Below are 72089 nucleotides of genomic sequence, written 5' to 3'. Positions count from 1 at the left end.
AGACTGAGCCCCTTCCCATGAGCCTTCCCCAACGACACACCCTAACAATTCAAGGGCCTCAAGGCCGTGCTCAGCTAGGGAAGAGTAGCAAAGCAATGGCTGGGAGCAGCTCAGGGAGGGTCCAGGGACCTTCCCCACCCCTCCTTCTGTGAGGGGAAATCAGGGGTTAACAATTCCAATCATGATGGACTCTTGCAAGTAGGCACAGCAGAGCTTAGGAAGATGGTGGCCATGTTCTACAGCCGAGAGTGGGGGTTATTGCTACTCCCTACCGTGGGGTGGTGGTTGGGCATTAACCTCCCAGAGCACATGTGACACTCAGTGTGACGCCTGCTGTGTGCCAAGCTCTCAAAAACGTAGGCCTATCCTCATTGACTGTTTCTTTTTTTTAAATTGTTACTTAGCATTCTTTGTTTTAATCAGCTTTATTGAGGTATTACAAACATGAAAATTTGCTGATTTTATGTGCATTGTTATCACTATTTCCCTCTCACCTCTAAGCATAAATGTACCCTGGTGATCAAAAAATACAAACAAGTGAGACTGGAGAGGTGGTTCATCAATTAAGAGCACTTGCTGCTCTTCTGAGTTCCCAGCACCCATGTTGGGCTGCTCATAACTGCCTATAACTCCAGATCCATAGGCTCTGAGGCCCTCTTCTGGCCTCCATGGGCATCTGCACTCATGTGCACATACCCATATACATAACTTTAAAACAACAAAAATTATTTTAAAAAAAGAAAAGATGAATTCAGGCATCCAGGAAGGAAGTAACAAATGAACAAATTAATAAATGAAGGGAAGGCAGAGAAGTTTCATTTTATAAACATAAGACTTGGGATGATCAAATTAACTATACCCATGATGCCAATGAGTATGTCTGAGACATAGATTTGTGTATCAACCATTCAGAGCACAAATGACCCTGAGTGCTGTAAGAGACTCCCTGGCCTTCATTCCTCAGAGATCTTTCCAGACACATAACAAATAGTTGACACAAACTGTTGGATTTTCTAAGTTCTACTACATACCACTTTTTTTCCAAAAATTTTTATTAATCAGCATAAAAGAGACTTTGCATTAACAAATAACCATGCCAGCTAAGTGACATGACACAATAGTGACTTCTTTCTAGCTCACAAATCCAATAGGTGCATTTTCATCCACATGGTCACTCAGGGGGCCAAAGCATTTGATGATTTCTCAGTCACCAAGACAGGGTCGGGTGGGAAGACTGGTGGGTTTTAAATAAGTACTATACTACTGAGTCACACCCCAACCCCTCACTGGGGGATTCTAGGCAAGTGCTCTACCACTGAGCCACACCCCAGCCCCTCACTGGAGGATTCTAGGCAAGTGCTCTACCACTGAGCCACACCCCAGCCCCTCACTGGGGATTCTAGACAGGTGCTCTACCACTGAGCCACATCCCAGCCTCTCACTGGAGTATCCTAGGCAGGTGCTCTACCACTGAGCCACACCCCAGCCCCTCACTGGGGGATTCTAGTCAGGTGCTCTACCACTGAGCCACACCCCTGCCCCTCACTGGGGGATTCTAGGCAGGTGCTCTACCACTGAGCCACACCCCAGACCCTCACTGGGGGATTCTAGGCAGGTGCTCTACCACTGAGCCATGTCTCCAGCCCTTTTTTCTTTTCTTTTCTTTTTTTTTCTTTTATTTTGAGACCAAGTCTCACTAAGTTGCCCAGCTAGCCTTGAATTCACTTTGTACCCCAAGCAGGACTTAAACTTATCTTCCTGCATAGTGTGATGATAGGCCTGGGTCTCCAGTCCCAGACTCTTCTAGAATATTTACAGAAACAATGTTTCACTGTGAGACTGGAGCACGCCTTTAATCCCAGCCAGCACTCAGGAGGCGGAGGCAGGAGGATCTCTGAGTTTGAGGCCAGCCTGGTCCAGAAGGAGATCAGGACAGCCAGGGTTACACAGAAAAACTCTGTCTCAAAAAAACAAAAACAATATAAAAGAAAAGAGTGTTTCAGACCCCATCTCCTCAGTTCCTCCACCTAAAAGTGGCACATACCACTACATATATGTCAGTGTCTTAGAATCTGACCACGCAGTCCGGCCCGAGGACAGGGACACAGGTTTCATGGTTGGGAAAGAGGGTGTAACAAGATGTTGCTGATCGGTTGTTAAGCTTCTGCCCTTTTCTAAGCTAGAAAAACAAAAAGTCAGAGTATCTAACTAACCCACGCATCTCATTCTAAATGTCTGTGGCAGCTGGGAGGGTCGGAGCTGGGTCCACTCCGGACCTCTCCGCTCCCCTCTTTCCTTTGGCAGGTACTAGTTATTATTTTATTCCTGATTTTTTTTTTCTTGAAGGGCCTCTTTGTGGCTCCTAGAACTTGCTGCATGAGTTATGCTGTGACTTATGTGCATGCCCAGGTGAATTGCAAAGTTGTTACTTCTTTAACTATTTTTAGGGTGGCACACCCACATTTCAGTGGGGATCAGAGGGTTAAGTTCGCGGGGTGATATCATCTTGTTCCGGCATTATGGTGTTGGCTATAGCATCCACGGGGCTGATTTAAACACAATTCATAATGTATTCAATAGTTGATGACTTGAGCCTAATTGGACACGAATTGATAATGCCATGCAGCGTCGTAATTAAATTGCGGTAAAATTATCCCATCAAATACTGTATACATACACACACTCGCTCATGAAGCCATCAGCGGCCTTTGTTTTGTGTATGGTCAATTACATTTTCAAAATGGAATTCTCAGAAGACTCCAACAGATGAATCAAGATGGGAGAGGAAAAAAAAAACCAAGGCCTTTAGCCTCCCCTGCATTGACATGGAACCAATCAGAAAGTGGTTGTTTTCCAACAATGAGAAAAATTAATTTTCCAAGGAGGTGGTTTGGGGGTGCGATTCATCTTCCATGTTTATTTGGGTGATCATAGGGTTATAGGAGCCCCAGGGTGACTTCAGTGCAATGAAATGAGGTTGTTCATACATCACCATGAGGCATCCAGGCCATGCAGGAAAGAGCAAACGGAACATCCTCCTCTTAAACCCAGCTCCTTAATGATGGCAGGCAAAGGCGATGTGCTTGGGAACAGAGTCTGAGGTGGAGCACATTAACTCTGATTACACTTGGCTATGTGGAGAATTATTGAATCATGAGGGCATCTTCGGGTCTAAGACTTCATTTGGGGTCTGAAACACTCCTTCCATAACTACTCTAAGGAAATTAGGCAACACAGGTCTGTCATGTCACCTACTCTGGAGACTGAGGCAGGAGGATTCCAAGTTCAAGACTAGCCTGGGCTAATGAGTGAATTCAAGATCAGTAGACAAATTAGGGAGACTCTGTTTCAAAATTAAAATAAGAAGAGGGCTGGGGATATAGCTCAGCAGTAGGGTGCTTGCCTAGAATCCCCCAGTGAGGGGCTGGGGTGTGGCTCAGTGGTAGAGCACCTGCCTAGAATCCCCCAGTGAGGGGCTGGAGTGTGGCTCAGTGGTAGAGCACCTGCCTAGAATCCCCCAGTGAGGGGCTGGGATGTGGCTCAGTGGTAGAGCACCTGCCTAGAATCCCTCAGTGAGGGGCTGGGGTGTGGCTCAGTGGGAGAGCCCCTGCCTATAATCCCCCAGTGAGGGGCTGGGGTGTGGCTCAGTTGTTAGAGCACCTGTCTCATATGTGTAAGGCCATAAGGTCAATGTCTGGTGCTGCAATAAACAAATAAACTAATAAATAACTTCTAGAAGAAGACTTAAGGAGATGCATGAGAACAGCATGGGAAATGGAGAAACCCCCCCTCTCGCCCACAGGGGTTTGTGCTTCCTTTTCATCAGCCTTTGCTGTGGTTGAGTGGAAGTTGTCCAACTCTGAAAAAGCAGAGGAGAGCAATGCCCTCATAATGAGCTGTCTGGAGTGTTCCCTCTCATTTGAGTTATGAGCACTGATTAGTTCCAGGGGGACTCTTCCACCTGAGCTAGCCCCACGCTCTCCCTACTGCCCCCTGGTGGTGCAGAGGTATACCTTCAGTTAACTGAACTCCAGCTAAGACGCCTGCTGGTGGCATGGGCTGGCACTCCTGAGACTGAAGCCAGAGGCCAGTCTGGGCTTCATAGCTTGTTTCAGAGGGGAAAAAAGAAAAAAAAAAGTCAACAAGATGGCTCAGTAGATAAAGGCACTTGCAGCCAAACCCGACAACCTGAGTCTGATTCCCAAGACCCACGAGTTGACCTCTGACCTCCACTCCTACACGACGGTACATGTGGGCTCACACACATACACACATGCCCACAAAACAAAGGAATGAGAACATAATAAAACAAGTTTTAAAGGGCTGGGAGAAATGACTCAACAAAAGTAATATATGTGTACATAGCTATCTGGATATAGTTGCGTGGATTAGAGAGGCGGCTCGGTGGCAGAGCTCTTGCCTAGAGTTGCAAGATCTTTGTTCCATTCGCTGCATTAAAAAATAAAGATGTAGAGGGTGGAGAGGTGGTTTGTGGTTAAGGATATTTCCTGCTCTTCCAGGGGACCCCGGTTCCATTGCCAGCATCCATGTTGCTCACATAGGGGACCAACAACCTCTGCTGACCACTGGGGGCATCTGCACATGTGGCACATAGAGAGACAGAGACAGAGACAAACAGAGAGACACAGAGAAAGAGAGAGAAATAAAAACAAAACAAACCTTTTAAAACCATAAATCTAGTAAGACCTCCACAATGGTAAGTTCAAGGGCTTCCCCAGCCCTCCCATAGCTCCTGTTAGTCACTTGAATGACTCACAAGCTCAGAGATGGCTCAACATCAGTGCGTGTCAGTGTGATGTAGTCACCCATCACTTCTGTGGTTGACACAGGCGGAAATGGTATCACTGTATATGGGGTCGGAGCTCCGGTGGCGGGGGGAGGGCTACTCTCTGGCCAGGCAGTCCCTGGATGCCAAAAGGACAGGATTCTTACCCCAAGAGCAACCGTGCCTGTCAGAAAAAGTGGCTCCTAATTATGTAATCATCTTTCCTCTGGCTTTTGTTGTTGCTTGGTTTGGTTTGAGGTTTATTTTTGTTTCTAAGTATGTGTATGTGTGGGTGTGTGCACATGAGTGCAGGTGCCGGTGGGGGCCAGAAGAGGGAGCTAGAGTCCTTGGAGATGAAGTTATAAGAAGTTATGAGCCAACTAATGTGGGTGCTGGAAACTGAACTGGGTCCTCTGCCAGAGCAGCAAGTACTCTTAACCATGACCCATCGCTGCAGCCCTCTTGTGTTTTTAGAGTCTATGTCTCATATAACCAAGGTTGACTGTGAACTCATTATGTAGTCAAGAATGATCTGGTACTTCAAATCCTCCTGCCTCCACCTTCCAGATGCTAGGATAACAGGCATGAACTGTCATGCTTGTCTTTCTTTTTGTTTTGTAGCTTTGTACTTTACACAAGCAACACACACACACACACACACACACACACACACACACACATGCACACGCACACGCACAATGCAGTCTAGAAGTGGGTCAGGGGACAAAAAAGCCCAGAGGAAGTCAACATTCCCCACTGTCTTAGCTGGAAGTCAATCCCCGGATGCTCCCTGGGTTTATCCTCTCTCTCCCCATGGACTCAGCATGCATTCATCTGTTAGTATAAGCTTAGGGGCAGGCAGGACCAAAACAACAGAAATCCATCATCAAATAGTCCTGAGGAACTGAAGTGCAAGATCAGCTCATCAGCCAGGCTGTTTCCTTCAGGGGGCCTTGAAGGATGGATCCCACACCAAGCCTTTTTCCCAAATGCATTCTGTGATCGAGTAACTCCAAGATTCACAGCTTTCTTCCTGCAGACATCATAAACATTTTTTAATTTTATTTTTTGTACACATTTGTATGTCTGCCACACATGTGTGAGTGCCCTCTGAGGCTAGAAGAAGAGTGCGGATCCCCTGGAGTTGGAGTTACAGGTGGTTGTGATCTGCCTGAAGTGGGTGCTGGCAACGGAACCCAGGTCCTCTGTAAGAACAGCAATAAATCTTAACTGGTGAGCCATCATCGTGCCTATTACATCCAAATGTCTATCTCTGTTTCATTGCTTTCATTTAAAAAATTTCTCTGTGTGTGTGTGTGTGTGTGTGTGTGTGTGTGTGTGTGTGTGTGACCTTCTGAGGGCCAGAGGTCAACCTTGGGTATCATTCCTCAGAACACTGTCGACCTTGTTTCTTTGAGGCAAGGTCTCTCATTGCCTGGGATTTGTCAGGTAGGCTGAGGCTGGCTGAGAGAGCTCCAGGAAGCTCTAGGATTACAAGTGTGCACAGTCTGGCTTCTTGTGTAGCTTCTAGGAATCGAACTCAGGTCCTCGTGGCTGCACAGGGAGAATTTTACTGACCAAACTATCTCCCCAACCAGTTTTTTACTCTTTTTTTGAGACACAGTCTCACTATGTAACCCAGGCTGGCCTCAGAATCACAATCCCCTTGCCTCAGCCTCTCACATATTGGGACGGCAGGCAGGCATCATTGTGCCCAATCCAATGTCCCCTTTTAATGAGGACACCAGTGAGATTAGACTGGGCCTGCCTGAATAATCTCACTATAGACTTTCTAAGGCTCTCTATGCGAGGTCACACACCAAGGTGCTGGGATACAGGGTTTCTGTGTTCGAATTTAGGATGCTGACCGAACCCCAGCGGTCCCTGGACCTGGTAACATCCTTGTCTAGTGGAAACTCCAGTCCTTCTACTATGAAACTGCGTCCCCTCAAGGCAGCTCTAAGGCTGGCACAATGACTCAGTCAGTGAAGTAATTGCCATGCAAACATGAGTTTGAGTTTGAGCCCCAAAACCTATTATTTTAAAACTAAATCCAGGCACGGTGGTATGCACACTTGTAATCCCAGTTCCTGGGAGGCAGACACAAGCAGACCCCTGGGGCTCCCAGGGCACACACATACAGAAACAGTTCTCATCTGGCTGTGGAGAGGCAGGGAGCCCTCAGACACTACCACGGGGCTTTATCTAGGCCATTGTCACAGATGGTGCCTCTCCAGTACATTTTAATACCTTCTCAGGGGCCCAACTCCTCACCTCTCCCCAGCTCAAAGTCTCATGTAATCAGGGGCTTCGTCAGCTGCCATCTGGGAGGGAGAGGGGGGGTGTCTTTAATCTCTGAGATCTGGATCTAGAGGGTGGTTTGGGGTAGTTTGTGGGTAGGGCGAGAAAATTCCAGGTGGGCAAGCACTGAATCTGGGCTGGGTGGGAGGTGCCTGGAGACGCAGCCACGGGGTGTCCCGAGGCAACCAGCAAAATCAAGTCCGCGCGGCTGGTGGGACAGTTGTGCGTGTTATATGAACATGTAAGTATTCACAGGTGTGTAAGTGTGTGTGTGTGTGTGTGTGTGTGTGTGTGTGTGTGTGTGTGTGTGTGTGATATAAAATGTCCTAGTCAGTCACCTTCTACCTTATCTTTTTTGAGACAGGCTCTCTCAATGAACCTGGGGCTCATGGATTCAGTAACAGTGGTTAACCAGCGAACCTCAGGACTCTGTCCCTGTCCCCTCCTCCAGTGCTGTGGTTTCAGACACATGCCGCTACACAAGGCTTTTGACGTGGGTTCTGGGTATCAAACTTGGGTCCTCGTGCCTCCGGGACAAGAACTTTACCCACTGAGCCATCTCTCCAGCCCCTCTGCTGTCTCTAGGCAGGACCTGTCCCCAAAGTGACTTAGAAAGTTCTAGCTGGCACAGCCCCAGAGGTGGATTCTCCCTCCCTTCTCCCCATGCAGCATGGGTAGCCACCCCTCACTTGCACAGGAACAGCTTGCAAGGGCCAGGAACTACACATCTGTTCCCAACACAAACCTAAGGAGCACTTAATTGTGTTCCCCTAACGCCCCGCATCCATTTATCTCCTGACAAATTGTGGACTCATATCTAAATTAAGTTAGAGAAAACCAGACTGTCGATTTTCAATCAAAGGCAAACAAGTACAGTGCCTCCTGCTTTGGAAGCTGGGCTTCTCCGGTACAAGGCTCCTTCGAGACTGTGGGTCCTGAGGACTAGATTTCGATTTGCATAGCAGGGTAAGTCTGGCAGAGATAGGGCTGTGCGGGGTGCGCTGATGCAGTCAATCTGTCAGGGTTTTTTTTTTTTAAAACACACTCACATGCACACACACTCATGTGCACACACATACACACTTACACATCTGCACACAACTACCCCACCAGCCACGAGCATTTGATTTTGCTGGTTTAAAAAAGAAAAAAGAAATTGCCATACCAGATCGAGAGCAGATGTGCTCCCCCGGGGACCCTGATTAGCATCTGGTCTGAATTTGGCACAAGAAACTCCAGTACACAGTAAACAGTTGTGTGCCAGGCCCAAGGGGGTCTTAAAATGTAATCAGGGGCTGGGGAGGTGGCTCAGTTGGGAAAGTGCCTCAGCTCGCATGAGGATCTGAGTTTGGGTCCCCAGTAAAAATCAGGCGTATTGGCACGTGTCTGCAATCCTGCACTGGGGGAGTGGAGTCAAGCCCTGGAGCTCATTGGCCTGCCAGCCTAGACCAATCAATGAGCTTCATGTTTAATGAGAGACCCTGTCTCAAAAATAAGGCAGAGGGGCCAGAGAGATGGCTCAGTGGTTAGGAGTAAATGCTGCTCTTGCACCGGACCTGAGTTCGGTTCCCAGAACCTACATCAGGAGGCTCACAGCTGCCTGTGGTGCCAGCTCCAGGAGATCCTACACCCTCTTCTGGCCTCCACAGTCACACACACACACACACACACACACACACACACAGGTATAGTTTAAAATGAAGATAAAATCTTTAAAAAAAAAAAAATAAGGTGGAGAATGACAAAGGAAGACATCCAAAATCGATCCCTGAGTCTACACACACATACCATGGGCATACATTCACAAACACACACACACACACACACACCACCACCACCACCACCACCACCACCACCACCACCACCACCCTACTACAATTATCACATTTCCATGATGCAGAGAGGGTTTGCTCTTGACCTAGCCCTGAATCCATCATCTCCTTCCTCTTGCACAAAAAACCCTTCAAAGTGTACATTACAACCACCACCTTTCAAAGGAGGGAACAGAGACTCTCAGAGAACGTAAGTAACTTGTTTAACGTCAAGATCTAAGCTGTGGTCCACACACTATTCTGCCAGATTCTCAACCTGGGTCCGGCAGGGCTCACAGCTTCCACTATGTGCTCTTTCTCTACAGATCTGGAGGGGAGGTGGGGGTTGATCTGCCCTGCAGTCTCAGTTCCCTGGGCAATGGGGATTGCAAAGGCTGAGAATCCCTGAACAGGTCAATGAGGACACTCTTTGATTTCTCTGATTCATCCTCCACTGGGACTCTTGATAGCAACCATGCAAATTCTCCAACAAAGAGTAGGGTGTGTGACTCAGTGGTAGAGCACCTGCCTAGAATCCCCCAGTGAGGGGCTGGGGTGTGACTCAGTGGTAGAGCACCTGCCTAGAATCCCCCAGTGAGGGGCTGGGGGTGGCTCAGGGGTAGAGCACCTGCCTAGAATCCCCCAGTGAGGGGCTGGGGGTGGCTCAGGGGTAGAGCACCTGCCTAGAATCCCCCAGTGAGGGGCTGGGGTGTGGCTCAGTGGTAGAGTACCTGCCTAGAATCCTCCAGTGAGGGGCTGGAGTGTGGTAGAGCACCTGCCTAGACTAAGAGAGTCCCTGAGTCTCATTCCTAGTACTGGGAAGACTCTATCTCCAAATACAATCACATGCTGAAGTAACAGAAGTTGGGACTTGAACATATAAATCTGGGGGACACAATTTAACCTATAGAAGTCTCCTCTACAAAAAGATCTTCCATAGCCAGCCCTCATGTACTTTTCTACCCTCAAGTGCTGAAGTAGCACATGGTACCACCTGACACATCTGACCACCTCTTTCTGGCCTCCTCCCCACCCTACCTGTGAGGTTGGAAGTCACCCAGAAGGGAGCAGGGGTCCCACACTCTCAGGTTTTCCACACCACCATCCGCAGTACCTAGGACAGCAGCAGACAATGCAGCAGGGACTTGGCAGTTGCTGAAGGAATGACTTTGCACCTGCTCTAAGCAGGCCTCCCCCTGGGGGCTACACTCTTCTGGGGAGAGAGAACAGCCTCCCAGCATGCAAAGCACCCAGACAAGGACACAGGGAAGGCAGCAGGTGACAGCATTATCTGCCCTGCAATGGACTGCAAAGGGCAAAGAGGGAGCAGGGAGACAGCCATAGAACAAGGAGCTAAAGGCAGAGGTTGGAGGCCACTGAGATACAGCAGTTCTAAGGTACTGGGGCAGAGGTGGCTGCCATGGGGACCCACAATGCTCCGTTCATTTAGGTCTTTGGAAGAGTTTCTGATAGTCCCCAAAAGGAGCCTCCCACTCAGAGGTATATGGCGTAGATGAGAGCCCTCTTCCTTTCCCACAGAAAGTTCAGCCTTCCCATCCTTGTTCTGAGGACAAAAAGAGATGCCCCAGCATTTCAGCAAAATCGAATGCAGTGCATGCAAAATAACTCATCAGCAAGTAGGTGCCTGGCGGGTGCTGTGGCTCTTTCCCCATCCCATTCCCAAGCCCACATAGAGGAGCCATCCCCCATCCACTGGGAGATGGATTTTCTCATACCCACCCCACCCCACCCCACACATCCAGGGACCCCAGCCCTCCCTGGTGCTCACCGAGGCCTTTTCTCCCAGGGTGCAACGCTTCCTCAACCTGCTTTTTAATTAATCTTCTCTCTCCCGTGCTGTGCAGTTTCAACAGAGCCTGAGACCCTTGCAGTGGTGGATGTCACCGCTCCCCAGGAGCGTCCCGGTAGGAGCCCTGTGCCTGCATGCCTTAATTAGGCGAGTTAATTACTTGCCAACTTGAAGGGCTGATCAGGCCTCTGCAGGAGGCACACCTCCCAGGGCTATTCTGGATTCCCACAGACCCAGGATATCCCTGACTCCCACAGGGCACACAACTGAGGAGGGGTATCTGAACACCCCTCAAGCCCACATTTATCATCTAATCAAGAAATCCAGCTGAACATGTGATCACATATGCCTGTAATCCCAGCAGTCAGGAGGCTGAGACAAAAGGAGTGTGGGATCAAAGACAGTCTGGGCTGTGTAGAGAAACCCTGACTTTAAAATAATAACTTTGAATAGACAAAGAAATCCAAGCAGAGAATAGGTAGAGCACCTGTCTAGAATCCCCCAGTGAGGGGGCTGGAGTGTGGCTCAGTGGTAGAGCACCTGCCTAGAATTCCCTAGTGAAGGGCTGGGGTGTGGCTCAGTGGTAGAGCACCTACCTAGACCCCCCCAGTGAGGGTCTGGGATGTGGCCCAGTGGTAGAGCACCTGCCTAGAATTCCCTAGTGAAGGGCTGGGGTGTGGCTCAGTGGTAGAGCACCTGCCTAGAATCCCCCAGTGAGGGGCTGGGGTGTGGCTCAATGGTAGAGCCCCTGCCTAGAATCCCCCATTGAGGGGATGGGGTGTGGCTCAGTGGTAGATCACCTGCCTAGAATCCCCCAGTGAGGGGCTGGGGTGTGGCTCAGTGGTAGAGCACCTGCCTAGAATCCACCAATAAGGGGCTGGGAACATAGCTCAGAGTGCCTGCCTAGAATCCCCGTTGTGGAGCTGGACGTGTGGCTCAGTAGGTAAAGCACTTGCCCAGCATGTGCAAGACCTTGGGTTCAGTCCCCAGCATGGCAAAAGAAAAGTCTTTAATCTGGGCAGGGATTTTCATTAAACTCCAGACACAAAATGGGAAGTTAGTTTGTTCTGGAAATAGCCCCTACATCAAACACCTTATTTGCCTGCAGGAATGTTTCTTGTTCTCTCTGTACCCACTAGGTGCAGGCTGGTGGTGGAGGCAATGTCACTGAGACACTCACACACAGCACAGGAACCAGCTTCCCTAGCTTTGGCCCAGATCCCAGACTCCATCCCTGGATTTCCACCTCCCTGGCAGGTTCAGTCCTAGCACAGGACAGGACCTGGGGGTGTCCTTCTATAATCAGAACCAGCATGGTCACCATCCATGAGGCTTAAACATGTCTCATTACAGGTTCTTTCACACCAGCCTACCAGAGTTCTCTTGGAAAGATAGTGCCCCCATTTCACATATGAACAAACCGACCCATAAACAGGGAAGTGTGAAGCTAGAACAGTGATGCTCAACCTGTGGGTCTCAACCCCTTTGGGGACTGAATGAGCCTTTCCCATGTGTCACCGAAGACCATCAGGAAACAGATGTTAACATTATGACTTGTAACAGCAGCAAAGTTACAGTTGTGAAGTAGCGATGAAAATAACAGTATGGTTGGGGGTCACCACAACACGAGGAACAGTATTAAAGGGTCGCAGCGTTAGGAAGGTTGAGAACCACTGAGCTAGAATGATGGCTCAGTGGTTAAAAGCACTTGCTGCTCTCTCTTCCAGGGGATCAGAGTTTGGTTACCAGCACCCACATTGGGCAGCTCACAGCTGCTCCTAACTCCAGGGGATCTGATGCCTCTGTAGGCACCTGAACACACATGCACATAACATACTCTCTCTCTCTCTCTCTCTCTCTCTCTCTCTCTCTCTCTCTCTCTCTCTCTGTCTCTGTCTCTCTCTGTCTCTCCTCTCTCTCTTAAAAATAAAATAGTCTTTTTTTAAAGGAAAATAAATTGGTTATCCTCCTGCCTCAACTCTGGAATGCTAGAAGTACGGGTTTATGTCTCTACATCTTGCTGGGGATTATTTTGCAGGTTTCAGGTGTCTATCTGAACATCAAAGCAGAGAAACCCAGAAGACAATTGTGCATGTGAATCTGCGGTTTAAGAGGAGTCTAGCCTGGAGACAGAAATTTGGGGGTTATTGATGAAGTGATGGTTTGAAAACTGGTCGACCAGAGAATTAGCACAGGGGTCCGAGGTCTGAGCTGTGAGACCCAGCCACAGGAGACTACCAGGAAGATGGGGGGAGGCCCTGGGGGACCAAGCAATGTGGGGTCCAGCAAGCCAAGAGGAAGGTTTCCCTCGAAAGACAGAGTAAGCAATTGTGTGTGCCTGTGTTGAGCTGGCTGAGGGCTAGCACTGACCTTGGAGGCCGTGGGACTCTTAGGGGTGTAGTTAGTGTGGAATCCACAGGAACACCTAGCAGAGAGGCAGACTAGGGCCGCGAAGGCTTTGGGTGTAGAGCTGCCGCAAAGCTGACGTTGGCTGGAGTAAGACGGGGGTTGAGGGAAGGGATTCTTTTTTAATTTTTTGTTTTGTTTTGTTTTATTTTTGAGGCTCGGTTTCACTATATAGTCCAGGCTAGTCTCCAACTCGTGATCCTCCCGCCTCAGCCTTCTGAGTGCTGGGATTACAGGCGTGTACCACCACACCCAGTTATAGAGGGTTTAGGGTTTGGTTTTTTTTTTGTTTTGTTTTTTAAAGAGGAGAGGAACAGTGACATCATTTCTCAAACAAGGACAGAGTAAAAAGAACGGGTGTATTGCTGATGGGAAATCGTGCCTGCTAAGTCTCACATCCCAGGGGGCTTTTACCAAATCCAGAAGGTATCAGGCAGCCCACCAGCTCACAAGGCCACCCCCAGACAGATGTCATTGCTCTCCTAACCATGACTGTGTAAGGTAGTTGCCAGGCCTGGCAACTGGCTCCTGCCCCCTCCCTCCCCCTCCCTAGCTGAATAATTTAGGTTCTATTCTAAGTTAAAACCAAATAAAGCAATTTAGAATGACTAATTCCTAGTGGAATTCATATTCCCCAAATGCCTTGCTGGTAACGATGCTGGGAGCCATTTGTCCCTTTTATTTTAGCTGTGTGGATTCTGGAAGGCACTCCCAGCCTGTGGTGGCCTTGTTTCCAGCCCCAGAAGCAATAAAGCCACGAGCAAGACTCTCAACATTTCCTCCGCCTCCTTTTAGAGAGCATCACACGTAGCCCAGGCTGGCCTTGAATTATTATGTGGCTAGGGATGACTTTGAACTCCTGATCCTCCTGTTCTTGTTTCCTTCCTGTTGCTGTGATAAAACACTCTGTCCAAAAGCAATTTAGTGGAGAAAAGGTCTTATATTTCCAGATTGTAGTTCATCACTGAGGAAAGTCGTGACAGGAACTCAAATGGGAACTTGACGTAGAAACTGTGGAGAAAGCTGTTTGCTGACCTGCTATACTTTCTTATACAGCCCAGCACCACCTGCCTAGGGATGGGACCGCCCACTGTGGGGCTGCGCCCTCCTTCACCAATTAACAATCACAACAATCCCCCACAGACACATCCACAGGCCAATCCAATCTAAGCAAACCCTCAGTTGAGACTCCCTTGTGAGGTGACTCTGGGTTTGTCAAGCTAAGTAGGAAACCTCCCAAGTGTTCAAGTGCTGGGATTACAGGGAGGTACCACCACACCAGGATTCTTTCCTCTTCACTGACTCCCCTCTGCCCCAGCCTCCAGCAGGGCACATTTAATGTAGCTCCCAGCAGAACTGACCATGCACAAGGTCACCTCAGCACCTCACAGTCGCAGAGGTGGAGGAGAGTGCTGAGCCAAAACAGTTAGTGATCTCTCACTAGAGAAAGTGGGACACACACAGGTCCTGCAGGGCTTTGGGAAGGTGGCATGAAACAGCAAGGTACCCTGCTGCGGGCGACTGACAGCAAGCACATGAAAAACATTATTCCTATGAGAAAACATGTGGGACTAGGAGAGTGGAGGAGAAAAGGTGTCTGGTGAGCGCAAAGGCCCTGAGGTCAACATGCTATAGGTGTTCAAACAATATGGAACGGGGCCTTTAATTCCAGCAATTGGCAGGCAAAGGCAGAAAGAGTTCCAGGCTAACCTGGTCTACATAGAAAGTTCTAGGACATCCAGAGGTACATAGAAAGGCCCTGTCTCAAAAAAGAAAAAAGGGTAAAAGAAAAGAACAAAGAAGGAAAAAAGAAAAAAAGAACAAAGTAAAACCAAAAACAAATTTTAAAAACAAGCAAACAAGTAGACCAGAAGCAGCATCAGGGGTAGGGCTCGGGTCAAGCCATGTCACCCTCAGCCCAGCACCTAGCTAGAGCCTTGCGGGTGGAGGGTGCTGGATGAAGAGGGGTATACATGAGAGAGATGACCGCAGTGCAGGTTTTACTGGGTCATGCTGGGGTTCTGATGCCGTGTTCTGCTGCAAGGTTGACTATTTGGCTTACAGGTTATAGTCCATCATGGAGGGAAGTCCGGGCAGGAACTCAAGGAAGCAGGAACCTGAAAGCAGGAACTGAAGCAGACCATGGAGGAACACAGCTTACTGGCTAGTTCCCCGAGGCTTGTTCACAGCCACCTGTTCAGGGGTTGCACTTCCCACAGTGGGCAAGGGCCTCCCATATCAATCATTAATGAAGAAAATGTCCTGCAGACTTGCCTACAGGCAATCTGAGACAGGCATTTTCTCGGTTGAGGTTTGTCTTGTATGGAGTTGACAAAAACAAAAACAAACAAGCAAACTAAGGTTAGTTGGACAAGGATGTTGTGCTGCCTTCCTGCTGGGCCCCCTTGAGGCTGCCAACAGGTATGCGTCAGATCCCCCATGACAAATCCAAGCTGGTTATCTGTCTGCCTTGCACACAGCCCCCTCACGCACAGCGTTGGGCCTCACTGTCCTCCCCTGCAACACAGGACTCTAGCTGGGAGGCTGGGTAGAATGTTCTAGGTCATAAGAAGCAACAGACAGAGTCTGCAGCAGAAAACAGAAGCCAGTGGGAGAAGCAGGAAACTGGAATGGGAGAAACCAGAAGCTAAAGTAGAGGAAACCGGAAGGTCAAGCGGGAGAAACAGCTCTGAGGAAAATACTCAAGGGAAGTGGCTCTCTCCAAATGAGACCGAAAGAGGGGCTGTGTTTCCGGGGAGATGACAGGAGGCTGGAATAGGGGCCTGCAGCCCTGTACTGTCAGCCCCAGGCTCTGAGGTCAGCTGGACACTCCTCCATGCTGTGGACTTAACGCATGGGCTCTGGGGGTTTCCCCCGGACCCGTGTACAGGCTTTCTCACTCCTTCTTGGAGAAGCAGAGCCCCACACACATGTTAGACACCTCCTGTATGCCAGACACATCCACACAGATCTTCTCCTTCACTCTTACCACAGCTTTGGAAAGTGCCATTCCACTTCCAATTTACCTTTCAGAGAAGTTCATGGCCAACACAAGGTCACACAGCGTATGAATCGGCTGAAATTCAAAGGGAGATCTACCTGGATTCTTGCAGTTTCTACCAGCTCACATTGGATGATGTCATTTCCTGATTTCTGTGAATTGGCGTTCTTCAAGCTTGTCTCTGTGGAGGAAAACACTTTGAACAGCTAATTCTCCCAGACTCGAGAGTTCAAAGGGGCCCCAGTCACTCTTCCCACTGTCAGATTTCCCAGAATGAATCCGAAGCACTAAATTTATTGTGTTGTAAGCGACTTTTGCAGTATCCCAATAAAGGGCCCTGATTTATAGCTAACACATTATTTTAAATACATTGGCAAATGATAAAGATCAGTCCTGAAAATACACGGCAGGAGAAGCTGTATTACCAGAAGAAAAGAACCAGCGAGATTAGATACTGCATTAAAAGATAGAGTGATGGATTAGGCCCCAAAGCGCAAATTTAGTGCGACTTACCAGAAAAAAAAAGTTGGGGGGCAGTAAATCCAGAGTGACAATGTGTATACCGTGTACCAGTATTTGTCACTTTTATTACACTTTGTTGAGAAGGTGTAGATGGGTCATTATTTTAAAAAGAAAAAAAAAAAAAACACATACAATGCTCAATAAAACTTAGAAATGAAAGTCCTTTGTTTGAGGGTTCAGGTTGAAACTCTAAATCGGAATCACTGTGTCAGATCCCAGAACATTACATAATGGAAGATCCTTCTCCTCATGTCCATAAAACATTCCAAGACCAGAGAATGGAAGATCCTCAACCCTGCCTCAGAAGGCAGGTGTCATATCCATCATCCAAGTGGCTTCTACAAGCAAAGGCAGGTAGAACCAGGTCGGCTGAGTCTTCGCTTCCAGGTCAGAAGTTCCTTATCTTGCCCAGACACACTGGAGTAAATTGGATTATTGTTCCCAGCTATTCCTTCTTGTAACCAGGTTGCTCCTGTGCTGTGTCTGCCCTGGGCCTTGAGATGCTTTCTTACCTGGGGTGGGTACAAGTCCCAACACTGTTGACATTATCGGGGCCCTGTGACTGGCTCCAACAGAGGCACTGTGAGCACAGATTGGAAACATTTTTTACAGCTCTGGAAGAGTGAGGAAACCTGGAGCTGACCCATGCTACAGACGCAGCACAGAAAGACTGAACCCAGACATGCCTCGGCTGGCCCATAGACTATGTTAGGTAAATGAAGAGCCCTCAAAGTCCCTGGCATCTCTGAATAGCTTGCTATACCGCATCCTTACAAGAAAGCTTGACCTGGGTTCATGAGACCAAGCATAGTTGCTTCACGGAGCTTAGATTAGAAATCTCAAAAGGAGGGGAGGAAGGGTAGATGGATTCATGCATGAATTCATGGGTAGATGCATGGGTCGGCAGAAAGACTCATGAATGGATGAATGATACATGAGTAAGTAGATGTATGGATAGGTGAGTGGGTACATGGAAGGAGTACATGAATGAATGAATGAATGGATACATGGATGTGCAGATGAATGGATGAACTTGCCCTCTCATCCTGTCTCCTCAGGCAGTGAGTGGTCTAACCCCAGAGTGGGGTCTCTTGTGCATGGGAGAGGTAGGCTGCTTATCTCACATCTCCTTCAGCCTCTGGTCTCATCTCTGGTTGGAGCTCTCTACATGCACCCATCTCTTCCAGGTTTGGAAATCACCCTCTAGAGAGCCATCTATTAAAGACTTGGTTGCCAGCCTGTGACACCATGGGGAGACAGTGGAACATTTAAGAAATGGAGCCTAATGAGAGGAAGTTAAGTTATTGAGAGCATGCCTTGTAAGGAGCTACTTAGTATCTTTCTCTTCCCAAATGTCCTTTGAGGTGAACATGTGCCTTCCCTGTGACAGGCTGTGCCACCACAGGTCCAACACAAGAGAGCCAAGCAACCACTGACAGAAACCTCTGAAATGACACTATGACCCAGATCAAACTTGTTTTCCTTATAAATTGATTGTGCCAAGAAATGGAAATCTAGGTAACATAAACTGCTTGACTTCTCTTCCATTCATGAATTCCCCTGTAATGGAACAATGTCATGGAATGAGGATCTTTGTTGACCTGCCTATTAGGATCTCTGCCCTACTACCCCACCTCTGAAAATAGGACTTTTCCTATATTGGTAGGGTGCGAATAAGATGATACAACCTTCTGGAGGAAAATTTGATCATATCTAACCAAGCTACGTGCATTTCTCTATTTTCCAATAACCTCAAGCCTAAGAATCCACCCTGAAGATACAGTTCCTACAGTGCTGATCTGACACACACAGGGTAAGCCAGTACCCCAAGGGAGGTAGCGGGATGCATGATGCTGTGCCCACACCATGGACCGTGTGAAGTTAACTTGTTAAAAAGGAAAAAAAAACTGAAGACATCTATATTCTCATAGGGATTGTGCTGTTTTGTTGTTGTTGTTTTTGTTTGTTGTTTTGTTTTGTCAGCTTAACACAAGGTAGGTTTTCTGCAGAGAGGGAGCCTCAGTTGAGAAGATGCCTCCAGCAGGTTGGCCTGTGGTGCATTTTGCTGATGGATGATTGATATGGGAGGACACAGCCCACAGTAGGCAGTGCCATCCTGGGCAGGTGGTCCTGGACCGTGTAAGAAAACAGGCTGAGCAAGTCAATAAGCAGCACCCCTTCATGGCCCCTGCTTCAGTTCCTGCCTCAAGGTTCCTGCCCTGCTTGAGTTCCTGCCTTGCCTTGATGATAGACTGTAACCTCCAAGACAAATAACCACCCTCCCCCAGGCTGCTTTTGGTCATGCCACTTTGTCACAGCAATAGAAAGCTAACTAAGACAGAGATGCATTGCAGAATGTCATGTTAGGTGGAAAAAATCAAGATATGAAAATGTCTTTACGATGGGGCTATGTTTTGTGTGAGAAAGAACGGAAGCTAGGCATCTGGTGAGAGGCATTGCAGGTAGTGATTTGACAGAGGAGGATCTCCTCTGCCTGCAAGACCACCCCTCCTGAGTAGATAGGATGAGAAGGCAAGTTCATCCATCCATCTGTACATCCATCCATCCATCCATCCATCCTTCCATCCATCCATCCATCCATTCATCCATAATCCCAGCACTCTGGAAGCGGAGACAGGGAGATCTATGCTTTGAGCCAAAATAGCATAATGTAGTGAGTTCTGGGTCGGCTGGGCTACATAGCAAGATCAAAATAAAATAAAGTAGAAAAGAAAAGAGGAGGAAGGGAAAAGATGAGGAGAGAAGAGAAGGAAAGAAATATAAAACATACCTCCTGGGATTTGGAGGGTGGTTGTTGTTGGTGGTGGTTTGTTTTCTAAGACAGGGTTTCTGTGTGTAACAGCCCTGGCTGTCCTAGAACTCTGTAGACCAGGCTGGCCTCGAACTCAGAGATCCACCAGCAGAGTACTGGGATTAAAGGCAAGCGCTGCCACCACCACCTGACTACCTGCTAGATTTTTACAAACAAAAATAGTAGAAGATAAACATCAAAATTAATGAAATCAGTTATGTGTGGTGGTACACAGATTTAATCCCAGCATTCAGGAGGCAAAGGCAGACAAATTCCTGTGAGTTCAAAGTTAGCCTGGTCTACATAGTAAGTTCCAGGACAGCTAAGGCTACACAGAGAAACCCTGTCTTGAAAAACAAACAAACCAACAAAATAATAAAATCGAGACCCATCAGGGGTTTAGAGGAATCAGGTACCCACCCTCTGTGTGTCTGTGTGTCCATGAGTGTGTCTGTGAGTGTGTGTGTGTGTGTGTGTGTGTGTGTGTGTGTGTGTGTGTATGTGTCTGTCTGTCTCTGTTTGTGCCTGTGTCTGTTTCTGTTTGTCTGTCTGTCCATCCGTCCATCCGTCCATCTGTCCCTCTCCCTCCCTCCTTCTCTCTCTCTCTCTCTCTCTCTCTCTCTCTCTCTCTCTCTCTCTCTCTCTCTCTCTGTATGTGTGTGAAGGTGCACATGTGTATGTAAGTGTGAGTGCACACTTATGTACTTATATGTAGAGACCAAACCTCTATCTCAGATGTCATTCCTCAGGATACCATACACTTTAGTTCTTAAGATACCGTCTCTCCCTGGCCTGAAGCCCATCAATTTGGCTAGGCTAGCTGACTAGGAAGACCAGAGATCCTGCTGTCCCTACCTCCCCAGAACTGGGATTACAAACACATGCCAAACACCCTGCTTGTTTCTTCTTCTCTCCCCGCCTCCTCCTCCTCTTCTTCTTCTTCTTCTTCCTCTTCCTCCTCTTCCTCTTCCTCTCCTCCTCCTCCTTCTCCTTCTTTTAACAGTTCTGGAGCTCACACTCAGGTCCTTGTACCAGCACAAGGTCTTTACCAACTGAGTTATTGCCCATTCCCAGAATCAGGTACTTCTCTGACTTTACCTTTTCACTTTTCTGTCAGAAAATTAATTCCATGGGGCTGGATAGATGGCTTAGCAGTTAAGAGCACATATTGCTCTTGCAGAGGACCCAAGTTTGGTGCTCAGCACCTACACAAGGCAGCTCACAACCACCTGTAATGTTAGTTCCAGGAGATCTGATGTCCTTTTCCAGCCTCCTACAGTCTCATGCACAAACCCACACAGAGACATCCATATACGCAAACAATAAAAAAAATTAAAAATATTTTTAATGAACTTTACAGGGTTCGAGTGGAAGTCCCTGAAAATTATTAGAAGAATAAATAAATGAACCTATGTATGCATTGATATCATAACCACAGAGAAGATAATTTTAAGCAGTTATCTCAAGCTTCATTACTTGGCATTCCTAGGCCATAGTCCATGAAAGAATGAATGAATCACCCAAGATCAGGACCAGGAAGCTGAAGGTTTGTTCCAGTTTTACTTCCATTATGGGGACAAAACATGTGGACCAAAAGCAACGTAGGAGAGAAAAGGGGTTCTTTGGCTTACACTGCCAGGTTTATCCAGGTATTGATGCACACCTATAATCCTGGCAGAGACAAGAGGATCTCTGTGAGTTCAAGGCCAGCTTGATTTATATAGCAAATTCCAGACTAGCTAGGACTACATTGTGAGTCTTTTCCACAAATAAAAAAAAAATGACACGTTTCCATCCATCATTGAGGGGAGACAAAGACAGGATCTCAGGCTCCTCATCACACCACATCCACAGTCACAAGCAGAGAGAAACGAGTGCATCCATACCGCCCACTCCCTTGCTTGCTTTGGTCTTGCTTCCTCCTGTCTTACGGAGCCCAGGACGGTTTGTCGAGGGAGCCGGGTTGCCCACAGTGGGCTGGGTCCTTGTGCAACAATTAGCAATCAGGACAGTCCCCAGCAGACATGCCCACAGACCCGTCTGATCTGGGCAGTTCCTCAAGTGAGCCTCTCCTCACAAATGACTCCATGCTGCATCAGAGTCACTCAGGACGGGGGGCCTGCATCTCCCCGACTCGGCTGGTCTACTTTGGTGACTGTTTTTATGGTTGAAGTCCTGGGAATGTTCCTGTTATTCCTGCTGTTGTCCATTCTTGGTTCGTTGGTTGGTTGACTGGTTGACTTCAAGGAGAGCTAATTTTAAACTCCTAATCCTCCTGCCTCAGCCTCTTCAGTGCTGATAGTACAAATGCTCACCACCACAACTGTTCCAATGTGAGTTCTGTTTCATATCATAAAAAACGATCTGCAGGTTGGTTCTGTGACCCAAGCTCATGACCCACATCCTCTTGGGACTAAAAATCCCCCCACTATCCTCCCTACTCTTTATTGACATGTCCTCTCTCCCTCCCTTACCTCCACGGGAGCCGTTCCTTAGAAAACATTCGCTGTCCCATCACCACCATTTATTACACAGCACAAATGCATCACATCACGGTTCTGGGGAACTCAGTGGCAGAGCGCCGGCCTAGTATGTACAGTGCCTGGCTTCAATCCCTATTTTTTTTTAAAAAAAAGGCTTAATTATTAATAAATATGAAACATTAATGCATGGGTAGGATTCATTATTATTATATACTGTGGTTTTAAGCGTCTCAACCCTCATGAATACCAACCGGACTGACGCTGCCTCCAATGGGTCACCTACCAGGCATTTTTCATTCTACCCTCCATCACAGCGACTTCCCCAGCTTGCCAAGGTATGGCCCCAGGGGACAGATCTGACACGACACCTTCCAATCTTGGAAGAAGGACAAACCACTTAGGGAAGAAAAAGGGAGAAAAAAAAAATGAAGCCAAGGAGGAAAAATAACCACTGCCACAAGGACACAACCAATTTCGTTTTTAAAATGCCAGCAGCTTAACGCTTTCTCATCAATGTGATCATTAAAGTTACGGGCCCCCAGAGCCACCCAATAATGTCCCCAACTGTTCAACTCTTCACAGGCTTTTGCTTCAATAGGCCACGCAGGAAATGGCAATCTGTGTGCTGAATCAGCAAAGATCGGAGTCCTTTCTGCTTTGAAATGTCCCTCACAGGCGCATGGATGCTTGATCACCAGCAGGTGGCACTGTTTGAGGAAGCTATAAGATGGTCTTTGGTGGTAATAGAATGCAAGGAGTGAGGCTTGAAGGTTGGATCCACTACCAGTACTGGGTTGAGTTCTTTGCTTTCTGTGTTAACAAACTGGGCCACAAGCTACCACTACCACAGATCCAGCTGCCCCAGAGGCCATGACTTCTCTCCTGTGAGGGACTGGACAGCTGCTGGAACTGTGAGACAAAATAAGCCCTCCCTTCCATATGTGGTTCCTGCCAGGTATTGGTTACTATTTTTCTTACTGCAAGAAAATTCTTGGCAAATGCAACTTAAGGATAGAAGGGTTTATTTTGGCTTATGTTTCCAGATGATACAGTCCATCGTGGCCCAGGGTGGGAACAGGGATTTGGTGTGGGGCATGACAGCAAGAGCCGGAGGCAGCTGATCACATGGTATCACAGGAAGGAGAGAGTGGTAAATGCTGGTGCTCCGTTTGTTATAACCTTTTTATTCAGTCCTGGGCCCCCGCTCGTGGACAGGTGCCCCCCACATCTAGGGTAGTTCCTCCCATCTCAATTAACCTACTCTAGACAATCCCTCACAGACAAGCCCAGAGACTTGTTTCCATGGTGGTTCTAAATCTCGTCCAGTTGACATACAAGGTTAACCACCACAGATAGATCACCGAGCAACAAGGAGAGCAGTTAGGGCCAGTGAGATGGCTCAGCAGGCAAAGACGATGTCGCACAAGTCTGTGGCCTGAGTTCAATACACACGGCAAGGTGGAAGGAGAAACTGACTGCACAATGGTCCTCTGACCACCACACGCACATGGAGACACAAATACACACACAAGTATACACACACACACACACACACACACACACACACACACACACAACTAGTACATAATTTTTTAATTTACAAAAAACAATAATTAATACAAAGTCTTAAGGAACAAGGGGAGGCTCATGCCACTCAAGACAAGGAACCCCTTTTCAGTCCAAGAAGCCCAGGAACACTCAAGATTACTTTTATAGAGAGCTTGGGGTCTGAGCTGTCTAGGCCAGACCAAGAAAGTGAAAGTGCTGTGGGTCTCCATTCCACCAGGACTGGAGAATGTTGAACGATGCCTCTCTTCTCTATGAGTCAAATAGGAAGCAATTTCATTTCCAAAGGGTTGATAAAACAGGAGGCAGCTGTGTCGGGAGGGCAGGCGGGACCCAACACTCAGCTCCTCTGTTCAAGGTAGCTTGGTTCCGCACGCCAGCAGATGAAATAACACATTTGTGTATGAAAAGAAGAGGCTCAGAACAAAGGACAGAGAACAGTGTATCCCACTCTCAGTGGCCTTGGTGATGCTTGACATTTCTGGGAAATGAATTTAGCACAAAAAAAAACAACAATTCAAAGCCTCGTGCCAAACAACCGATTCGAACAGAAGCGGCGAGAGGAGCAACCACGTGATGATGAGGCACTTCCTGAAATAGTCATCCCTTGCTGCTTTCGTCCCTGGCAGGGGAGGGAGGCAAGTTGCCAGGGGGCGGGGAGTAGGGTGGAGGTCTCCTGTTGAGCAAATGTGGGTAGGAGGCAGAGTTGCCCGCTATGTTTATTAAGATGCTCACAGTCCACCCGGCCCTGCCTCTAATCTCCCGAGGTTTGGGCCCTGGGATGATGAAGCAGTAACATTAATGACCACGTGATACCCCACCATCCCCCTCCTGTTCACAGGTCAGAAATTGACCTGCCTTTTCACCAATGCCTTAAACGTGTAGGTAACCAATCACCCAGTCCATTCTCCATCTCAGAGAGGCACCTTGCCCGCTGGGCATAGGGACACCCCCATCTCACCCGCCACCTCTGACACAACCTCGGTAAGGTGACACAATGGCTAATGTTAGTTATTAAATGGACGGGATGTAGAATCGTCTGGCCTTTGAGCATGCCTTTGGGGGGGGTTATTTTGCATTTTTATTATGTTAATTCCAGTGGGAAGACTCTTATCCTTTGCGGGTGGGACTATTTTCAGGGTGGAGATCTCCTGAGTGCTGAGCAGCAGACTGTGTTCATCCCTCCCTGTTTCCTGAGTGTGGATGCAATACATCAACTGCTTCAAGCTCCTAGGCTACTTGAACTTCCCCACCATGACGGACTGTATCCTCAAACCGGGAGCCCAAATCAACACTTCTTCCCGGGAGTTGTTTTGGTCACTGGGATGGGAGTACAGTCAGATAGCTAGAGTTCTGAGCTCAGATCTCAGCTCACCCTCTTACTCATCACATGACCATAAGCAGATTCATTTCACTGGGCCCCGACAAAAAGGCAACTTAAGGGGGAAAGTGTTTATGTTTAGCTCATAATATCAGGTTATATATAGTCCATCACTGTGGGAAAGTCAAGGCAGCAGAAGTGTGAAGCAGCTGGTTATCCCATCCATAGTCAAGAGCAGAGAGAAAAAAATTAAAGCATGCATGCTTAGCACTCAGCTAGCTTAAAATGGCACTACCCATATTCAGGTTGGATCTTCCCACATCGATTAAGACAAGCAAGATAGTCCCCTACAAAGGCCAACCTGATCTAGACAACTACTCATTGAGACTTCCTTCCCAGTGCTTTCTTTGGAAGATGGAGAACTCGGGGTCTTCAAACACATCGTGTTTAAAGACATGGCTGGGCCAAGTGCAGTGGTGTACACCTGTAATTCCACCACTAGGAAGGCAGAGTGTTGTAGAATACAGACAACAGGAAGCAGTCTGGAAATACAACACCCACATTTCCAAGAGATGGTGTGGGAGATTTTTGGTTATTTGGTGAGTCATGGATGTTTGTTATAATTTAGGGGAATATAGTATATTGATACAAATTCAAAGTTATTTTTGTTACTATATATATATATATATATATATATATATATATATATGTATTTCTACTCTTGTTTAAGACATTATACCTATGCAGTTCATTTAAAAAATGTAAGGTAAAATTCTAGTTTTTGACAGCTATTATTATAAGCTATTTAGGATAATCAAGAAACAAAGGTTAGTAGTTAGTCATCTCTAACAATCAATTTTATAGATATGTTAGGCATGTTTTCAAGATCATATAGAGATATATTTTAGATAAATAGTCTTCAAACACTACAAAGACCTCTAGAATACGGCATTTTAAATGTTTTGTTAACTTTTCATGACAGTGAGACACATCTGCTCCTGGCAGCACCAATTTACTTCATAAAAGAATGATAGAAATCAAAGAAACTCCATAGGCATTTGCTTTCATTCTGGCAAGGTTAACCATTTGGGCAAGAAGCTTCTTTTGCCTGGACTGCTTGACAGTATGCTATATAAACTGAACATGCAGGACCCACAGGAAAGTGACTGCTGAACTTTTCCAAAACAAGGTGGTACAGTCCCCTCAGGGTTCCTGCTACAGAGAAGAGTCTGCCAGACATTCTTCAGGACACAGAGGAAAGTGACTGATGAACTTTGCCAATACAAGGCAGAACAGTCTTTCAAATTTCCTGCTTCACTGAAAAGTCTGCCAGTATTCTAGGCCCCAATGTTACAAAGGAACTTTGGGTGACTGTCCAGGCAGCAAGATGTCTCTGTTGTTAGATAATACTACATCTTTCTGTGGGGTCTTTGATGGAATTAAAGACTAAATAGTTAATTAATTTTTCTTTAGTTATGATAGGAAGTAAATTAGGTATAAAACTTTGGAATCACTAAGATAAGACAGATAATGGAACATTTTCTCTGAATTTGCTAAATATAAATGGACTGAATATTGTAAATGTAATTCTTACTTGATAACTATTTTTGTTTTATGTAGTTTTACTATGTTAAAGTTAAAACCTTTCATTTTTATTTAGACAAAAAGGGGAAAATGTAGGCCGGGCGGTGGTGGCGCACGCCTTTAATCCCAGCACTCGGGAGGCAGAGGCAGGCGGATCTCTGTGAGTTCGAGGCCAGCCTGGTCTCCAAAGCGAGTTCCAGGAAAGGCGCAAAGCTACACAGAGAAACCTTGTCTCGAAAAACCAAAAAAAAAAAAAAAAAAAAAAAAAAAAGGGGAAAATGTATAATATTATTTTAAGATGTGTTACATTTGTTTATGCTGTGGAACATTAGTTTAATGATGCAAAGATTGTTGCATTCTTTTATGTTGCATTTGTTTTAACTCTGTGAAGCTGTGTGACTTTGCCTGTCTAAAACACCTGATGGTCTGATAAAGAGCTGAATGGCCAAGAGCAAGGCAGGAGAAAGAATAGACATGGCTGGCAGGCAGAGAAAATAAATAGGAGAAGGAGCAAGAGGAGGAGGAGGACACTGGGGGCCAGCCACCCAGCCACACAGCCAGCCATGGAGTAAGAGTGAAAGCAAGAAAATGAAAAAGTCCAGAGGCAAAAGGTGGATGGGATAATTTAAGTTGTGAAAAGCTGGCTAGAAACAAGCCAAGCAAAGACCAGGCATTTATAAGTAATAATAAGCTTCTATGTGTATTTTTTGGGAAGCTGGGTGGCAGGTCCCCCAAAAGAGTCAAAGAAAAAAAGAGTGAAACAAAACAACCAACAACAGCAGAGGAAGGAGAAGCAATAGTTAAAGGCTAGCCGAGGTTACATAGTAAGTACAGCCTCAGCTACATAGTAACACTGTCTCCCAAAAAAAGACAAATCAGGAGAGAAAAAAGAGAGGAAACAAAATGAAGTGGGAGGGGAGAAAAAAAGGGGAAAGGGGCCAGGGAGATGGCTCAGTGGGTCAGGTGCTTCCTGTGCAAGCATGAGGACCCGAGTTCAGATCCCCAGCACACGTGTTAAAAAGCCAAGCGTGGCTACATAGACACCTGGAACCCCAATGCTGTGGTGGTTCTGGGTGTCCAACCCGTCTCTCCTGGAGGTCTTCCATGACCCTGCTGACTCCAGTCTCCAGTGAGAGATTGCATTTCTGTGGTTTAAACCACCCAGCTTGAGATAGTTTGTGACAGGAACCCCAGGAAATGAATCAAGAGGCTATTTCCATCTCACCCTCAGCACCCCTAGTGCCTTGGGTCCCTCATTAGCGTTGACAGCCAACAGCAGAGGTTGACACATATGGCTGGTGGCCAGTCATCATAGCAGGACCTTTGAAGATGCTTAATTAAACTCATATCCATTGCATTTCTGCTATTTTTTCCCACATACCACAGCCAATAGTTGCTTTCTCTAGGTCTCTTTTAGCTTCATCCTTAGGAACATAGTAGTCCAGTGGACATGGTAGTGGCACATGCCTATCATCCTAGCTCTCAGAAGGCTAAGGCATGGGTTGGCGAGATGGTTCAAAGGATGAGGAAGCTTGCTGATGCAGAGCCTGATGACTTGAGTTTGATTCCCAGTAGTTCATAAACCAGGCATGGTGGTACACACCTGTAATCCTAGTGCGTGGGACATAGAAGCAGAAGGATGAAGAGTTCAAGGTCATCCTTGGCCTTAAAGTGAGCCTGAATACGAGAGACCCTGCCTTAAGAAGAAGAGGAAGGAGAGAAAGGAGGAGAGGGAAGGGGAAGGGAGGGGAAAAGAAGGGAAGGGGAAGAGGAGAGAAGAGAAGAAAGAGAAGAGAAGAGAAGAGAAGAGAAGAGAAGAGAAGAGAAGAGAAGAGAAGAGAAGAGAAGAGAAGAGAAGAGAAGTAGTATAAAGCCTCCCTCACCACGTACGTCAGCACAGTGCTCTCATTCCATTGCCCACTCTCACTTTGAGAGGCTTCCTGTCATTTTGTAATTAACCTGGCTTGCCCTGTATACTACGCTTTGTGCCTCATCTGAATGTATTCAGTGGCGATCGGAAGTGCAACTGGAAAGAGATAAGATACTCTAAAAAGGAAATGTGTGCCTCCTCAAGGGATGAGAACTTCCCCGGGAATATTTTGCTGGGGGAAGACCAAGGACCAAAGCCTGGCACCAGCCAGAGGAGGAATGTGTCTCCTAGGAAGAAATTTCATATGGTTCTGACAAGCTGTCAGATCGCCTGACAAGATGGGTCAAGGATAGCCAGGACCACACATTGAGCAGAACTGCCTAATTATGGCACCTCTTACCCTGAGTTTAAACCTAAACCTTATCGAGGGTTGCAAAGATGGACTTGGGGGGCAGACACTGGACTTTCTTACTGCCCCTCCTCCCCATGGACCGTGACACAGGAACACAGACTTGGGTTACCCCACATCCCATTTTCCAACATGACAACATTGTTATATTAATAGAATAAAGGAAGTCATGAGTCAAGGCACTTTTTTGTTATTTTGGCGGGGGGGGGGGGGATTTTTTGTTTTTGTCAAGACAGGGTCTCACTATGTAGCTCTGGCTGTCCTCACTCTGTAAACCAGGCTGCCCTCAACTCAAGAGACATCTGCCTGCCTCTGCCTCCCCAGTGATGGGATTAAAGGTGTGCATCACTACCCCAGGCTTATCAAGGCACTTCCAAATACTTCAGTAGGAATATAAGGTCGGCGGGTTACAGCTAGTAGGGAAATACTTGATGGGAACCGACAAATATACTTCATGGGTCTTCTTCATGCTCTCAACAGCTGAGCCATCTCTCCAGGCCCAAATCAGTCTTTGGTTTTTGTTTGCTTTTTGTGGTACCGGGGACAGACCTCAGGGTACGTGTGAGGCAAGACCCCAGCTCTTTGTGTAACTTTTAACTTCTCCTTTTTAACTAAGAACTAGCTTGGAGGTAATAGTCTAAATCACATTGATGAAAATCAATAGAGAGTAAATTAAACACAAAGCTGAATTCATCCTGATCGTGTTCTTGGTTGCCTCTGGCTAATTTGATGACGAAGCAACTATTTTAATCTTCTAGGCTTAGAGTTTTTGTTGCCGGACACCTTGAGAGGAGGGGGTAATTATACAGCCCATTTATCAAAAAGATTAACGAAACAGGAGGAGTGGGAATTGGTTTACAAGCATTCTAGGAATTATAGCATTGTGACACCAAGATCTCCAGAGAGCTTCTCAAATTACATTGTTTCTCCTCCCCTCCTAGGCCCCACGAATCACTAGATATAACTAAGGTCGATAAGGAGGTGGCTGGAGTCAGGAGTACACTATTTGCCTGTCCTGGGATGGGAGCTTCCTTATCTTAATAAGGGACTGGCCTGTTGGGGGAAAAGCACTTGTTTTTCTGCAACTGTGTTACCATGGATACAGCATCCGGTCCTCAGCATCTCAATGAAAGAGCTCGGCTTCCCAGGTTTTTTTTGTGCAAATCATAATTTAGAATGTGTTTGGTTTTCATTTGCAGCCCAGTCTGCCAGCCCGTCTTCCCCGAGATTCTGCAAAGTTCAACCATAACGAACATGAATAAATTGTCTTCTCAGCTCCAGCTACCTCTTGGAAAGATGTATTTCAGGGTGTTGGTGGATTAAAGGATTCCCTGGTTGGGGGTCCTCAAGATTCACCCTTAGAGTCAGAGCAGACTATGTGTGATAGACTGTGGTCCTTGGAACAAAACAGCCACCATCCTCAAGTTCCTACTTGTAAGAGTCCATCTGGCCCGAGACTTTCAACTTCCCCTCAGAGAAAGTGGAGGTGGGAAGGGTCACTGGACCCTCACTTGAGCTTCCAGATGCCCCTAGCCATCTGCATACAATTCTGCTCTACTTGCCCCAGGGTCTTGTGGTCTCAGGGAGGGCAAGAGAATAAAGCTGGAGAAGGTTGACTGAAGGGGGCTCTCTGAAGCCATGGAGGAGCCATCATGCATGCTGGGCGAAGACTTTCCAGTGTGGCTGCTTTGGGCTCACCCACACTCCTGGCATTAACTCCTCCCCTGTGCTCTATAAGTAACCCCAAGGGCAACTCTGGTGGAATCGAATTTTAGTTTGTTCTTGAGACCTCATGACAAGGGGTTAACCTTGTGCCTGAGTCTCCCCAGAGACAGGTCCTTGAGATACCAGGGCTATCTAGGAGACTGCTAGAAAATGCCCACCTATGGTCCTCCGTGTGTAGGCTGAGGCTGAGGTGGGTTTTGCAGAAGTTCCCCATGTTGCACACCTTCCTGAAGCACCTACATGGAGTCCAGAGCCTGCAAGCAGTTCCATGAGTTCCATAGTGAAGACCCCAGGGACGTGTGGCAATCAGCCGTTGCTTCCAGATTCACACCTTGTGGTGGCCAGGGACTTAATGCCTCTGTCAATCATGTGTTCATTCTTGTACCAAGAGGTGCAGTTAACCAAACCAGTTTGCATAGTCTGAAGTCAGGGAGTTGATGAGGCTCTAGAACAATGTGGTTCTCAACCTTCCTAATGCTATGACCCTTTAATACAGTTCCTCATGTTGTGGTGACCCCCAACCATAAAATTATTTCATTGCTACATCATAACTGTAATTTTGCTACCATTATAAACCGTAATGTAAATATCTGATATTCGGCCTTTGGGGGTTGAGACCCACAGGTTGAGAGCAATTCTCTGAAAGGGAAGGCATGGTTTACTTGAGAGGGATGATGGAGGGGAGTGACTTCCTTTTAAAGCTGGGAAAGGAGCTTTATCAAGGGTGGGAATGAGAGAGTTAGAGAAAGACTCACACAAACATCGTGAGGGGCCTGTGGAGGAGGGGAAGTTGAAGGAGCCTGCAGAAAAGTCTCCTTGGCCCGGCACTCCTCCTGAGGAGTCCTGGACCAAACCTCAGAGCAAGGAAAGAGCTGACATTTTATAACCTTTTGAGGGTTTTGCATCAAGTGATCCAGTTCAACCAGTGTACACAACAGAGAACATGGAGGAGCCAGGTACTCATTAGGACCGTAACTGTTGGGGGGCTTCTGGTAGCCATTGAACAGACAACCACTTCACTCTGTCCCAGGGAGAGCAGCAGAGAGGCACAGACTGATCTCTAGACTTAAAGATGCAGGCCGGTGATGTAACCACTACAGAGGACACTGTTTCAATGCTGCTGGGTGAGCCCCAGCCTCCAGTAACTGAGCAGATAGGCGCTAGAGTTCACAACCAACTCAGGACTTGGCCGCAGATGGACCTGACAGGTCAGTGAGTTCTGAAATCTTCTAGAACCTCAACCACCTTACTCCTCAGGTCAATAGGATAATTATGAAAAGCCAAATAGACAGCCTCAACTTTGAGGATAAGAAAGGACCAGTGGCTGGGTCCTCAGTTTGGGAGGGAGCATGAGAGAGGGGTCACCAGGACAGTAGGTCAAGATGCCAGAATGGAGAGTCGATATACAAATGTTGAAACAGAAAAACTTGGGGCCGGGTGTGCAGCTTACCTGGTAGAGTGCTTGCCCAGCATGCATGAGGCCGTGGGTTCCACCCCCAGGATTGGGTGCACGGTGCACACCAATAACCCCTCACTCAGGCAAGGAAGGAAGGAAGATCAGATGTTAAGGTAATTTCTGGCTACTAATGGAGAGCTCAAGACCAATCCAGGCTACAAGAAAGCCAGTCAAAAAAAAAAAAAAAAAAAAAAAAAGACCAGGTGTGGTGGCACATGCCTGTAGCCTAGCACTTGACACTTGAGAGACTGAGGAAGGATGGTTGGGAGGAGGGAGCAAAAAGGAGGGGGGGGAGGGAGAGAGCGAGCCAGGCCAGCCACCTTACTCCTGACAGATGTGTCGAGGTCCCTTGCCCCTGCAGAATCCACAGCCACCTGCTATTGATAACCCGTAGGTGCCTTTTGCAGCGGGGCCTTAGTGTTTTCTTGATCAGGGCATTTGGAATTTTTTTTTTTAAACAGCAGAATTCTGAAGCTAATTAGGCCATTATTCTTCAAAGATTTAATTTGCTTTGATGGGCTAATCTATAATCATATTTCCAAACAGCTTCTATTTAATTACTGCACAAAATGAATGAGGTCCTGGGGCAGTTTGTGCCTGATAAACTCACTGCTGTGGTCTGTGTGTTTGTGTCTGCCCCCAGAGTCCCACGCTGACGCTGAACCCCCAAAGTGGTGGCATGAAGAAGTAAGACCCACACCAGAGCACCTGGCAGGTTGAGGTAGGAAGATCCAGAGTTTAGGGCCAGCCTGGGCTGTAGACAGGACTCGGAGGGGCTGGGGAGGGGTAGGAGAGGGACTCTGGCTCTGTGGATAAGATGCTTCCTGTGCCAGCATGTGTCAGAGTTTCAGTCACAAGCATCCGTAAAAGCCAGGTGATACATGCTTGTAACCCCAAAACTGGGGAGACAGAGACAGGAGGATCCTAGGGGATCCCTAATCTAACGGAATGGCAAGCTCCAAGTGAGAGACTCTGTCTCAAAAAATAAGACAGAAAGCACTAGAAGAAATTTGACTTTGGCCTCTGACAGAGAGAGGAGGAGGAGGGAGGGGAGGGGGAAGGGAAAGGTAGGAAAGAAAGGAAGGAAGATAGAAGAGGAGAGGACAAGAAAGGGGAGGAGGAGGGAGGGGAGGGGAAGAGAAAAAGGAAGAGAAAGACCCTGGCTTTGGGAAGCGATTAGGTCATGAGGGTGGCGCCACGTGAACATGATTAGTGTCCCTATGAAAGAGACCTACAGAGTATGTTTGACCCCCCACCATAGGAGCAGACAATGGTAACCAGGAGATACAGCTTTATGCTGCAGCCCTGGGAGGTTCCTCCTCCTTTTGGTTCTCAAGACGGGGTCTCTCTGTGTAGCCCTGGCTGTCCAGGAATTCGCTCTGTAGACCAGGCTGGCCTCAAATTCAGAGAGATCCGCCTGCCTCTACCCACCCCCGACCCAGTGCTGAGATTAAAGGCATGAGCTACCACCACCCGGCTAAAACCAGTGTCTTAATTAGGATTTTTATTGCTGCGATAAAACACCATAACCAGCTGAGCAGTGGTAGGGCGCACGCCTTTAATCCCAGCACTTGGGGAGGCAGAGGCAGGTGGATTACTGTGAGTTAGAAGCCAACCTGGTCTACAGAGTGAGTTCCAGGACAGCCAGAGCTACACAGAGAAACCCTGTCTGGAAAAACCAGCCAAACCAACAAAACAAAACAAAAAACCACCATGACCAAAAGCAACTGGGGAGAGGGAATATTTGTTTCGGCTTCCGATGCTCAGGTCACACTCCATCACTGAGGGAAGTCAGGACAGGATCTCAGGACAAGGAGGTGGAGGTAGGAACTGACGCAGAGGCCGTGGATGAGTGCTGCTTGCTGACTTGCTCCACATGGCTGGCTCAGCCGGCTTTCTTGCACCATCCAGGACCCCCTGCCCGGGGAGCGGCACCACCCGCAGTGAGCGGGTGAGCGCAGTGAGCCGGGCCCACCCACATCAGTTACTAATCAGGAAAATGCCCTGCAGACTTGTGGACAGGCTAATCTCATGGGGGCATTTTCTCTCAGCTAAGATTTCCTCTTGCCAGTGACTCTAGTTTGTGTCAAGTTGACATGAAGCTAACCAGCACAGCCAGATCCTCGACCGTGCTGCAGAAAAGAATTTTCAGAGCAAGCCAGAGTGAGGTGATGCTAGCATATATTGAGATGGCGGAGGAGTGTGAACTTTAAGATTGTTTTAAGATTTTTTTTTCACATGTGTGTATGAGGGCAATGTATGTGCATGTGAGTACAGGTGCCTGTGGAGAACCGAATAGATTGTCAGACACCCTACAGCCAGAGTCAGTGGTGGTTGTGAGCCACCCAATATGAAGGCTGGAAATCGAACCCAAGACCTCTATGAGAGAGGTACATTCTCTTCACCACCAAGCCATCTCTCCAGCCCCCAGACTCTAAAAGTCAGTGCAAGCATGAGAGAAAGGAGCTCTTGGGAAAGGAGACTGCTCCATGCCATGGGTGGCAGGCATCTAAGACGGATAGTTGTCTGTCGATGTCTTAATAGCTATACACATGGCCCTGGGTCCTTCTAAGTTAAGGACCTCAAAGGATGTCATTGACAACAAGGTCTAAAGATTAAGCAAAACTTCACATTTCTGTAAAAAAAAAAAAAAAATTTAAATGAAGTAAAAATATTAAGACATAACCAGGCTTGTTCATTTCCATTAAGGAATTTCTCTTTTGGAATGGAAGGGGGAAGTGGTTTGACAAGGTGCCTTGTTTAGACTTAGGCATGAGACAGGTGTGTTAACATTAGACCCGAAGTGAGCACAGTGTGTTTTTTCAAGATCTTTTTGGAGGTACCTTTAGGAAGACAAGCATCTCGGCAGACCACTTGAATTTCATCGGTCAAATTTCTTTGTTGCTGTTGTTCTTTTACATTTATTTATTTATTATGGTGTGTATGTTGGGGGGGGTGGACAGAAGACAACTTTTGGGTGTCCACTATGTGGGTCCTGAGCATTGAACCCAAGGCTGTTAGCTTTGGCTGCAGACCTCTTACCCCCTGAGCCATCTTACCAGCCCAGCCTTATTTGAGACAGTGTCTCTCACTGAAGTTCTGCCCAGTGCCGAGAAGTCTCTGACGTGCTGGAGTTTTTGTTTTTGTTTCTGTTTTGGCAGATATAGCTCCCCCTGACTTGGAACTTGCTGTGTAGGCCAGGCTGGCCTCCAACTCAACACAGCTCTGCCTGCCTCTTGAGTGCAGAGATTAGAGCCATGTACCACCACACCCACCAAACAGTAAATGTTTTGCATGTTTTGTTTTGTTAAAACAGTCTCAGCCGGGTGGTGGTGGTGCACGTCTTTAATCCCGGCACCCGGCACCCGGGAGGCAGAGCCTGGCAGATCTCTGTGAGTTCAAGGCCAGCCTGGTCTACAGAGCAAGATCCAGGATGGGAACCAAAACTACACAGAGAAACACTGTTTTGAAAAAACTAAAAAAAAAAAAAAAAAAAAAAAAAAAAAAAAAAAAAAAAAAAAACCTCAGTCTCACTACACAGCCCTAGAACTTGCTAGAGCTGGCGTTAAAGACATGTGCCACCACACCAGGCCCATGCCCGGCTTTTATGAGGATGCTAAAGAGTGAGTTCAGGTCCTCATGCTTATGTGGCAAGCAGTCTACTAAATAAGCTACAACCCCAGTCTCTTTGTCTGTTTCTCAAGGACAAGGTCTCACTCCGTAGACCCATCTGATCAGCTACATCACCAGTTTGATGCAGTGAACCAAGCAGCAGATAAAACTCACTAGACACTCAACATCCAGGTGTGGTCCCTCAGGCTGGATTTCCTTTCTTTTTTTCTTATTAAGAAATTTTTTTTCATTCATTTTACACACTGAAGATTGCCCTCTTCCCTCCTCCCACCCCCCAGCCTTCCCTCCTAACACACCCCCTACTAACCCCCAATACCCTGACAAGAAGGCAAGACTTCCCATGGGGAGGCACATCCAGTAAAGGCAAGTCCAAGCCCTTCCCCCTGCCTCAAGGCTACTGGAGGTGTCCTATCACAGCCAGCGGGCTCCCAAAAAGCCCCCTCATGCACCAGGGATGGATTCTGATCCTACCGCCAGGGGTCTCCCAAGCAGATCAAGCTACACAACTGTCTCGCCATACAGAGGGCCTAGTCCAGTCCCATGCAGGCTCCACAGCCACTGATCCAGCTTTCATGAGTTCCCGATAGTTTGGTTTGGTTGTCTCTGCAGGTTTCCTCACCATGATCCTAATGCACTTGCCCATAGAATCCCTCCTCTCTCTCCGACTGGACTCCTGGACCTCAGTCAGGCTGGATTTTTTTTCACTTCCCTCAGACCAGGGAGCAGTTATGATATGAAATATGGACCCTGTGCAAGTTGTTAGAAGCACATATTAATGAGAGAGGTGGTCCAGGAGGAGACAGTGGCAAGAAGATGGAGCTGGGGTGCCCAGTTGTCCCAGTTAACCGGGACTGTCCTATTTTACTCATTAAAAAGACCTGGGTCAAGAGGCTGGGATGCAGCTCAGAGGGTGAGAGCTCTTGCTGTGCAGACGTGAGGACCTGAGTTCTGATCCCAGCACCCATGCCGAAAAAGAGAGAACTGCTCTCAGGAGGCAGGGGCAGGGAGGTCTTCTAAGTAAGCTTGACACCAGCCTGGTTCGCGTAGCAAGTCCCAGGCCAGCCTGGTCTACATATTGAGAGACTGTCTCAAAATAAATAAATAAATAAATAAATAGAAAGAAAGAAAGAAAAGAAAAGAAAAGAAAAGAAAAGAAAAAGAGAAAGGAAGAAAGAAAAAAGGCAAAAATGGCTGTAAGCTGTAATTCTAGCAATGTGGGGAGCAGAAACAGGAACAATAACAACAACCCTAAAGATCCAGATTCAGAAGTAGCCTTTGACTCAAGGGAATAAAGTGGAAAATGATAAAAAAAAAAAAAGGATGCCTTGACGACCTCCTCTGGCCTCCAAGCAGCCACATGTACACACACACACACACACACACACACACACACACACACACACACACACACACACACCCTAACACTCATGAATTATGTATAAATACACATGATTTAAATTTCAATGTCTCAGTGGGTAAAGACACTTGCCACCAAGCCTGATGACCTGAGTTTGATCCCTGGGCCCCCACAGAGTGGAAGAAGAGAACCTACTTCCTCTGTTGTCCTGGGACCTTCTCATATACTATGGCATAACACACACACCACGAACACACACGCACCACAAAAGGAATAAATAAGCACAGTTTATTTTTTTAAACTAAATAATTTTTGTAAGTTCCAGCATGGCCTGGGAAGCCCCATAGTGCTGGGCAAGAGAAAATGGGGTTCCCCAAGATGGATTAAAAGACAAAAACAAAAAGGATGTGACCCCCCCCCCCAACAAAAAGGATGTGACCATCAAGCCATCCATCGTTCAAGCTGGAGCAAAGAATGTAGGCGAGGGATAGAAATGCACTGAGATGCCGCAGGAAGGTAGGAAGTGGGGGAATGAGAGTCTGGTGGACTAGATCTGAGAGGCAGAGAGCGTGGGAGGGTGTCACGCAGGAGCACGCAGAGCTGTGTGACTTCTCAAGGACTCCTGGGATTACCGTGAGAAGGGGCATTCAGGGGCAGAGACGCCAGGCAGAAAGCTGCCGCCCACACACAGGAACCCTTCGGGAGGCTGGAGGAAGCCAAAGCCTGAGCTTCTGCCCGAGCGGAGGGGTGGCAGCTGACCCACTCTGAGACCAGACAAGTTTTAGCAATTAGCATCGCATCTCTCTTCCCAGCTCCCCTTTCCCACGGCAGTGGCTGATGGAGCTGCGTCCCTTCCTCTCGCGTCTCGGTGGAGACACCCCGGATACAGCTCATCGGCCCTGGATACAGCTCATCGGCCCTGGATACAGCTCATCGGCCCTGCTCCCGTGTCTCAGAGAAAGCTCAAGACCTAGAGGTTCCCTGAAGCAGACACAGTGACCAGCCCTTTCCCTTGAGGCCACAGGCATCCCTACTTCCTGGTTGTTTCTAACCCAGCTTCTGTAGTCAGCTGCACACCGAGTGGGTGCGGGCATGTCTTTCCATTAAGCTTCTCTTGCGGAGCTAGGAAGATGTCTCATGCTGGAGTAAGGGAAGATTAGGACCCTGGTCCCAGCCCTAGGGCGAACTTGTTGCCTAAGAGATTTCACACCGCCCTGATAACGCTGACAACTTCTCAAGCACCTTTTGAGAGGAGCTGGAGCTAAGACAGGATGGGTCAGTGACAGGCAGGACTACATCTTGACCAGGACTGCTTAGCAACGCATCGCTCTTGCCCTTAACTTAAGCCTAAACATTATATCCCGATGGTGAGGATGGGTTTGGGGAGGGAGTTACTTGTTCACCTTCCCAATGTGGCTACATTGTATGACTCTCCTTTATCTTTTTTTCAATGTCTCTTGTCTGTTGGTTTATTTAGGACAGGTGGCTGAGCTGAGCCTCTTAGGGCTGCCAGGGCCCAGGCTCTGGACCTAACAATTCTGAAACACATTAACAGAAGAGACAGCTAGCTGGCAGTGGGCTTAGGCGAATTTGCCGCAACACATCAGCCTCTGTTTCATTGGTGCAGCTTTAGAATGGGGGAAGCGTGCCTATGAGCTTGTGCTTTAGTCAAGCGTGCTGTACCCTCAACTGTGTTATTATCTTAAAAGGGAGAGGAGTGTTGCGGGTGGGGAGATGGTAAACTGCCTGTCCAACAAGCGTGGGGACCTGAGTTCAACCCTCTGCAGGCACTGTGACATGGGCTGGTAGTTCCAGCTCTGGAGAGCTGGAGACAGGCTGGTTCCTGGTGCTTGCTGGCCAGCAGATCTAGCCAAAGCTGTGAGCTCCAGGTTCAGTGAGAAACACTGCCTGAAAAAATAAAGTGGAGGGCAATAGAGGAAAATACCCCATGTTCGTCTCCGGCACGTGCACACTCACACACACACACACACACACACACACACACACACACACACACACGGAAATAGTAACATGGCAAAGACCAGACTATTCTGAGCTACGTTGCAAGATATCATCTCATAGAGAGAAGCAGGGGGTGGCATAGAAAATGAGGTACAATTTGGGAGCAGAAGAGGGTTCGCCTTATGTGTGGAAAGACTCGGGTTCCAATCTTAGCACTGAACAAGTAAACAAGTAAACAAAAAAAAAAAACCCACCTCCTTAGGTAAGGCTTTAATGCATTCGGAATCTTTACTGATATGAAACCATGTAGGAAAAAGATCATTTGTGTGTTTACACACATGTGCCCATGCACGTGGAGGCCAGAGATTAGTATCAGGTACCTTCCTCTGTTACTCTTCACCTCATTTTTTGAGGCAAGGTCTCTCACTGAACCTGAAGACGACAGATTCCACTAGGCAGGCTGGCCAACAAGCCCCAGGCATCCTCCTGTCTCCACATCCCCAGGAATGAGGTGCGTACCCCTATGCCTGTCTTTTACATGAGTGCTAGAGATCCAAACTCAGGTCCCTGCACTTGCTTTGCTGGCTCTTTACCACCCCAGTCATCTCCTCAGCCTGGAAAAAAAATGATGGTTTTGCACACAGCTAGAGGTCTAGAATCTCAGGAGAGCGTCGGGCCTGTCTGTAGCTGGTCCCTATTCACATCATGGTGACATTGAATCTGCTGTGTGAAGCATTCACAGAAATGAGATACAGCCAGGCAGACATTGACTCTCAGGTGCTAATCCAAGCCACCAGCCACTTCAAAGACAACAAGACTCTCCAGGGACCTTGGTTTGCTCTCTTGCCCTTAGCAAAGCTGTTCACTCATCCTTGCTGCCTGCAATCCATCAATAGGATGGCGAAAGCGCATGCCAAAATAGTGACCAAGAGTATAGATGGCATCTGGGCACAGCTACAGAAAAATAGACCCAGCTTCAGATACCAGTCATGCACGAGTCCTGGCAAGAGTCTAGATGTTCTAAAGAGAGACACGTGTGCCCTTCCTCTGGCCGTCAGATTGTTGAATCAATGGTCCCCACAGGATTGGAATTCTTCCAGGAGTCCCATGCTGGGGAAAGGGAAAGGATGGAGCCCGGAGCCAGCCAGAGAGGGAGCTTGTCTCTCAGGAAGACATTTCACACAGTTTTAACCACGTTGCAGGAGACACTGGCGTTGAGACAATGATGAGTCAGCGATGGGCTGGACCATAGCTCAACCAGGACAGCTTAGCTATGCATACGTGTGTGTGTGTGTGTGTGTGTGTGTGTGTGTGTGTGTGTGTGTGTGTACAAAGGTATACTTGTTTCTCCCCTTCCGCCCTGTCAAGTCATTAGGCTAGCAGCAAACATCTCTGCTCACTGAGCCATCTCGCTGGCCCCATACCTCTTGTCCTCTGTGTAACCTAAACTTGATCCTGAAGATGGACTTGGGGTGGTTCGGTGGGGGAAGAGGGGTGGTCATCATTTGTTCTTCTTCTTCTTCTTTTTTTTTTTTTTTACAGATGGTTGTGAGCCACCATGTGGTTGCTGGGAATTGAACTCAGGACCTCTGGAAGAACAGCCAGTGCTCTTAACCTCTGAGCCATCTCTCCTGCTCCCATTTGTTCTTCTCAATGTGACCACATCAAACAAATCTCCTTTCTCTGCTGTGTACTGTCACTGTCTGGTTCTCCCCTACCCACCCCACTTTCTCTCCAACGAAACTCTATGTAGATGAGGATGAACTTGAACTACTGGTCCTCCTGGGTCCACCTCCCTAACGCTGGGATGCTAGGCATGCACACCACATCTGGTTCATGTAATGCTGGGGACCAAACCCTGTGGTTTGTGTGTGCTAAGCAGGCACTCTATAAGTTACATCCCAGTCTCTCCTCCCTGCTGAATTCATTGCCTCTCCGCCGGGCTGCATGAAGGTCTTCAGAGGCTGCACTAAAAGATGGGCCATCGATGATGGGGATTCGACCATGGCGATGTATTGCCTCCCAGTCCAGAGACTAGAAGTCTTAGTGAGACCAAGGTGTCAGGAAGGTCAGTGCCTTCCCACAGCTGGTGTCCTTCACTGCTCGGTGGCTGCCTTCTCCACTGGGGCTTTCCCTGATGGGCTGGTTAGTTTTTGTCACCTTGACACGGCTCAGGTCATCTGGGAAGAGGGAACCTCAATTGAAAAAAAAAAAAAAAAGCCTCCATCAAGTTGGCCTGTAGGCAAGTCTATAAGGCATATTCTTGGTTGATGACTGATGTGGGAGGGCCCAGTCTACTGTGAGTGATGCCACCCCTGGGCAGTTGCTTCTGGGAGGTATAAGAAAGGGAGCTGGACATGAGCCAGGAGAGCAGGCCAGTAAAGAGTGTTCCTCCATGGCCTCTGCTTCAGTTCTTGCTTCCAGGATCCTGCCTTGAGTTCTTGCCTTGGTGGCCCTCAGTGATGGACTGTGGTCAGGACATGTAAACCAAATCAACCCTTTCCTTTCCAAGTTGCTTTTGGTCTTGGTGTTTATCACAGCAACAGAAAGCAAATCAACATACCTGGTCATCCCTCTTCATAGATGAGCCCTTCCCCTTCTTATAAGGGCACAGATCCTGTTGATAGGGGCACATCCTAGTGTAACTCAACCTGGCAAAGGAAAATACAATTTAAAGAGATACTTGAATCCCTCAAATTGACTATCAGACTGTTGAACAATAGACCCCCCCAAGAAACTAAAATTCTCCCCAGGACTCTCATGCTGAGAAGACCCTAAAGCCTGGGCCAGCCAGAGGGGGAAACAGAAAGACATTTACAACTTGTTAAACCGCCTTACAGAAGAGGCAATGATGGGTCAGTGCAGGCAGGGCCACACCTTGACCACTGAGATCTGCAAAACAGAGGCCTTCTGCTTAAGCCTCAACCTCCCTTCAGGACCCCTCTGGTAGAGGGGCGGGCTGCCACGGATCTCTGTGTCCCTTATCCCCATGTGGACACATTGAATAAATCTCCTTTTTCTGCTTTTCACTTTTAATTGGGCTGCTTTAATTGGCTGGTGGAGGACAGGTGGCTGAACCTGGGTTTTGGGGGGCACAGGCTGTGACCTCAAGTCCGGTAAACAACTAATGACTTCATTTTAATCTTAAAGACTCTGTCTCCAAATATAGTCACATCCTGGGGGGGTTACGGGGGTTAATGAGGAGGGTGATGTTCCCAGAGAAACTGAGGTTCCCTTTGGAGGTTCTTAGTGTCATTAATAAAAGAATTTAGAAACACATTCGGAAGAAAGCTGAAGGACAGTTGGTGTTTAAGAGAGAAAGAATACAGATTAGCTGAAAACCCCAGCGGCCTCCGGGAGAGGTGTGGAATAGAAATAGAGACAACTTGTTAAGAAATAGAAAATGCACCCACAATTGGAAGTGGGCTAGTGAGCTGAGAAAGCTCCCAGAAAGCACTGAGCCACCTCTCTGTGGCCTTTCCTAACCGCTGCCCCACAGTGTATTTCAAGGGCTTTCTTTTGAGCATGCTCTGTTCCCTAGATGATGCTGAGGTAAGGATGGGGCTTCCCATCTTTCTCTGAAAACTGGCTCGCTTTACGTGTTAACCTTGATGGAGCTTTCTCCGTTTCTACTCTCTTATCACAGAGGCTTGTGATAAACAAGATGCTGCAGAGACCGAGAGGCGCCCCCGAATGTGATTGACAGCAGTAGGGAGCATGCGCACTTGCTTTAGGGCAGCGTGAGAGACAAGCAGAGCCCAAGAACCACCTTGGAGTTCCTGCTTCCTTCCGCTGTTGGCTCTTCTCTGCCCTGAGAACCCAGCCTGGCCTTCCACTGGGGCTCATCCCATCTCTTGTGCAAGCCTAGCTTTCTGGCCCAACTTCACTTAACTGATTCTCATGCGTGCATCATGCCTGCCTGCGTGCGTGCGTGCGTGCGTGCGTGCGTGCGTGCGTGCGTGCGTGCGTGTGTGCCTAAGCAGGCCAGCAGTCAACCTTGGCTGTTGTTCCTCAGAAACCACCCACCACCCACCTTGCTTTGATGGGACAGGGTTTCCCTCTGGCCTGGAGTTCACTAACTAGGCAAGCCTGGCTGGCCAGCAAGTCCCAGGGATCCACCTCTCTCTGCCTCCCCTGAACTGGAATTATAAGCACACATCAGCACACACGTCCACACTTAACTTGCTTTTCTTTTTAGATATATTGGGGAGGGGGCCAGCGCACAGGTATGGAGGTCAGAGGGCAGCATTCAGCAGTAGCAGTGAGCTTTTCCTTCTGGGCCATCTTGCCTGCCCAATACACACTAGCTTTTCTTACATGCATGGGTGGTGGGAGTCGAACTCAAGTCCTCAAGCTTGCATGGTGGGCATTTTATTAACTGAGCCATCTCCCCGGACTCAGAGAGGCAATTTCTGCACCCCAAGGCTTTCTCTTTCTGACTTGAATCCATCAGTGAGTTTTCCCAAGAGGAAATCACTTCCGGATTCTGATCTACACCAAAGAGACATTTATTTGTACCTGAAAGACTCGAAGTTAATCTGTAAGCCCCACCCACCCGAGGACCAGGTAACCTCCTAGAATGCTGGGGGTTGTAGTTGTAAGCTCCACCTGCCCAGGGACCAGGAAATGTCCTGGAATGCTGGAAGTTTCTGGAAAATAACAAAGCCTCATGTAAAAATACAGCGGCAGTATGGGTTTGTCCTTATAAGCCCCAGCAAAACGTGTCTGGGACCACTCAGCTGGGAATTCCAGGGACTAGAGCTGGCCAGAGTCCATCTACCTGGCCCATATTTAATATTTAATAAAGCTTGCTTTAAATTTGACTCTGTAGACCAGATTGGCCTCAAACTCACGGCGATCCATCTGCCTCTGCCTCCTGAGTGCTGGGATTACAGGCCTGTGCCACCACCACTAGGCTTGTGTTTAACTTTTTAATGAACATACATATACATATGCCTGACTCAGATCAAGTTTCTCACAGCCTGACAAGTTTTAGTTTGACCTGAATAATACTCTGGAACTTGAATGTTAAAGAATAAATGTAAAACTCTCTCATAGGTTTTTCAAAAATGATGGTAAAAAATTTTTTTTACAGTTTTAACCAGTTTTTTGCTATTGTTGTTTGAAACTAGGTCTTATGTATTCAAGGCTAGCCTCAAATTCACTGTGTAGCCAAGGGTAACCATGAACTCCGGAATCTCCTGCCTCCTTTTTAAATACTGGGCTTACAGTGTTCATCCTGACGCTGGGTCTTGTGAAGGGCTGGGGATTGCTCTCAGTACATGCTTAGGTAAGTTTACTCTACCAGCTGAGCTGCGTCTCCGGCCCACATCTCAACTTTTTAATGCATATAGTTCTATAGCATTGTATATATTCACTTTATTGAGGAGCAGATTCCCTAAACCTTTTTGGATCTTTTTTTTTTTCAGATTTGCTAAAAGTGAGAATCGACCTGTTAAAACACTAACTCGCTGTCACCCTCCACAAGCCCTGGAACCCACGATTCTTTCTGTCTCTGTGAATCTCATTACTCTGGGGACCTTACAGTGTCACGGTAGCATTGAGAACCCACCAAGAGAAAGCTGATGCCTCTTAGCCAAAAGAATGGACTCTGCTTCTGGGTGGAGACATGCCACTGTTTTCCTCCCTCAGACTTAGTCCAGATGCGGGGTTGAGAGATGCTCGGCAGTTAAGAGCACTTACTGCTCTTGCAGGGGAATCAGGTTTGGTTCCCAGCACCCACATGGGACTGCGCAACCTTCTGTAGCTCTAGCTCCAGGGAATCTGGTGACCTCTTCTGGCCTCATTGGACACTAGGTATGCACATGGTGCATAGACTACATGAAGGCAAGACACGTACACATATAAAATAAAATAAAGATAAATTTTTTTTAAAGTTAATCCAGATGGTCCAGTCAATCACCTGGCCAAGGAAGGCAGGTTCATCTTAGGCTCAGCTGTAGAGATGGAAGGAACAATTAGCCTTCCAATGAGACATAACGTACTTTTCCTTTGCGGCATTCCCACCAGCTAGCAGAGTCCCTTACAGAACACAGCCATGCAGCTTCACAAGTCTGCCTGCTTCTCTAATCAATTAGAAAAGCGTGACTCTGCCTTTTCTCTCTTTTCTCTCCTCTTGGAGCATCGTTTCCCTAACGCTTTGGACCTCACTCTTTCCTGAAGCTCTTCTCTCCCCCATGTGTGCTCTTGTAATCCCGGCACCGGGGAGGTGGAGACAAGTGGATCCCTGGGGCACACCGGCCAGCCAGCCTAGCCTCCTGGGCAAGTCCCAGGCCAGTGAGAGACTCTTCCCATCAAAAAAAATTAAGATGGCTAGCACTTGAGGAACACCCCACCTACACACACACACACATACACACACACAAACATGCACACACATGTACCCCTCACACAGAGAGAAAGCTATGTCTCAGGGCTGGCCTGTGCTGTGTTCTCCTGGGCAATTCGGCCTCTTAGCTTGAGTACACAGTACATTAAGTTAGTTGGCAGGAAAGACCTCTCAGCCCTTGTGATCTGAGCTTGGCTTCCCAAAAGCCGTTCCCAAAGCCATGTTGTTATTTATTTCCCTCCTCCCCATCCATCATCCGCCCCACCCCTCCCCTGGTCCCGCCATTCCACTCCACTAATGAGTCCCAAGGAGATGCTGCCGTGCCAGGAGCTGCCCTTCCCATTGGCAGACGGGAGGCCCTCAGAGCCTCTGGCACACTTGGTTCTGCTAAGTGCAGCCCTGACTTGGAGTTTCCATGGTGATGGCACCTGTAGTCACAGCTTTGGCTTGTCGCCAGAGCAGATAACAATCAGACCCCATCCGGCTGCACCTGCAACCTGAGGGGAACAGAGATGCTAAGTGGGGAGGGGGTTCTCCTATTTTTCTCCCCACTCACCCACCATTCAGCCTGGAGTGCTACGCCTCCAGGGGCTATCCCACAAGCCTAGATAACAAGGGGCTTCCTCGCTCCAGCCGTGACCCTCTAGGCCTGCCTTCCACCTGCTGTGTGACCCTGAGCCAATGCCAACCACTCTGGGCCTTCCTAAAATGGACATGGTACCAAATTGGTCTTGAAGGATTCAAAATGTCTGTGCCTGGAATACTTCTGGTCTAGTGTGGCCACGGACATGAAAAAGCTTCCGAGGATGACAACCGTCCACGCCTCCTCTGCTTCCCACCTGATTCTGCCCAGCTGGATTAAAACATGTATGTAAGGCTAGGAGAACAAGTGAATCAGCAGCACGTGTGCTTTGCAAACACAAGGACCCAAGTTCAACCCCAGGACTCACATAAAAAGAGTTGATCATAATGGCGTGTTCCCGTGATCCCAACACAGGGGAGGTGGAGATAGGCGGGTCCCTGGGGCCCACTGGCCAGACAGCATACAGTCTACTTGGTGAGTTCTAAGCCACTGAGAGACACTGTCTCAAAACAAACATGGCCATGGAGATGGCTCAGCAGGTGACCTGATGATCTGAGTTTGATTCCTGGAACTCACATGGTGATGAAAACCACTCCCAAAATGTCCTCTGACCTCCACACACATGCCTCAACATTAATGTACATACACACACACATGCACACGCACACGCACACTGTTCCATGGACCTAAAGACCTGATGTCTGTCTGTTCCTCTGGCCACATCTGATCCCAGAGCCCTCTACCCAGACTTAGTGTCCCCTGCTATGATCACGGTCTCTAGAGCCCTCTACCCAGACCTGGTGTCCCCTGCTATGATCACGGTCTCCAGACATGCAGACTCAGATCTGCAGGTCTCATGTTCCCTAACACAGGAGGACGCAAAAACACTGAGTCCCTTGCTTGCTTATGTGACCTCAGCCCCGTGTCTCGCTAGGACTTTTGACTGAGAATTTAATCTCCTATGACAGGTGCCTGGGGCTGTTTTGCCTGGTGATTCAGTGAGACAAAGTGGGTCCTCTGTCATACAGAGGGAAAATACCACAGAACCAGTTTCGGGTGATAGCTAGTTCTGGGTAGGCCCGGGTGCATAATGAGGCAGCCGCTTAGCATCCCATCCCATCACTTCTAAACTGCTTTTTAGTTAGATTTGTCTGTATTGTGGTGCAATAAACTGAACAAGAGCTACTGTTTGGAAGGAAGGAGGTTCCTGGAGATGGAGCTGAGGGCCTTGTGCATACTGGGTAAGCACTGTACTGCTGAGCCACAGCCCAGCCCCTCACTGGGGGATTCTAGGCAGGTGCTCTACCACTGAGCTACACCCCAGCCCCTCACTGGGGGATTCTAGGCAGGTGCTCTACCACTGAGCCACACCCCAGCCCCTCACTGGGGGATTCTAGGCAGGTGCTCTACCACTGAGCCACACCCCAGCCCCTCACTGGGGGATTCTAGGCAGGGGCTCTACCACTGAGTCACACCCCAGCCCCTCACTGGGGGATTCTAGGCAGGGGCTCTACCACTGAGCCACACCCCAGCCCCTCACTGGGGGATTCTAGGCAGGTGCTCTACCACTGAGCCACACCCCAGCCCCTCACTGGGGGATTCTAGGCAGGTGCTCTACCACTGAGCCACACCCCAGCCCCTCACTGGGGGATTCTAGGCAGGTGTTCTACCACTGAGCCACACCCCAGCCCCTCACTGGGGGATTCTAGGCAGGGGCTCTACCACTGAGTCACACCCCAGTCCCTCACTGGGGGATTCTAGGCAGGGGCTCTACCACTGAGTCACACCCCTGCCCCTCACTGGGGGATTCTAGGCAGGGGCTCTACTTCCCAGCTACAGCCCCAGCACCAACTGTTGATATTGACTCCATTTTTGAATGCATTGCTTAATCACATTAAGCACTTTCACATTTTGTGAACCCGTCCCCATCATCTATCTCCTGAACCTTCCCATCCTCCCAAACTGAAAGACTGCCCCTATTAAATAGTAACTCCTCTTTTCCCTCCCCGGCCCCTGGCTCTGTGTTCTAAGTCCTCCTTATAGGTGGAATGTTCTAGCATTCTTTTTGAGACAGAGTCTCACTGTGTAGCCCTGGATGTCCTGGAGCTCACTATATAAATATACTCGACTGGCCTTGAACTCACAGAGATCTGCCTGCCATGGCTTCTCAAATGCTGGGATTAAAGGCCTGCATCACCATGCCTGGCCCTCCACCAGGATCTCCTTGTTGTTTGCCACTAAGTATGCCAGACTAGCCGGTCCATGAGCTTCCTGTCTCCACCTCCCACCTCACAGTAGAGGGATTACAGCACTACCACACCCAGCTTGATGTGGGTTCTGGGTATTTGAACTCTGGTCCTCAGGTTTACGAAACAAGCACGTTACTGACTGAGCCATTTTCCCAACACATAGTTTGTTTGGGTTCTTTTCTTTTTGAAGATTTTTCCCTTTTTTTTAATTAAAAAAGAAAATTTCAAGCCAGGAGGTGGTGGTGGTGATTACAGAACTCAGGAGGCAGAGGCAGGCAGGTCTTTTTGAGGCCAGCCTGGTCTACAGAATGAGTTCCAGGGCAGCTATGGCTACACAGAGAAACCCTGTCTTAAAAATAAAGAAAGGAAGGAAGGAAAGGGAAGAAAGAAAGAGAAAGGGAAAAAGAAAAAGAAAATTGCCCTTTATTTTCATGTGTATGGGTGTTTTCCCTGTACCATGTGTATGCAGTATCCTCAGAAGCCAGAAGAGGGCATCAGATCCCCTAGAAGTTACCGATGGTTGTGAGCGGTCCTGTCAATGCTGGGAGTTGAATCTGGGCCTCTGCTCTTAACCTATGAGCCATCTCTCTAGTCCTCCTTTAACTAAGCAAGGAAATTAAACCATCTCTGGATCACGGGCTGCATCATGAGAGGCCATCCTGCAGAGCCACTGCCCTCCCCACCCCACCCCACCCCCACAGACAGACAGACACACAGAGAGGAGGCGGGAGAGAGAAAGAAAATTTTAAAAAGAAAGAAAGGAAGGGGTTCCACCCTGGGCAGACCCATCTGTTTCCCACGTGGCTGCTTCTCACTACCACCCGGTGCAGCCATGTCACGGGGAGGGACATGTCACTCAGATGGCTTACTGAGGCCACCGTCTGAGCACCAGGTATCTTAGGTGATAAGTATCTTTCTCTCGATGGCCCCATTCCATATAAAAAGCAAACGGCTTTCCAGAGAGGATATGGTTGTCAAAGGCTGCTGCTAAAGAGACAGCGTCTAACATTCCCCCCAAAGGCTGGTGTGTTACAGCCCTAGGCTTCAATTTAGTCTCTCAGGACACAGTGGGAATTTTTAGGAGGAAGGGCGATTGGTGGGAGGTCTCAGATCATTGAAGATTTAGAAGCCCAGCGTGTTGTATGCATGTAATTCACGTGCTAAGGAGACTGGAGTAAGACGAACTCAAGTTTGAGGCTAGCTTGGGCTACATGGTGAGTTTCAGACTATCCTGGGCTATATAGCATGACTATGTTTAAATACAAAGGAAGGAAAGAAGGAAGAAAGGAAGTAAAGAAGGAAGGAAAGAAGACTAATGAGACACTTTTTTCTTTCTCTCTCTGGCCCCTATGAAGTGAAGAGCTTGCTCCACCATGCACCCCCACCATGATATGATGCTTCACCATAGGTTCAAAGACAACAGGATCAATTGTTGGACATCTCTACATCAACATGGAATTCTCTACAACTGTGGCTAAAATAAACATTTCCTCTTCATAAGCCGGTTCTCTTGGGTATTTTGTTACAGCCGCAGAGAGCTAACTAACACAGCCACATAGCTCCAGGTACTCAGTTACTGCGGAATAGTGTGGTCACACACTTTGCCACCAAGCATGGGCCACGTGGCCAAGTCACCCATGGGAAGCTATGATACTGAAGGAAACCCGAATATGTCTCACTAATCTAAAGAAGTTAAAATGCAAGGGGATTTTCTTTCTTGTGTGTCTGGTTGAAGGGCAGAGATCACATGGACAAAGGGTCCTTGTAAACTCCCCAAATTCCTTTCTAAACCCGGGGCTATAAATTGTCCTTTAATGGTAGCACCAATCAGCCAGACATGGGCACAGAGAGAGCCAAAAGACTTAATTACCTCCCATAGTTTCGCCACCTCTGGAGCCTGAACTGCTTCCTCCTCTGTCTCCACACTAGAAGATTTATTACTCGTTCATAAAATGCCATTGTGGAGAGAGTCCCAGGCCACTGCTTTGAGAGAATTACTTTTCTGAGAGACCGGCCCTTCTTCTCTATGAAGTGCACTGTAATGGTTTTAACTGCTTTAGTGCAGCTGTGACCAGTGTGCCTCGGAACAACTAAAGAGGAGGAAGGATTGACGTTGGCTCATGGTTTCAAAGGGTTCCGTCCCTCAAGGTGGCAAGGGCATGGTGGGGCAAAACAACTCCTGGCATGATGGACAGGACACACAGGAAAGGAAAGAGGGGGCCCTGGAGAGATGGCTGTGTGATGAGAAGGTACATAGTGATTCTGCAGAGGAACTGGGTTCGGTTCCCAGCACCCATGTCGGGCAACTCCCAATTGCCTCCAACCCTGTTCCAGGGGATCTGATGTTCTCTTTTGGCCTCTGAAGGTACTACACTCAACACTCTACGTGCACAGGCACGCACGCACACACACACACACACACACACACACACACACACACACACACTCCACAATAATAAAAATATGAGCAAAGTCAGGGGTCTCTGTCACCACCATGGCCAGCAGAGTAGTGATCCATTTGAGGCAAGAAGATAGTTCAGTTCAAAAATGACTCAGTAGCCAGTTGGTTCAAACTTTGGGTATCTAACCCCGAGTAGTTTATTTTGGGCATATTTGAGCACAGCACAGTTTGGTGAAAACTTTCCTGGTGATAATTAACTCAATCCCATGTATACAACAAAACACCAAGTAAGTTAAATAAAGATCGCACATGACTACATCCAAACTCTTTGTAAAGTACACATGACACCTTCCATAAAGATTGGTTTTATAGATGACTACATGAGACACCTACCATAAAGAATGGGTTCTATAGATTGAGAAAAACAAGGTCACAATAAGGATCTAGGTGAGGAGCTGCATGGTCTCGGCCACACAGATAGCTCAGAGTTCACCAGGCTATTAACCATGTCTCCTCCCAACCCTCTGGAGAGATAACAGACTATGAATTCCTTCCTTTAATGGAACATTCCATATTCCCCGAGTGCTTATCTGTGATCACAAAGACTTCCCTGCCTCCTAAGGGCAGGAAGATGACCTGGTCCTGTCTGCTAGTATGCCTCAATCTTTTCCCATCATCATTCTCCCAAGGAACTTTCTAACTTTTTACATTTTTAATTGCCCAAATATATTAAATACACGGGATCAAGCACATCTGTAATTCCAGTGTTCCGTGAGGCAGGAGGATTGTGAATTCAGGGCCAGCCTGGACTACTATTGCATTAACTTTTCCTGAGAGACATCAACAACCACAGTAGTGTACCCAGAGTAGACCAAGATGACTGCACCCAAGTCTAGCCCGCTGAACCAGTGAGTTTATTCGGGGACTCACATGAGCATGGTTGACGCAAAGGTAGCTGCACCACCAAAAGCCCACCAGCATTCATGACAACTCATGAAAATGGAGCCTCTTCCTTCCCCCTTCCTCCTCTTCTTCCCTATTTCTCCTCCTGTTTTCCTTCCTCCTTCTTTTCTTCCCCTTCTCTGTCCTCCTCTTCATCCTCCTCTCTTGTCCCTCATCCTCCTCCCATTTTCCCTTCTCTTCCTCATCATATTAGCCAGGGTTCTGTAAAGGAACAGAAATGGTAGAATAGATGGATGGATGGATAGATAGACAGACAGACAGACAGACAGTGGATGGATGGATAGATAGATAGATAGATAGATAGATAGATAGATAGATAGATAGATAGATAGATTTATTAAAGTGATTCATGGGTTGTAATGTGAGTAATCCTACAGTGGCTGCCTCCTGATGGGAAGACCCAGGATCTGGAGTTGTTCAGTCCATGAGACTGGATGGCTCAGCTGTCCCCATGTGGCCCTGGAGTCCCAGGGAAGTCTTCAGAGCTGCTGGTCCTCAGTCTACACTGGAATCTCAAAGAAGTCAATTCTAACGGCAGTGAAGGGATGTCTCAGCAGCAGGATGGGTAAACTTGCCAGCTTCCTTCTCCCATGTCCTTTGTGTGGGCTGCCACCAGAAGGTGTGACCCAGATTTAGGATGTGTCTGCCTACCTCTAATGATCCAATCAAGAAAATCCATGACTGGAATTCCTAGCAGCTTGGGTTTTAGTTGATTCCAGATGTAGTCAAGTTGACAGTTAAGATGAGCCATCACACTCCTCCTCATCCCCCTCCTCTCTATCCCCTTATCCTCCCCTTCATCCTCCTCGCTCTTCTCCTCCTTCTCCTTTTCCCCCACCAGCATCTCACAAACAACAGTGCAGACCACTTGGGAAGACATCCTTGCTGGGCCAGGTTGGATTTGTGACCTATCCTACCCAGCCAGGACCGGTGGCACACACCTACAATCCCAGCACCCAAGAGGCTGGGACAGAGGATTAAAGTTCAACCTGGGAACTTCAGAAAAGATTTTGTTTCAAGTAAACAGACATTTTTTTGTAATTTTTTTTTATTTATTCATTATGTATACAGTATTCTGCTTGCATGTGTCCCTGAAGGCCAGAAGAGGGTACCAGATCTCATTACAAGTGGTTGTGAGCCACCATGTGGTTGCTGGGAATTGAACTCAGGACCTCTGGAAGAGTAGTCAGTGCTCTTAACCACTGAGCCATCTCTCCAGCCCCCAACAAACATTTTTTTTAAAAAGTACTGGAACTATTCAAAGTGTTCTGCACTACCAGGAATTGAACCTAGCATGATAGGCAAGTGCTCTACCACTGAGCAACAGCCCCAGCTCCTCACTGGGGGATTCTAGTCAGGGGCTCTACCACTGAGCCACACCCCAGCCCCTCACTGGGGGATTCTAGGCAGGTGCTCTACCACTGAGTTGCATCCTGGGCCCTCTTTACACTTTTATTTTGAAGTAAGTTCTCGCTAAGTTGACCCATCTGGCCTCACACTCACTCTCTAGCCTAGGCAGCCCCTATACTTGCATCCTGGTGTTCAGCCTCTCATACAGCTGGGATGGCAGGCCTGTATCACCAGTCCCTGTTCCAAAGGGCCTTTTAATTAAACCAAAAAGAAGAGTCCCACTCTTGGAGAGCAGCTCCTCCTTGCTCTTCCCCAAGACTGACACTCGGTTATGAGTGTGGCTGGCAGGGGGTGGGGCCCCATGGAGAGTGGACAGAGCCTCTACAGTTCCCAACATCTGGGACCAAGCTGACTCTCCTTGGCCAAGAAGAGAAGGCACTCACACCAGAAGCTAGCGGATTCCTTAATTAGAGCCAGACTATTCCAAGCTGCACCCCCCCACACACACCTCAGCCTGGGTGGCCCCCGCTAGAAGAGGAGACGACATTGTTGTGTTTATGCTTATGAGGCGGATCTGCTGGAAGAGAGCATTCTAAATGAGATTACATCTTATACATGTTTAATGTACTGTTCCCACCATTTAAAATGCAGCTCTATTAAAACAGCAGGGGGAGGGGGGATTGACTCACGGAGCTGGGTGTGGAGAGAATAGATCAGCAGTGAAATGAATAATATATTAACAGAAGAATGCTGTTGCTTTTCATATTAATCGTATAAATCACGGGATTCTTGGGCTGTCAGCAGAAGTTAAGGAGGAGGGGAAAACCGACTTCTGGTTTCTCAGCCCGGGAAAGACCAAGGCTGGTGAGGTATGGGAGCCAGATGCCTGGTGACCGTGCTGGTAACAAGATGGGTTTTCTGGGCATGATAATGAGGCTGCCAAGGGCCTGGGAATTCCCCCAGGGCAGTGCTATTTGCTGTAGGAGGGCATCAACTCAGCCCCTGCCTATATCCCTTACTAATGCTTACTGCTTACTCTGAGTATGAGAAAGATGAATGGAATACAGTCCCTGCCTGCAGGCCAAGGAGACAGACGTATACACAGATGGTCCAGCAATGTGCAGCCGGGCAAAACAGAGGCCTTCCCAAGAAACACAGGTGGGCATCCCCAAATGCCAAGTGTCCCCTACCCCTGTAGGTGAATCTTTTTTTATATATATTGTTTTTTATGATTTTTTTTTTTTAGGCAGGGAGCCTGGTGTGGTGGTTGATTTTTGTAACCCCAGCACTTGGGTAAGGAAGCAAGAGGATCAGGATTTCGAGGCCATCCTCCGCTACACAGTGAGTTTGAGACTACGCACGGCTACATGAGACCCTGCCTCAAAAAGAAACAATAGGAAAGGTCTGGAGAGGTGTCTCCATGGTTAAGAGCAGCTACTGCTCAGGCAGAAGACCCAAGTTATCTGAGTTTGGTTCCCAGCATCCACATTGGATTACTCATAACTTCCAGTAACTCCAGCTCCTAGGGACCTGACATCATGGCTGGCCATTCAGCCCCAGGCGTCTCTCCAGGGCTGGGACTGCAAGCATATACCAACACAGATTTTCTATGTGGGTTCTAGGAATCAAAGTCAGGTCTCATGCTTACACAGCAACCATTTTACCCACTGAGCCTCTGAAGCAAGGTCTTCAATGATGGGTATCCACCTGAGTCAAGTCTCAAGTTCAAGCTCATTCCCGGGCACATTATCGGAGGCCCATCAACGTGGAATTACTAGCGGTACGTTTCAAGCCTGCGTTTATTTGTGTGCCTGTGCCTGCGTGTGTCCGTGTATGCGTATGGGTGCACACACGCCATGGTGTGTAGGTCAGAGTTCAACTCACAGAGGTTGGTGCTCTCCTTCCATCATGTGGGTTCCAGGTATGGAACCAGGCTTGACAAGCAGGCACCTTTACCTGCTAAGCCATCTCACCAACCCACGAGTCACATTTATAAATAAATATTTGAGCTCTGATCACATCCACTTCTTTATCACCCCATCTCATCAGCATGCTGCCATTCAAGGACGTCGGTGCGCTCTCTACAATGCTTGGGGAAGGCAGGCAAGTGACTTCCGCAAAGTCACGCAGCTAATAAACACCTGGGATGCTTCTAGGATGCAAACTAGCCAGGCACTATACGAAGTGCTGTCACCTGCCCTGTGTTTACCCACAATCCCCTCCTTCATGGCCAGGCCTCCACTCGGGGCCCTGTAAGTTGAGCCACTGAGCACATCGCTGAGAAATCAGACTCCTTTGCTCTAGCCGGGAGGTTGAATCTTGCAAGCTGTGACCGAAGGTGGATGAAGACAGGTGTGCTGAGGAGGGCCAGGACCCACCAGGGTAGGGATGAGGCTGGGCAAGTGCAAATGGGCTCTAGTGATGGGTGGGGCTGAGTCTGCTGTTTTGTCCACCCAGGTCCGGGGCAGACAGGCCTATAAACAAGAAACCATCTCCCACTTTTACCTCCTTTTCTGATGCCTGAGGGTTTGGAGGAAGACAGAATGCCCTGACAATGACCACACAACCATTCTGACATCTACTAGATGTCCCTGTCTCATGTGACAAATTGTCCCAATAAAGCCTTGCTTTGTGGGGGCTGGTGAGATGGCTCAGCACTTAAGAGCACTTGATGCTCTTGCCGAGTGTTGAGCGACAATATTCCTGGAGAGATGTGAATAAAACTTCTTCTCGCCCAGATAGGAACCAATGTCAGACCAAAGTAAGGGTACCACTAAAGGCAAGTTGGTGAGCCAATGAGATGTATCAGAGTTGGCTATAGAAATATGGGTGAGGGGTTACTTGCAGGAGCAGAAATGAGTCAAAGACAGTTGCATTGCCAAAGCCCACCCCAACACGGGTGACAGCACAAAACGGGGAAATCTGAAGCTCACTGCTCAACCCACAGGCAGCTCAGGAGGTTGGCATGTGTCTCCTTCAGACAGACAGGTAGGCTGAGTCTCTTCTAGGCAGCTTGTCTGAGAGGGTCCTTCAGCAGTTCTTACTACTGAAAAATACCTGAGGAGAGACGGTCCTAGTGACTCTGGTAAGTTTTAGGAACTTCCTGAAGCTATGGAGTAGTTTATTCCTTGAGCTTACCAAGCTTCCCTGAGAAATGGAATGTTTTGCCTCGCCTTTAACAACCTGCACCTTAAAGGAGCTTTCCATCCAAAACGAAGGTTTTAACCCGGAAAGAAACAGCTACATGACACCAAGTTTGGCTCCCCGCACCTGGAAGTTGAGTGGCTTACAACCATCCTGTAACTTCAGCTTTGGGGGGCTCTAATGCATTCTTCAGGGCTCCCCAGGGACCTGGGTGCACATTCACACATATGCACACAAACAAAATGTAAAAAAAAAAAAAAAAAACCTAAATAAAAGTTTAAAAAAATAAAATGAGTCGCTTTGGAAGCTGAGGAGATGGCTTGGCATGCCTGTCATTCTAGCCTCAGAGGTCAGAGATGGAACCTCCCAGAGCAAGACAGCCAGCGAGACTAACCATATTGAGCTGTAGGCTTGATTAAGAGACCCTGTCTCATTGGAAGAATAATAGATTATGATTCCCAACCTCAGGGACATGCACACACACACGTGCTCACACATATGTGTGCATACACAAAACCGTGCATACACATATGTAGTGGGTAGCCATTCCAACTCTGATCTGGAAGTTCCAAGCCCCAATGAGGCTTCGGTAACTGTCATGCCTATAAGTCAGGGCCAAGACAGGACCCTGAAGATCCGAGATCCGGATGCGCCGCCTTCTCTTGGTTCCTGGACCCTGGACACTAGAGGTAGACCAAGCAGAGTTCTCCAGAGAACACCGCTGGACTGCACTACGTCTTCCACAGACCCTGTAACCTACCTATCCCTTCATTTGTAAGTTATGCCACTAAATAAACCTCCCTTTTAACTACGTGGAGTGGCCTTAATAATTTCACCAATACACATACACATGAAAAATGGATAAAGAAAAAAAAATTGAGTTGCTTTGGGAGCTAGGGATGCGACTGAGTTCTCTAGCACTTGCCTAGCATGCATGAAGAAGGCCTGCTTTTCATTCCTAGCTCTATGTAAAACTGAGTGGGGGGGGTGCCTGCCTCTAATCCCAACACTCAGGAGATGAAGGAGCAAAAGTGTCAGAAGTTCAAAGTCATCCTTGGTTACTTAATCAAGGTCAAGGCTAGTCTGACCCCGCTTCAAAGCCAAAAAGCAAGGGCTGGCAGAATGGCTCAGCAGGTAGCGGTGATCCCCACCAGGCTCGGAAACCTGAACTCAACCCGGGGCTGCTCACATGGTGGACGGAGAAAACCAAGACCAGAGAGTTGTCCTCTGATCCCCACACACGTGCGGGGGGCACAGGCGGGTGTTCAGGCACATTCAGTCTTGTTTACAGTATAAGCGCTGCTACTGGGTTAGTGCATGCCCAGGGCCAGCATGCCCAAATGTCCATAGCAATGACGATCCAGGACAAGTGGCCTCAGCTTCTTCCCCTTCCATAGAGGACCTATACAGAGCTCAGCCTGAGGGGAGCACTGGGCACATCACATGTGGGTCACTGTGACTGTTGTGGCCAAGCTGGATCCCTCTCCTGGAAGAGACCAGGCTCCAGCCTGGAACTCCCGCCTGGCAGGCCATCCCCTACAAAGATGCAAAGGGTTGAGAGAGAGAGCGAGAGAGCATCTCCATGACAACCATGATACCCCCGCCAGGACGGGTGGGTGGGGGGTCACTGGCTTCCCATTTCCAGGCCACAAGCTGGCAACTGAAACCCAAAGGCTGGAAAAACTGGGGTGAAGACAAGCGTGGCTTCTGGCAGCAGGCAGATCACAAGCTCCCTAGGTCCCCGAGCTGCAGCCTGAGCCAGAGCAAGCTGGGGGAAAGTAGGCCAAGGCACCCGCCTGCGCAGCGCACCCTGCCTCCCTCCCAGACTCCTACTTCCTAATGCACTGAAAAGGGACCGAACGTTCTTGGAAACACCGGAACCATGAGTGGGTCATGGGCCTCATGTGGGAGCAGTTCTGAGCCTTGACAGGACCACCAAGAGGATTCCAGAAACCCTTGGGGTGTACATCTGAGCCTGAAAGAGAAAGGAGAACCCTGACTTTCTGTGGCCTTTTAAAAACTTCTGTGGGGCCGGGCGGTGGTGGCGCACGCCTTTAATCCCAGCACTCGGGAGGCAGAGCCAGGAGGATCTCTGTGAGTTCGAGGCCAGCCTGGACTACCAAGTGAGTCCCAGGAGAGGCGCAAAGCTACACAGAGAAACCCTGTCTCGAAAAAAAAAAAAAAAAAAAAAAAAAAAAAAAAAAAAAAACTTCTGTGGGGCTGGAGATGGAATCCAGGATCTATTGTGCTAGAGCCACGCCCCTGTGCCCTCACTGGGGGATTCTAGGCAGGGGCTCTACCCCTGAGCCACACCCCAGCCCCTTACTGGGGGATTCTAGGCAGGTGCTCTACACTGAACCAAACCCCAGCCCCTCACTGGGGGATTCTAGGCAGGTGCTCTACACTGAGCCACACCCCAGCCCCTCACTGGGGGATTCTAGGCAGGTGCTCTACCACTGAGCCACACTCCCAGCCCCTCACTGGGGGATTCTAGGCAGGGGCTCTGCCACTGAGCCACACCCCAGCCCCTCACTGGGGGATTCTAAGCAGGTACTCTGACACTGAGCCACACCCCTACCCCTCACTGGGGGATTCTAGGCAGGGGCTCTACCACTGAGCCACACCCCAGCCCCTCACTGGGGGATTCTAGGCAGGTGCTCTACCACTGAGTCACACCCCAGCCCCTCACTGGAGGACTCTAGGCAGGTGCTCCACCACTGAGCCACAGCCCAGCCCCTCATTGGAGGACTCTAGGCAGGTGCTCTACCACTGAGCCACACCCCAGCCCCTCACTGGAGGACTCTAGGCAGGTGCTCCATCACTGAGCCACACCCCAGCCCCTCACTGGGGGATTCTAGGCAGGGCCTCTACTGCTGAACTGAACTCAGCCTCTTTTCTGAGACTTGTGCGCATGCTTGAATGATCATCCCTGCTGGTTAAGAGCAACTGACCACCAGTGTCCTGTTATGATACAAAATAGATTCTAGTATGAACGGTTCTGTCTCCTGTGGTGGTTTGAATGAGAACATCTCTCACAGCCGTTTGAACACTTGGTCCACCATTGGATGGTGCTGTTTGGGGAGGTATGGCTTTGCTGGAGGGAGTATGTCACTGGAGGTGGGCTTCGAGAGCTTAACACCCCACCCTGCTTGCAGTTTGCTCTCTCTGCTCTGTGCTTGAGGTTCAAGATGTGAACCGTCAGCTTCATCCTCCAGCCACCATGCCTGCCTGCTGCCTCCATTCTGCCATTATGGACTCAACTGTCTAGAACCATTAGCCAAAATAAAATCTTCCCTCTATATATTGCCTTGGTTGTGGTGTTTATCACAGCAATAGAAAGCAAACTGATACCAGAATCATGACTGCTGTGACAGACCTGACCTTGTTTGGGGTAAGACTGTAGATGTGTTTGGAGCTTTGGGTTGGCTGTAAACAAAGTCACCCTTCCCTCCCCTCCCCAAGCTGCTTTCGATAATGGTCTTTACCACAGCAATGGAAAGCAAATTAAGATACTCTGTCTAGGAAAATATAGGACAACCAGGGCTCGGAAAGGAAGTCAAGCTGGGCATGGTAGCACAGACCTGTAATGCCAGCTACTACTCAAGGGGCTGAGGCAGGAGGATAACAAGTTCAAGACCAGCCTGGGCTACAGAGTGAATTCCAAGCCAGCCTAATAAGACTCTATCCCACAAAAAAAAAAAAAAGTAGAAGTAGAACTGAGGTTATAACTTAGCTGTGGAGCACTCGCCTAGATCTTCATGTCTAATTAATCCTTCCATCCCAAGAACACTGTTTCTGCTGACAGATAAATGCTGAGATGTCTCGGTCTACTTTCTGTTGCTTCAGTGGAATATCATGGACTGTGTAATTCATAAAGACTAAAGGTTATTAGAGCCTGGGTATGAAGTGTCTTCCCCAAAAGCTTGTGTGTGGGAGCTCGGTCCCCTGTGGGTGGATCCAGACTTTGCGACAAGACTGGGTCGTGAGAGTTCTGCTTTCATTGCTAGATCAACCCCTTGATTGATTCCTAATACCATGGCATTATTAGCAGGTAGAAATAAGAAGGAGGTGGGGCCTAGCTGGAGGAAGCAGGTCCCTGGGGGCATGTCCTTGGAGGGTATCTTGCCCCAGTTCCTTTTGTTAATTTGTGTGTGTGTGTGTGTGTGTGTGTGTGTGTGTGTGTGTGTGTGTGCATTCATGTGTGGCTAGGGGTACATGCACATGTGAATGTGTATATGTGTGGAAGTCAGAGGGCAGCCTCAGACTCTGTCCTCCTCCTTGTTTGTTCGGAACTCACCAAATAGGCTAGACTGGCTCACCAGACAGCTCCAGGAATCCGCTCGTCTCTGCCTGCAGAGTGCAGGTATTGCAAGCATGCAATACTATGCTCCAGGGAATCCAACTCAAGTCCTCATGCTTGCAAAGCATGCACTTTACTGACCCCAGGCCCCTAATTACCACTTAAAGATTCCATCTGGTCCCCCTTTTTAGTGTCTCACAATGAGTAACATTCCACCTGAGTTGGTGGCACAAACCTGCAATCCTAGCACTCAGGAGATTGAGACAGGAGGAGAATAAGTTCAAGGCAAGCCTGGGGTACATAGTAAAAACCCCATATCCAGATAGAAAGATAGATAGATGCATGGATAGGTAGATAGGTAGATTAGGTAGGTAGGTAGGTAGGTAGAGAGAGAGAGAGAGAGAGAGAGAGAGAGAGAGAGAGAGAGAAATAGACTTACAGATATAAAGATTAGAGATAGAAATGAAATAGAGGATGGATACAGACATAGATGCAGGGTGAGTGTGTGTGTGAGTTGTGTGTGGAAATGTGTGTATGTTGTGTGTTGGTATGTGTGTGCATTTGTGTGTTGTGTGTATGAGTGTGTTCTGTGTTGCTATGCTTTGCATTTGTGTGTATGTTCTGTGTATGTGTGTGTTGTGTATTTGTGTGTGTTCTGTGTATGTATATATGTGTGTGTTGTGTGTATTTGTGTTTGTGTTACATGTATATGTGTGTTTTATATGTGGATATGTTGTGTATTTATGTGTTGTACATATGGTGTGGGGGAGGGTTGTGTGTGTATGTGTGTGTGTGTGTGTGTGTGTGTTGTGTATGTGTGTGTTTGTCAAGTTTTCTGCCACCACCCTTGGTGATGCTGACCATAAGGAGAATTTGAAAATGAATGTGGCATCTCTAATGAGAAGTCTGGTTCATCCCCACACTGACTCATCCCACCCATCTTACCAGGGCAAGATGCTCTGAAACTCTTCCCAGGAGGTAGCCCCTGTGGGAGACTGGAAGCCCTGCAAATATTTGTACTCTGGAAATTATTTGTAGCTATCTTTGGATCGTTTTAAGAAAACTGTCCTGTTTTCTTTCATCCCACTTTACACCGAATGCTCCATGGGTCTTCACAGGACAGTAAATAGACACAATAACACCAGACAGCCCACTCTGTGTCAAATACTCCAGGGACAGATAAATTACTGCACGCAGCAAGAGGAATACCAACGGGGCACTGTCCCAGCTAAGCAGCATCCCAGCTGGGTGGCAGGATGGGAGCTTTCAGTGTGGATTCTGACCGTATTATACCCTCACTTGCTGGCCTTCGGCATTGGCTCCACACACACAGCCCCCTCCCGTCCTCCAAGCCTGCCCGGGATCTAGGAGATGCTCCAGTGTTGATAGCCCACAGGCTTTTGGGAGGAGCCATTACAGAACAGCAGTCACCATGGAGGGGCCTTGTGTGTTTGCATGACCGTCCAGGACTTGTGCAAATATATCACACAGGCCACGCCTGCCTTCTGTGGAGAGGAGTAGTTACTTTTACACAGTATTAGTTGCTTCTGCAAAGCTATGATAAAAATACCAGATCAAAGCGCCTTAAGGAAGGCTGGAGAGATGGCTCAGAGGTTAAGAGCTGCTCTTCCAGAGGTCCTCCCAGCACCCACATGGCGGCTCACAACCATCTCTAATGAGATCTGGCTCCCTCTTCTGGCCTGCAGGGATACATGCAGACAGAACACTGTGTACATAATAAATAAAATCTTTTAAAAAAAAAAATACCTTAAGGATAGAAAGGTTTGTTTTTCATTCAGTGTCTTTATTAGTCAAAGTTCTTTAAAGAAACAAAACTGATAGAATAAAAGGTGTGTGTGTGTGTGTGTGTGTGTGTGTGTGTGTGTGTGTGTGTGTGTGTTATTAGATTGGCTTATAGGATGGGATCCAGGCAGTCCAACAGTAGCTGTCTCCCGATGGAAAGGCTGTGAGTCTGGTAGTTATTCAGTCCATAAGGGTGGATGTCTTAGAATCCTATTGTTGCTGGAGTCCCGGAGGATTCCTAGAAAGATGCTGGTCTTCAGTCTATGCTGGAATTCCAAAGAAGTTGGTTCTAATGCCAGTGAAGAAATGTCTCAGCAACATGGTACATGAACTTGCCAGGCAGCAAGGGCAAGCAGGCAAAAAACAAAAACTTCCTTCTTTATGTCCTTTTATCTGGGGCTGCCACTAGAAGGAGTGGCCCAGATTTAGTGTGGGTCTTCCTGCTTCAAATAATCTGATTAATAAAGGCCCTCAAAGGAGTGTCCAGCAGCTTGGGTTTTAGTTGATTCCAGATGTAGTCAAGATGGCAACCAAAATAAGCCATCACCATGTCAGAGGGGTTCAACCCATCATAGCAGGGAAGGCACTGGCCCATTGTGGTTCATATTGACAGAACATGTGGTGGTGTTCACGCCATGGTGGACCAGGAATGTGGTGGTGTTCACACCATGGTGGACCAGGAATGTGGTGGTGTTCACATCACAGTGGACCAGGAATGTGGTGGTGTTCACATCATAGTGGACCAGGAATGTGGTGGTGTTCACACCATGGTGGACCAGGAATGTGGTGGTGTTCACATCACAGTGGACCAGGAATGTGGTGGTGTTCACATCATAGTGGACCAGGAATGTGGTGGTGTTCACACCATGGTGGACTAGGAATGTGGTGGTGTTCACATCATGGTGGACCAGGAATGTGGTGGTGTTCACACCATGGTGGACTAGGAATGTGGTGGTGTTCACACCATTAGTGGACCAGGAATGTGGTGGTGTTCACACCATGGTGGACCAGGAATGTGGTGGTGTTCACACCATGGTGGACCAGGAATGTGGTGGTGTTCACACCATGGTGGACCAGGAATGTGGTGGTGTTCACACCATGGTGGACCAGGAATGTGGTGGTGTTCACACCATGGTGGACCAGGAAAGTGGTGGTGTTTATACCATGGTGGACTAGGAATGTGGTGGTGTTCACATCACGGTGGACCAGGAATGTGGTGGTGTTCACATCATGGTGGACCAGGAATGTGGTGGTGTTCACACCATGGTGGACTAGGAATGTGGTGGTGTTCACACCATGGTGGACCAGGAATGTGGTGGTGTTCACATCACGGTGGACCAGGAATGTGGTGGTGTTCACATCATGGTAGACCAGGAATGTGGTGGTGTTCACATCATGGTGGACCAGGAATGTGGTGGTGTTCACATCATGGTAGACCAGGAAACTAAGGAGGGAATACTGGCATCTGGGTGTTTCTTCTGTTCTTCCTTACTGCACATGGTCTCCAATACTGTAGGAAGGTGACACACTGCCCGAGTTTCATTTCTGAAGCTGTGATAAAATTCCCTGACAACAAACAACTTAGAGGAGAAAGGTTCGTATTAGCTCACAGTTCCAGGCTGTATAGTCCATCACTGCAGAGAAGTCACAGACGCAAGAGCCTAAGACCCCAGGTCACATCACATCCCCCACTCAAAAGCAGAGAGAGTGAATGCATGCATGCTTAGTGCCCAGCTCTTTCTCTGCTCTCACACAGTCCAGTGTTGTGGAATGTTAGTTTAAGATGTGTTACATTCGCTTATGCTGTGGAATATTTGGTTAATGATGCAAAGATGTGTTGCGTTCATTTATGTTGCATTTGTTTAACTCTGTAAAGCTGTGTTACTCTGCCTGTCTAAAACACCTGATTAGTCTAATAAAGAGCTGAATGTCCAATAGCAAGGCAGGAGAAAGAAACAAGCAGGGCTGACAGACAGAGAGAATAAACAGGAGGAGAAATCTAGGGAAGAGAGTGAGGATAGAGAAAAGGAGAAGGAGAGGAGGATGCCAGGGGCCAGCCACCCAGCCACACAACAAGCCACAAAGTAAAAAGGAAATATATACAAATCTATTGGCAGGTTGTGGCAGAGAGAGAGAGAGAGAGAGAGAGAGAGAGAGAGAGAGAGAGAGAGAGAGAGAGAGAGAAGGTAAAAAGCCCAGAGACAAAACATAGTTAAAGAGAACCAGGATAATTTAAGTTTGAAAAGTTGACTAGAAACAAGCCAAACTAAGGCCAGGCATTCATAAATAAGAATAAGTCTCCATGTATTTATTTGGAAGCTGGGTGGTGGACTCCCAAAGAGTTAAAAAAAAAAAACTACACACAAAACAACAACAACAACAACAACACACACACACACACACCACTAAACCAACAAATATATGTAATTTTTAGTTTAAAAGAGTGTGGGAGCTGGAGAGGTGGCTCAGCAGTTAAGAACACCCGCTGCTCTTTGCAGAGAACCCAGATTTGGATCCCAGCACCTACATCAGGCAACTCACAGCCATCTGTAATTCCAGTTCCAGAGGCAAGACACCCTCTTCCGGCCTCTGTGAACACTGGTACACATACGGTGTACACATACACACAGAACATGGTGCAGGTACACAATCATACACATAAAAATAAATCTAAAAAAAATGATTGGAAACGTGCTTCTCTTTGAAAACAAAGAAATAGAACATGGAAGATCAGGTGACTGGGGGAGAGTAATGGAACATTCTAGGCCTCAGCTAGGAGGACCTTTTCTCCAAGGTGGACTTGAAGGAATGAAGCGGGAGGGGCATTTCCAGCCTGGTTTCATACCAAAAGAGACACTAGCAATTTCCCCTGCTGCTGTCGGCCCCATTAAAGATCTAATTTCTATTCACCTATAACTTTATTAGGCTCATCCGAGCTATTCATCAAGGAAGCCTGTCTGGGAAAGGGTGTATCGTGGCTTTTATTAAAATGTCCTCTCCGTGGCAACTGCGTTAGGTTTTATGATCCTGCACACAGATCTATCTTGACAATGGGAGTCTTCTCTCCATCGCTCCAGTAAAAGAGGTTACAGGTAGAATACCTAGGATCTGGATATCTGAGATGCTGTATCCCCAAGTATGAGCTTTTAGAGTCTTTTTGTTGTTGTTGTTGTTTTTAATGTTTTAGGTTTATTTCATTTTTAAAATTACGTGTATGTGGGAGGTACATGTACCTGTAAGTATGGGTGTCTGCAGAGACCAGAAGAGGGCGCCAGATTCCCCTGGAGCTGGAGTTAAAGGTGAATGTGAGCCTCCTGGCATGGGTTTTGAACTCGGTTCCTCGGCAAGAGCAGTATGTGCTCTTAACCACTAGGACATCTCTCCATCCCTGATTTAGAGTCTTAACTGGGTTTTTCCCTCAAAAACTTTCCCTCCTGTAGAGCGGCTAGCTGACTCTCTTTCAGACACTGACCAAGCTTTCCCTCTATTGCTGTGATAAAATACCCTGACAAAAAGCAACTTGGGGAGGAAGGGCTTTATTCCGCTTACAATTCAAAGCCATAGTTCATTGTTTTGGGGAGGTCATAGAGGCCGGAGTTTGAGACAGCTGGTTACATCATATCCACAGTCAAGAGCAGAGAGAAGTGAGTACACACCCAGGCTGCCTGTCTGTTTGCTGCTTAGCTAGCTTTCTTCGCTCACACAGTTCAGGGCCCAGCCTAGGGAATGATGCCACCCACGATGGACTGGGTCTGCTCTCCTCAATTAAGTTAAGGATAATCCTCACAAACCTGATCTAGACAAATCCTCAGGTGAGGCTGTCCTCCAGGTCATTCTAAATTGCAGCAAGTGACCTCTTTAAAAAAAAAAAAATGTATGTGTATGTATGTGTGCATGCATGCCTTGGAGGCCAGAATAGGGAGTTGGATTCTCTGGAGCTGGAGTTATTCTAGAGAGCTGTGAGCCACTTCATGGGTATCGGGCACTGATCATGGATCCTCTACAGAAGCAGGACAATCTTTTAAGACCTGAGCCATCTCTCCGGCCCTGCAAGTTGACGTTTAAGACCAACCATCTCAACTAGGTTCTTGGCTCAGTTCTGGGAGTTTAGATACGGGTTGCCATCCCATTGCACTTGCAGCCGACTCTCACAGGTTACCACCTTCCCAAATTCTTGGCTGCTGTGCCCTTCAGCCATGTACTAAGGCCAGCGTGGTTTTTTGTTTTTAGTGTTTTTGTTTTTGTTTTTTTTGTTTTTGTTTTTGTTTTTTTAAGTTGTCCCTAGACAGAGCCTAAAGACTCAGGGTGAGGTTGGTTACCAGGCTGCAGGAAGATTATGACAGGTGGCCCTAGGGGTACAGGACTTGGCAGGTTGTGAAAAAAACGTTGAGGGAAACAAATGCCAGAGCCTAGATTGGGTGACAGTTACTCAGAGCCACACAGAAAAGCCTGTCCTCTTTGCTTGACGGAGAGATAGTAATCCCCTCCCCGGCAAGCTCATTCCAGGTCCGAGCTGCTAGGAAAGCCCCACAGACAGACAGAAGCATCCAAGGGGTGTGTTCTACCCCAGCTGTCTTGAGCTTCACGATCGCCTGCCTGTCCCAGGGTGAATTCCCAACGATTTGGTTGTTGTTAATGATAATTACAGTACTGCTAAAGAGAGGATAATGAACCCACAAACATCTGGAGACAGAGCCATCGCCTGCCGCAGGGCCTGGCGTGCAGAGTAAACGAAACAAATCTCATAATTAATAAAACTGAATGCCAGACACGGTAGTGCAAGCTTCAAACCCTAGTGCCTGGGAGGTAAAGGCAAGAGTTCAAGGTCATCCTCAGCTACATAGTCAGTTCAAGACCAACCTGGGTTTTACATAAGACCTTGTCTGAAAAAAAAAAAAACTGGACTGAAGAGTTAGTTCTGCTGTTAAAGCTTAACGCTGCTCTTGTAGAGAACCTGAGTTCGGTTCCCAGCACCCACAGCAGCGGCTCACATCCACCTATAACTCCAGCTCCATGCACATCTGATGTCCCTGACCTCCAGGGGCACATGCACTGAGGTGCACATGGCCACACATAGACATGCATGCATACACATAAATAAAAAATAAAAAATAAACCTTGGGGCTGGAGCAATGGCTCAGTAGTTAAAAGTGTGGGATTCTCTTGCAGAGCATCTAAGCTTAGTTCCCAGAACCCACAAGGAGGCTCACAACTGTCTGTAACTTCAGTTACAGAGAGTTTGGACACCCTCTTCTGTCCTCTGTGGGCACTGGATATGTGCATGGTATAGACATGCTGGCAAAACACCCATACACATTAATGTTTCTGATTAAAAATAAATCTTAAAATGTGTGTGTGTGTGTATATGATGTCCACACATGTATGTGTGTTTGCATTCATGGGGAGGGGTAGTGTGCATGTGTGTGTTCATGCATGTGGAGATCCAAGGTTGATGTCCAGAATCATCCTCTATCACTTGTTCGCCTTATTCATGGAGGCAAGGTTTCTCAATCAAACCCAGAGCTTATCGATACAGCCAGTCTGTAGTCTCTCTAGCCAGCTTGCTCTGGTAATCTTGTCTCCACCTTCTAAGCCTGGAATTACAAGCAGGCCACCGAGTCCCCCAGACATTTACATGGGTTTTGGGGACCTGAACTCAGGTCCTCGTACTTGCGGGAAGACAAGCCCCTCCACCTTTATTTTGGGGACTTTCTCTGAACCTCGAGCTCATTGATTTGTGCAGAGTTGACACCTGACCTTTATACCTTTCCTTGATAAAGCCTGTCCCCGGCATAGCTCATCTCAGCTTGCTTCATTATTCTGCATGAAGGTTAGTTCTCCCAAAAAGGAGCCCTTAGAATTCCTCTTGCTTGGGGTGAGGGATATATTTATCTGCTGTTACCCTCCCTTTTTCCCTCCTGCATTCTCAGTATAAGGCTTGAGTTCCTTTATAATTCATCAACAAAGGCTCACAGAGTGAGCTCAGCTCTTACTCTGTAGCCAAACTGCCAGCTCACCTCTTAAGAAGCCCACACCTCAGAGGAGGACCCTCAGATCTCCGTGTCCTGAGGCTGGGGATGACTCGTCTGTGAGTCAGGATAGGGCTGAGCAGGCACCACTGTCCTGAGCTGCACCCTGCCTGCCGGAGCTGTGTGTGAGGGAGTAAGCTGGGGACGTTCGTTCATTCATTGAACCAGCATGCCCTGGGTGCCTGCTGGGTGCCAGGCACTGGGTTGGGACCTCTTGTAGATGCCATCTGTGGTGGCTAGCTGTATTGTCAATTTAACACAACCTAGAATCATCCGGGAAGAGAATCTCGGTGAAGGGCTATTTAGGTCAGGTTGGCCTGTGGACCTGTCTGTGGGGATTGTCTTAATTGAATTCACTGATTTGGGAAGACTCTGACCACCATGGACAGCACCATTCCCTAGGTTGTGAGGGTAGAGCTGGGGGAGGGGAGGCGGTTCTGAACTGCATGAGAGAGGAGAAATTGGGCTGAATGCATGCATACATTCAATTCTCTCTGCTCTTAAGTGCGAATGACATTCTTGACTGTGGATGTCATGTGACCAGCTGTTTGCCGTCCTTGCCTTGACTTCCCCACAGTGATGCAGTGTAATCTGGAATCGTAAGCCGGACTGAGCCCCCTTTTCCTCTAAATTGCTTTTTGTCAGGGTATTTTATCACAGCAACAGACATGAAACTAGGGAAACATCTTACATAATCCCCTGCCAATGCTGGGAGGAAGATGCCCACATGTCCATGCGACAGATGTGGAGTCTGAGGTTCAGGAGACTGTAGTCTGTTGTCGCTTCCGCCTACCTGGTGCGTAACAATGAGTCTTTGTGGACACCTGCCATGCAAGCACTTGGGAGGTAGAGGCAAGTGGGTTGGGTGTTTAGGTCAGCCTACAACAACGAATGAGTTTGAGGCCAGCCTGGGATACACAAGACTATCTCAAAACAAAATAAACAAGGGCCGGCAAGATGGCTCGGCTCCCTGGACCCACGGCAGAAGTCGAGAACCAACTCCCAAAAGGTTTTTTTGTTGTTTTGTTTTGTTTTGTTTTGTCTCTGTCTAGCCTTGGCTATCCTGGAACTCAATTTGTAGACCAGGCTGGCCTCAAACTCAGAAATCCACCTGCCTCAGCCTCCTGAGTGCTGGGATTGAAGGCGTGTGCCACCATCACCCATCTCCAAAAGTCTTCTAATTTGGTGAACCCATGAGTTTGTTGAAAGCTTACTTACAGTAGCATGGATGGTGGTTATGTACAGGAGTGATCCCAAAAAATCATTGCAAAGTCCAAGAGAGACTCCTGAAAGCTTCAAGGTAGATCCCCCAACCCCCAGACCTCCCCAGTCCCTCCCCCTGCCCCCCTTTCAATTAATTTCCTACCTCTCGTACACTCTAGCATCTCCTAAGACTGCCTGTAGCTGGGCAGGATTACCTGTGGCTCAGGGTTGCTCAAGAGGGAGGCAATAATGGTCAGGAGGCAGATTCTATGATATCCCCAAACCCAGGATAACATCATCTTGAGATCCTTAATCCCATCTGTACAGACCCTGCTTCCCAGGAAGGCACATCCTGAGGTCTGGATAGACATGGTTTGGTTTGGGTTTTGGTTTTTTTTTTTTTTTAACATGTATTTATCTATTTGTTTATTGGCAGGGGTCAGAAGGAGTTGCATGCCATGGAGCCCAGGCAGCAGTCACAGGACAACTTGCAGATGTCCGCTCTCCCTTTCCACCCTTTAGGTTCAGGAGACTGACTCGGGTCCTCCAGCTTGGCAGTGGGCACCTCCACCCAGAGCCATCTTCCTGGCTCCTGAATGTCAGAGGGGACAGTTTGACACAAGTGTTTCTCCTAACAGAAACATTCCAAATTCCAGTAGGCCTGAATTAATAGACCTCCGAGGGCCAGGCACCGTGCTGGGGGCCCTGGAGCTACAGCTATCAACCACTCCCTTGAGGCCAAGAATCCCGTAATGTGGAGGGGTAGTTCATAGTTCAAGGGGCCTGTGCATCTGATGACCCACCTCCACTCTGCCCCTCCACCCCCCAGCCAGAGGCTCTGCTCTTGCCGGGCACTGCCTAGTCTAGGACACACTCCACTTGTTGTAGAGCGTTCCCTACCTGTTCTGGATTGGGCTCTGCCTCTTCTGGAGCCAGGCCCTGGCTTCCACAGCGTGTGTGCTCAGGAGGTTGTCATGTTGATGAAAATACCAGGGAGCCATCTGCAGGGTTCTTCCTCTCGCTGCCTCTCTGGAGCCTGAAATAAACGAGAAAGAGATGTTCCTGGCAGGGTCTGCTGAGGAGTTTCACGGCAGGAAGGAAAATTGGCTGCTGCAGCAGCAGAGAAATCCTGGAAGGGAGAGGGATTTCTAGGGTAACACACCTCTAGGAAAGAATGTAGGTGTGAGGCTAGGGAGGAGGTGAGCCCGCCACCGCCCACCCCCACGCCTGCGTGTACCTACTGTGTGCATGCATACAGGAGCGTACACGCCAATGCAGACAAGAGCACGAGTCTGAGGAGCCGAGCAGACATCCCAGCTTATACGTCCTCACACTGTTCCCAGCCTTTCCCATCACCTTCAAGCCCCCCTCACATCTGGAGTCACCTTGCCCGTGTATATTTCAACCAAATTGGGCTCGGCACCCATCCAAGACCTGGGAGGGAAGCCAGGTTCTCCCTGACTCCCTGGGGATTCTTTGCAAGCTGACATGGCTCCGGGCCCACCTGGCAGCGGGTTCTGGCTCCCTCCTCTGTGTTCTCCATCTGCCCTGTGATGTGGCATGCCCCAAGCCAGCCGGTCCCTCCTCAGCCAGACGCCACATCCACAGAGTAACAGACTCAAAGCAGCCGATAGGTGGCTTTTCCCCGGCTCTGTCCCAGTCTTGACTGCAGTCACACTGAAAGGAGCCAGCCTTGACTCTTGATGTCCCTCAGCCAACCCTGCCTTTGGGTACCTGCTCCTGTCCCCTCTCCTCCCATCCGAATGTGGCCTCAAGGCTCCTTTACCCAGCAGAACATTGCTCAGTGACATGCGTGTTTATAATTTCAGCACTTAGGGCCTGGAGAAGATCAGAAATTCAAGGTCATCCCTGGCTGCAGGAATCCTATCTCAAAACAACAACAAAACCAATGGCCTACATAGGATTTGATATTCCCTTCTCGCCTCCCAGGTCCTGCTCTGAGTACCCCACCTCACATCCCAAAGGGCAGTTGATCTCTAGACCCTTCTAGAAACATAAACTCAACAGTCTGGCGTTTTCCTGAGAAGCTCCAGCCTTAAGCTGAACTGAGGCATGCAGATATGAAATCCTTCTTAGAAGGGGAAACCGAGGCCAGAAAGCAAAGCACTTATCTGAGTCAAGCCACAAGTGAATGTATTCACTGTTTGTTCATTCCCAGCACGTGGTCTCAGGAATCCCAGGATGACTTCCAAGCTTCTGAGTCCTCCGGCCTCTACCTCTCTAGTACTGGGATGGCAAGTGACCCCCACCACCCTTAGTTTATAGGCCTGCTAAGGATCAAACCCAGGGCTCATGCATGCTAGATGAGCACTTGGCCGACTGAGCCACATCCCCAGCCTGAGTCAGTGGTTCTGGATATGTTGAGGTCTTCACCCCATCTCACAGGACCTGGGAATGGGGGGGGGGCTCCACACCTCAGAATCCTGTGTGGACGGGGCTCTGTTATAGCTGGAGGTTCTAAGTGTGCAGAGACCGCCTCCCCTAACATCTTATTCCTCACTTTAGATCTGAGGATACCGGACTCTGAGACGGGCAGACCTCAGTGCTTTCCTGTCCCTTCCCTTCACAGCAACCCGCAAAGTATAGGGCTGTCCCATCCTCCTCCTCATGGGAAGCAGCTTTGCTAAAACCATAGCGCTGCTGTGAAGGGAATGCTTGTCCCCTCCCCTGACACTCACATGCTAAAGACCGAACCCTCGGTGGAGTCCCAGTCCATAAGGAAGTGTAAACAAAGTCAAACAAAGTCTTAAGTGCAGGGCCCAGATCCTCGGTTCGGTTCCCAGCACCTACATCGCAGCTCACAACCACCTAAAACTCCAGTTCCAGTGGCCTCTTTGGACCTCCAGAAGCACCAGGCTCACACATGGTACACACAGACA

The sequence above is a fragment of the Peromyscus maniculatus genome, chromosome 23 (genome assembly GCF_049852395.1).
Source record: "Peromyscus maniculatus bairdii isolate BWxNUB_F1_BW_parent chromosome 23, HU_Pman_BW_mat_3.1, whole genome shotgun sequence".
In the NCBI taxonomy this organism is placed as follows: domain Eukaryota; kingdom Metazoa; phylum Chordata; class Mammalia; order Rodentia; family Cricetidae; genus Peromyscus; species Peromyscus maniculatus.
The sequence above is the reverse complement of the archived record's forward strand: the minus strand, read 5'-3'. Positions refer to the sequence as shown.